This window comes from Chelonoidis abingdonii, chromosome 6, assembly GCF_003597395.2.
Source record: "Chelonoidis abingdonii isolate Lonesome George chromosome 6, CheloAbing_2.0, whole genome shotgun sequence".
Classification (NCBI taxonomy): Eukaryota; Metazoa; Chordata; order Testudines; family Testudinidae; genus Chelonoidis; species Chelonoidis abingdonii.
Window position 1 is genome coordinate 99,828,065 of NC_133774.1, and position 72,089 is coordinate 99,900,153.

General features: G+C 39.8%; 2 protein-coding genes, 1 long non-coding RNA gene and 1 pseudogene across 5 annotated transcripts in view; 3 read left to right on the forward strand and 1 right to left on the reverse strand.

Moving 5' to 3' along the window:
• The window catches only part of ALDH1A1 (aldehyde dehydrogenase 1 family member A1), a 95,522-nt gene extending 89,292 nt beyond the window's left edge, over nucleotides 1–6,230 (reverse strand). The window contains exons 1-3 of one of the 2 annotated variants that reach the window (XM_075067278.1): nucleotides 6,130–6,230; nucleotides 5,817–5,915; nucleotides 2,737–2,859 (exon numbers count right to left, since the gene is read on the reverse strand). The gene's annotated coding sequence lies outside the window, so the exon portion shown is untranslated. Of the gene's footprint in view, nucleotides 1–2,736; nucleotides 2,860–5,807; nucleotides 5,916–6,129 lie in introns of both variants that reach the window. The other variant, XM_075067277.1, reaches the window with a different exon arrangement.
• Nucleotides 6,231–14,321: 8,091 nt separating this feature from the next.
• LOC116839427 (uncharacterized) lies at nucleotides 14,322–49,781 on the forward strand. 2 transcript variants are annotated; one of them, XR_012656145.1, is made up of 4 exons: nucleotides 14,322–15,204; nucleotides 44,565–44,682; nucleotides 45,687–45,773; nucleotides 47,887–49,781. It is a non-coding gene; the product is annotated as an uncharacterized LOC116839427 (long non-coding RNA). The 2 variants fall into 2 exon arrangements; XR_004377140.2 differs by lacking the exon at nucleotides 14,322–15,204 and adding an exon at nucleotides 43,955–44,152.
• LOC116839476 (choline/ethanolamine kinase pseudogene) lies at nucleotides 19,690–21,528 on the forward strand (annotated as a pseudogene).
• An 8,309-nt stretch (nucleotides 49,782–58,090) lies between the features above and the next one.
• LOC116839410 (cytochrome P450 1A5-like) lies at nucleotides 58,091–64,552 on the forward strand. Its single transcript, XM_032805319.2, is given in 7 exon segments — nucleotides 58,091–59,613; nucleotides 61,191–61,314; nucleotides 61,550–61,639; nucleotides 61,723–61,843; nucleotides 62,433–62,519; nucleotides 63,970–64,051; nucleotides 64,053–64,552. Coding segments are annotated over 7 exon segments (1,527 nt in total). The 5' UTR covers nucleotides 58,091–58,791; the 3' UTR covers nucleotides 64,254–64,552.
• Nucleotides 64,553–72,089: the final 7,537 nt, after the last annotated feature.

Sequence of the window (72,089 nt, forward strand, 5' to 3'; positions counted from 1 at the left end):
TTGGAAGACAACTGTGAGCATATTTTACATATTTCTAAAATTATTTTCCCTGTTTTTTGTTCCAACCACATCATATCCATTGTTGGGTCTCTGCATCAACTCCCAATCTCCTTTTGCATCACTTTCAAACTTCTTCCCCTCAACCATAAGGCCCTCAATAAATCTTCCCACAGCTATATCTTGTCTCATATCACTTCCCTGCTCATGACTTACTAGCTGTGATTTCCCCCTCTCTCACACAAGTAGCTCTGTACCTCCTGTGCAGTCTCCATTGGGACCGGAATATCATGCCTGATGCCCGTTTTCCATACTACTTCATTGTGCACCTTATAATCTCTCCACAAGACTCTCTTCTTCTGGCACCCTTTCTTTGCTACCATCTCACTTGGCTTGCACCATCCACCAAGTCAAATATGTGTATTCATTCATTTTCAAACATGAGAAGTGAAGCTAACAAAATGGATTCACAACACTAAGCACATCTGACCTTACACTGTCACTCTCATAATCGTTTTCCACTTATCCACTCCACAATTTATCTTTTATTGTGTAAAATCTCATCTTAGGAGCAGAAACCTCTCAGTCTGTGTGTCTGTAAGGGGCTCTATCTACTTACAGTGCTGTAGAAATAATAACAATAATAATACTTTTACACAGGATTGACTGCATGATGTAGTTAATCACATAGAGAAACCAAAATTTTCTGCACTGAATACTTTTTTCCCCTCTGTACAATTTGTTGTTGATTCTTTAGGACTGTCAATCCTACTGATGGTATTAATGGAATACCAGCACATCTATGAATAAGTCATGGAATTCCTTGCTGTTCCCTCCTAACCACTCAAGACTGTACTTAGTAAAACTACGAAATGTCCGTTCTTTGAGAGGAAATTACAACATTCAAGTGCCGTAATGTGCAATGAAGAGGAAGAACAATTGCAAAACTAGGCGGTAGTGTCAGCTACCTGTAAAGTCATGCAAGCTCATACCAAGCTAGGGCAAGTTATTAAGATGCTGCTTTGTGACTATGCAAATTTATAGCTGCATATAGTACTCATAGTTCAAGAGCATTCAGTCTTTTGAGAATTGTATCATGTATTTTCGGTTCACCTAATGCAATTAAAAGTGTTTTATCAGAGACCACAGATTTTGGGTGGAAGGATAATCAACATAAGACCCTTGGAAAAGCAAAGTGTATTTAATAACATTAATTGTATGACTGACTCCCTCTGTAAATCAGTTTGTGATACCACATATAAAAGGATATTATGTGAACATTATATTAGATTGGATTGTAATAAGTATATTATGCATTTTCAGTGCAGCCATGGCTGTAAAAATAATTAATTTAAATGAAAGTCAATGATGCATCTTTTTTAAAATATTTATTTGTGTATGGAGATAGAAGGATCGATCTTGCTCTCATTGAAGTCAGTGGGAGTTTTGTCCTTAACTTAGAGAATGAGAACCATAATAGTGAACTTAATGCAATAAAGCTTTAATAACAAGTTTCAAATTCATTTGGTCAAATTAATATTCAGTGCTGCATTTTATACTGAATTAAGAAGTAAAGTTAGTTGAATAATACACACAGATGACTCATTCGGTGACATCTTATTTTTATGTACAATATCAAATTGTTTGACTTTCTGAGTTGTGGTTAGAACTAGGAGAATAATAATTAAAATTATTCACAGATATCTTGTTTGGAAAATGTTGTGAAATTCTTAAGTATCCGAGAAATATTTTTCATAAATACATGTTAATTTCACAACATTTGCCAAATGCAATCTTTGTGAATAATTTTAATAATTTCCCCCAATCTAACCACACATCAGAAAATCAAATAGTTTACTGCAGTATTTTCTCCAATGTGAAAAGAAAAAAGTTTTCAGATGACTAAACTTTACTTAGTAATTTGAAACATATTAGTAATGATAGTGTGTATTAAAAAACAGGAAAGAATAGATCTTCATGCCCAAGAATGGACTTAAATATCATCATAGTAATTGATTAAAGATATTTATTATGTACTGAAATGTTATTTAGGTGTGCCTGGAGTTGGAGTGCCAGCGAGGAACTTCAGCATGAGCAATCATGGTAGTAGGTGCTGTGCCTTGTAGTAAGCATTTGTCGTAATGGGATCTTATGTTACATAACATGTATCTGTTCGGCATTTGTTAATATGTGGTGGACAAAATTAAAGACAGGAAAGTACATTGGCGAGTGTGGAAATCCATTATGGGCACAGAAACTCATTGCTTTGTTGTCCTACAAATTAATTAATTGTCAGATATCTGTCTGTACCGTCAACATATAGTAGTAAAATTTCCCTTCAATAAAATACTTTATAGTGGTTTTCTCTTTACTGCATCTCTACTGTACCATTAGGAAAACTCCCCTTTTCACTGAAGTATCACTAAAAAAATCTATTCATCTTTTTAAATAGAAAGTGGTGAAAAAACTACTGGTAATAATCACATTATGCAAAATAGGGCTTAAAATTAGAAATAAGTCAGACCTGTTTAACATAGATTTCCCATAAAGAAGTCCTAAAAACTAAAATTTCATTAGGTATTGGCTTGTTTTAAGAAAGTCGCATGGATTGCAGAAGTTACCCACCATATGATGAAACTGTTATTGTAAAATATGGATATTAGCCTGAACTGCACACTTCGTCAATACAGTGGAGCTACAATTGCCTAGGGTGTGGTTATCCCCTGTATGTGCACATACTTTGAAGCCAGTTTTTCATATTTTCAACCACTGTTTTATTTGTTAGACCATGAAATACCATTTGTGTGTCCAAGTCTGTAATCCCCCTCCAGATATGAAGAAAGAAGAAAACAGAATCAAAGACTCAAGATTCAAGGAGAAAACAGATTCAAAGACTAACAAGAGGCCTACTTCATGTTGAAAAGTGCAAAGCCAATGCTGTTTTCTAAGAAAACACACTGGACTTGTGGAGAAATGGTCTGACAATCCCTGGGACTGATTATCCACTCTTTTACAATGCTTTTATCCCAGTGCAATAAAGTGGACAATCAGGCTCTTTGCATTTAAACTTACAATTGTATTTCCCTCATTAGATCCTTGCCAAAGACAATAGGTTGCAAGATAAAATATACACTGTTGAAGATAAAACACTCCAAATCAGTGTAAAATATTCCAGTTTGTAGGGAAATGGTTTATGGAAAACCTTGAATTTTCAAGCCCCTTGACAGCATACTTGTTAATATTAAAAAGTTGGTGAAGTCATTAAGATCACCGACTATATCTCTGGCTTTTGAAGAAATCGACAAAGTGGTAAATAATACTGTACATGCTTGAAGTGGTGCATAAAGTGGAATCTGTTAATTATTGTTGATGTACTACACAACTAACACAAAATATTCATTTTAGTTAAGAAATATGGTGCTACAACTTGAACAGTGGACTCTGTTGTTACTGTGCTTTCAATACCTTTCCCCGACTTCTTAGACTTGCAAAATTCTATGGGTGTTAACACTGTATATGTATGTTACTTTTTAACATTCAGGCTACACACACACACATACACACACACACACACACACACACAGAGTTCAGTAAAAGCAAAATAAATATTGTCTTCTACTCACTAATCACTGTCTATTTTAGTTCTCCAATGCTTAACTTGTAGCATAACACTAGGTACAAAAAAATACCATTTTTTGATCTTTATTGAGTGTTACAGAAAAGAACAATGTAAAGTGCACTGCAATACACTCATCAGCTTAAGGGTCATAGGGGGTAACCTACCAGCACAACTGAATCATTTGAAGCAGCTTCTACTAGCAAATCTGTTTATCCACTAGACATAGGGGTGTTGTTTTTTTTGGTACAAAGCAGTGTAAATAGGATAATGGGATGTGAAGGACAAATTATAAAGTACATGGAGCTTTAAGTGTTCTAGGTTTTGCAGCTAGACAGACAACACACAAAGCTGCCGATACTGTTGATTTTTCTGGCATACAAAAAAAAATATCTCTAATCAAATGCAAACATTATTCTGAAATTAGTATATGTTTATTACAAATAAAAGGGTATGATCCTGCATTCTGTATGTCTTGAATAATCCCAGATTCAGTTCAGTTGGAGTTGTAACTGTGCAGAGAAACCAAAATCAGGCCTAAATTTTTTGTAGATAAATTACATAATCTTTTAGATTGTCATTCCTCTCTCTTAAATAACAACACTTTTCTGCAGTAGCTCCACTTAACTGACTAGAAACAAACATTTGTGCTAGCTAATTATGTTCTAAAATTGTTCTCCTCCAACTGCAATGCTGTCTCTATACCCCTCCCTCAGTGACTGTTGTTGGGAGCCAATGATTCTGTATGTTATACTGAGATGTATGCTATGCTTTGAATGGCACATTTTCAGGTGCCTTGCATGGCAGTCTGACATGGGCAAAGGCAATGAACAGTAATGGGACTTGTGGGTCTAATCTATTGCACATAGTACCAAATATCTACTCCAGTAAAAATCAATTTTGAGGGACCCAGAGCATATTAATCTTAAACAAGAAGTATACTCCATAAAGAACAATGTTACAAAAGGGGAAACCCTCATTGCTTTTCCAGAGATTTGGAATTAGTAAATGGACATTAATATTTTAATACTTATTGTACTTTTTGAGTAAACCAACAAAGTATACATCCATATATCTGTATGTTATGGCTATTCTTACAAACTCTCCAGCATACTGACATTTCATTGAAATTGACAAGACATCAAATAGCAATAATGTGTACAATTCTTAATCTTACCTACTATGTTGTTTCAAATCTCTTTGATTTTTAAATTAAGCCAAAATGTTGTAATTTCTAACATTTCAATTGATTGCCTGTTTAAAAACATTTCACACTGTGATCTAAGACACTTTTAGTAAGAAAAGAGCAAATGGAAATACTAGACATAATACCATCTACCACTAGTTACTAATATTGAGTCAACAGCCATTACTTGAAGTATTTTCTTTTAATAATAAATTTTATATAATTATTAATAGAAAATATTTCAAGCAATAGATATAAAATATTTTACACAGAAAAAGCATTTGAAGATGAACTTTGAATTACTGTATAAAGCACAAAAACATCAGGTAAATTTAAAGGGCAAACTCTTTAATAAGGTGGGCACACTTTGGCCCTAAATTAACTTTTGTAAGAAAACATGATTTTATTTGAGAATCTAGTAAAAGCAAACTTCCAGGAAAGCCTTTCAAAAGAGATACTAGATTCCCCTATTCTTCATGCCCTTATTTGGTCTGATTATGAATCTTGCACTTTGTTCCTCATTATAAATTCCCTTTCTTCCTCTTCATTCTGGTGCTGTGTCTCATTTAAAAATCATGTTGGGCGGGTGGGGGGAAAGCAAAATATTTTCCTAAACAATTAAGGTCTCTCTCTCCTTTTCTCAGCAAAGGTCCCTGATTTTTCAGTCTGTGTCCTGCACATCATATGTCAAAGATAATTGACATGTTTTTAAATTTCAAAGATACTTGCATCTGCATTAAGCATTTTAGTACTTCACAAATAAATTTTAACACTAATTACAATCTTAAATTTTGCACACCTTCACACAAAGCTGTCAGTTTTATTTAACCATTGCTATAAACTTAAATATTGGTAGCTCATATAATATGGCATAGCATTTCTTTGAGGGCTAAAGCACTATAAACATTCTACTTTTTATGTGTACTACTATGTTTTTCTTCTTGGAACATGCATTTTATCAAATTCAAAATGTACCATACTCAGATAATCAAGAGTCCAAGGCCTTACCTTTACAACCAGAGCTTGATTTCCCAGATCTGCTAAACTTCACTTCCACAGCACACTCTGCCTTCAGGTCTATGATCAACACTACAGTCACAACACCAGGCATGACCTCTATATATACACAAAGCAGTAACAGCAACAAGTGAATACTTAGATTCCTACTTCAATCCCACATTTATCAAGTGATATTACTCATAGAAAGAGATCCTTCAAGCAAACATTTAATCTGCATTGAATTGGGAGGGATCTTGATGATATACTTGGGAGAAAAAGCAGCTTATTATACAACAGAGCAGATGAAAATACCCACAACTATTGCACGTACCACTCATTCTGTTAACCATGTAATGTACATTGTCATTTTGACGTGTAGACCATTTCTCTTCCTCCATCACCTCCACGTCAATCCAATTCACTCATTCTTGCCTATGATGAAATGGAAAAAAAGGAAACACGGAAAGATTGTTATCCTAGATCTGCATTCGTGGGACATTTTAAAGCCAGTTAGATTAACCATTGGGAAGATGTTAGTCTTGATAAGAGAAGCCCCACTGGCTTTCTGTCTCCCGTAGACAATGAAATCACATAGTTGTGTCTGTGCCTCTCTGTTTGGATTGTTCTATTTTAACACATAACAGATTGAGGGCTGCCTTCTCTTCCTAATTAACTCAAGTTAAACTAATGAGAGAGAGGGGGTTGGGGGGAAGCTAGGAAGAGAAGAGAGATCATGAGCTGGAAGGGATTGAATTACATTTTAAAGGGGACGGAGAAAGGGGAAAAAAAGATTGATACAGGTAGGCTGCATTTTTGGGGGTGGGATGTTTGCATGGTTTCCAAGAAAAGACAATGACGTTCTGTAAAATTACTAAATAAATATATCAAATCCAATGTTGTGTTAGATTCCTGCTTCTTGTTAGGAAGTATTTCAGCACCCACAGGGGAACAGCTCAGATTCCAAAATCTGCATATTGCTATCCCATTAGCAGCTGTTTCTACCTTGCACCCACCTCTAAAAAATACATGATTTATTGCCACATTTATTTTTGCCAACCAAAATACTACTTATAGTTCCTAAATGTTCATGGAAGGAAGTGGTATCTGACCATTTTTTTTTTAACTTCTTCTAAACAGCCAGCAAAATGGCAGGTTTTGTATTATTCTAACCAAAAATTAAAGCCACCTTTCCTTATGATACCAGTTAAAAATATACAACATAACAAAAAGTCAAGATGGAAGGATCTAATTGCAGTGCTCACACACAATGCTTTTTAAGATGTAAGTGGGCATAATTTGCGGCTTACAAGAGTGTGTGTATACGAGTATGTGTACGCATACATTTGTGGAAAAGAAAGAAATCTTAATCTTCAACTTTCATTACTATAATTACATCTCTATGCACTGACAGTTTTGTATAAGATATAAAACAGTTATATGAAAGCATATATTTTTGATGCCACTTCTTTGGAAGACTTCCTAGGTCTAGGCATGAATTTAAGCTTCTGGTGATCTTAAACATAAACACAGTAGCCCTGATTCTAAACTCAGTTATACCAGTTCTACACTGCTGTTATTTCATTGACTAGAGGGACTACTCCTGATTTATACTGGTGTGAGACAAGAATCAGGACCAATATATATGTGTGTACATGTGTGTGCTGTGGGTGTTAACAGGAACATGTTCCGTGCCCAGCCTCTACTTTAGTGGAGGCATCAAATTAATTAATACACTTTTCTGGTTGGGTCTTCTGGTATCTCCTTTCTCTTCTGTCCAGTGCCAGAAATGTAAGCCTCATGGTAAGCAGAAGAGGAGTCAGTAAATGTTTCTACTGCAGTTGTAACACAAGCAATACCACATACCAGAGAGGAGAGCTTCCTCCTTAACATACACCACAGACAGACTGTTTAAAGGAGAAATTAGGCAGAGTGAGAAGATGTTCAGACTGGGAAAGCAGAGGCCGAGGAAAGACAGGGAGTGTCAAGCCAAGAAAGGGGGAATAAGTGTGCTGGGTGACAAGAGGGCCATGTCAAGCTTGGAAAGGGGAGGTAACGGTCCAGGAGGAAATGTCAGGCTACTAATGAGAGTGTGGTGAAGACGGTTTCAGGCTGGAGAGGGTGAAGAAGGGCAGGTGAAAAGGGAGAGTTAAGCTGTAAAAGGGTGAGGTAAAGAGTAGAGTGAGGCTGAAGAAGGGAAGAAGGGGAAGGGGATTCAAGACACCAGGTCAAGCTCGGAGAGTGGGGGAAAATATTGCAAAGCAACCATTCAGAGGCACAGGAGAGGGGTCAAATCTGAGCCATTGGAAAGGGGCTGAGTAAGCAGAGGGAGGAGTTTCAGTAGGAGGTGGAGAGTGGAGGGGTAAGTTGTCAGGACAGAAAAGGGGAGAAAGGGAGAGTAGATGAGGAAAGATTTATCAGGATGGGTATGAGGCTGGAGCGAGGGGAAGACCAGATTTGGGGTTCCTCTGCTTTCAAGTCATTATCATCTTGAAAGTAGGAGTTCTTGTCCAAAGCTCTGTTGTCTGTGTCTGTCTCTCTGCCAGGGCTCTGATTGAGGTTAATAAAAGCACTGGCTGGTTTAGCAAAAGCCGAGGGGATGTGACAGGTAACTGAGAGGGAAATTGCCATCTGCCTTTGGCTCACTGTGGTTATTTGTGTCTAACGAGGCCAGCTCGTCGCCAGCCTCTTTGCAGATGAAATGAAGCGATGGGCTGAAGCAGGGCAAAGGAGGCGCCGTGTCCTGACAGGCTGAGGTGTGACCTGATGAATCCTAACCATCACGGACATCTTCAGAAGAGCAAGTGGAAAGAAAAGAGGGAGCTGGAGGGGTGCAAAACCAGAGACCGGACTTTGGGTAGGGGAGAAGGGGTTGGGGAAGGAAAAAGGAAAGTGAGATTATAGATCACCTCCTTTCAGATTTAATACAAAGCACACTTACACCACAGCCACTGGCTCTGGGATCTAGAACTTCCCAAGAGGAAATATTTTGCTGAAGATACTGTAATCATTCTCCCTTCATGTAGTTAAAAATATCTCTGGATAGATCTCTCTCATCCAGGTACCATTTTCAACAGGTTTTTTGCATGCAGTATTGTGAGGGGAAAAAAAGGTTTTCTTTCTAAATGCGCTCAATAAATCTGCCCCCAAAGACATGCCTGGGAGGACATATAGCTTGATTTTCAGCTCCTGTAAGTACACACTGGTGTGCACTGGTATATCTGTAACTATGTACTTACTTTGCACATCCAGAGGTGTGTGCTGCAAATGAGTAAGTGCAAATACTCATTGCACACACATGAAAACATCTTTACATCTGAACACATCCGTAGTCATCAGCATTTGAGCATTCACAGAAACTGTGTGTGAGTTAAAATATACACAATTAATAAGGCTGCTCATTTGACATGCAAAGAGATAGAACTAATAATTTTAGTTTAAAACATGGAAGTTGTTGGCACAGAATATTTTAATTATTATTATATTATTAAATTATTCTCCACTTGAAAAGTGCTAAATAGCTGCCATTAATAATTTAAAAACAAATAAAGATAGTCTAGTTAGATCTGATAAAGCATGTTATACATTCTTAAATTATAGCTACATTAGAGATCTTCTATCATTGTTAAATAAACCTGTGTAGCAAAAAAAAAAAAAAAAAAAAAGTGTGACAAACACTATGGTCCTGATTCTCCACTGCCATGTGTCTTATGTGATCATTTACATGTGTGGAAAAGGGGTGTAAAATGCTACCATTCTGATTTGATTTTACATTCATTTTATATTCACTTTTCACAGGTGTAAAAAACTAAACAAGTACAGGGCTGTGTATATTCAGGCCCCAGGATTTTTCTATGAAAACTCCTAATTGTCACTGGTTTGGTACAGAAATCATGGCCAGGACAACCATACAGCTTTAGGGCCTGATCCAATGCTCACTAAAATCAATGGGAGTCAGTGGTCATTGGTTCAGCCCAGAACGAAACTAACCAAACTCTTTCACCACTTTCTTACACCAAGACATTTAGAACCCTGTGCAACAATCATAGGATTGGTAGGGACCTCGAGAGGTCATCCTGCACTCATGGCAAGGCCTAAGTATTATCTAGATCATGTTATATATTCTTATTCTCCGTATATTCAAACATATTAAAAATACATTCTCAGTTACTGATAATTATCCAAGACACTCAGTGATTTTTAAGGCGAGACAGACACTGGCCTCCACATTTGCCAATGTAAATAACGGAGGTCTAATTGAGGCAGGATTGTTGGCATTTTCATTGTTTTTCCCCTCACAAGAAAAAGGTTTCAAAAATTGATCAGGCTAGTTCATACAGAAATGCGGGGGTATCAGGCCTGAGCCCTTTGGAAAAACCATCTGTAATATTCTGACTTTATAGCCAGGAAATGACTCTTTTAAAATATGAGGGGAAAACACACAAAATAAATTTTACAGCATTGTACTTGATAGTTCTGGATTATGAAAATGAACTAAAGTTAACCGTATGATCACTGGCTGGAGTTATTTCTCATCTTACAGTCTCATTGCCCAGCAGAGGATTGTTCACGTCAATGTTTAAATCTAAATATGTTTGGAAAAATGGGTGGAAAAGCTTTCCCTTTTGCTGGTGAACTATTATCAAAATAAATAGGAAGGAAAGGGGTGTGCATGTGCACGTGCATGTGGATATGGTATGGGGGTGAGAGGGAGGCTAGATTTATGAACCAAAATCTAACATTTTTTCAATGAAAATTACGTTTTTCACAATGCATAATTTCTCACAATTTTACTGAGCAAACTGTTGTTTCTACTGGGACATAAAAAACATTACTTGAATGGATGCGTTCATGAAAAAAGGAAAACAAAATGGTGGACAAAAATGACTATTGCCCCACCATGACTACATTAGTGTAATGTGAGACTATTCCGTGCAAAATGTCAGGAGAGCTCTAACATGCTCCTATGTTCTATGTACACAGGATATCCTTGCAATGTAGCTTACACAGATACAATAATCAGATATTCAACTATTTCATTTAGAGCTACATTGTCCTCCTGTTTTATTTAGCTAAGGAGGGACGTTTGTTCCTCATCCACCCCCTTGCTTGACCTATCAAGACCTGAGGGCTGGTTGGAGCGCAACCCCTATTCTTAGGATATTCTCCTCTGTGAGAGGGGCAAAAATGGGTGAGCCCTGGGCTATGATCCCTTCCCCTTCTTGCTGGCCAGCGTAGCCATACATGGTAGCCTAGGCACAAAAGAGAGATTAAGAAGCTCCCAAACCAAAACCAAACCAAACAACACAAGAAATGAAAAATGTTATTTTTTCCCATAGATTTTCACTGAAAAACTGAAAACTAAGAACTTTTTGATTTTTGAAAACTGATTTTTTTTCATCCAAACCCCAGAAACTTCAAAAACTATGCAAAAATTCTACAATTTTTTTAAAACAGTGATTTTTTTTGACAAAAGAAGAACTGTAAATGGAAAAAAAAATATGACCACCTCCGTAAAATGCCTCCTGAGTTACTCTTGCATGGTGCAATTTCTGTACAATCTAATGCTCAGGGCTGTGCCTCTAGTCATGATCTTGTGCTAATGTAGACAGAATGAAGGGCCTGAGTCTCCTTTAATGTCAAAAAACTTAAATCAAAATAAGGAGCAACTGCATTCACATTATATGGAATTATGCCAGCATGAGAAGTGAATCCAACGGTAGCCACTTAGCACAAATACATCTTGTTTAAAAGTTAAATACCATTTGCTTTGCTTTCACTTTCTCCATTTCTGTTAGCCTCCTATGACAAACAAATAAGTAGAGAACAGTTTGTTTTACTCAGCAAGTTCCCATGCATACTCCTGGCTAGGGTGACCAGATGTCCCGATTTTATAGGGCTAGTTGCAATGTTTGGGGCTTTTTCTTATGTAGACTCCTACTACCCTCCACCCCCGTCCCGATTTTTCACACTTGCTGTCTGGTTACCCTACTCCTGGCATTTATTCACCTCTCTCCTGCAGAACAGATGGAGTTTATAGGCTCTCAGACTGTAATTATCACTGTTCAAGCCATTAATAATCTTTCCCATGTATAAATTAGTCATATACTTATCAGACAGATCATAATTTAAGATTCAAGTTTTGCTTTCAAATGACATTTGACATTCTTTAACATTAAGCCTCTCAAGAAGCTATTATCTAAAAGACTAATCATAACAAAAAAACATTTCCATCTTGCAAGCCACTACTCTATACCCAAAGGCCCATGAATCTAGTGACTAGTCAGTCACCAACTTTATACCGTGTTTCACCCCATGCTGCAGAATTATGCGTGAGTAACTCAGCTTTCATTTAAATAACATGTTGTTATCTCTTTTGATTGTGCAACATCCTTCAAACTGTGAACCAAGTGTACAGGACGCAGTGATGACTGCCTGAGGCTACGTCTACACTAGCACTTTTGTCAGTATGTGAAAAACACCCCTCTGAGCAACATAATTTACAGCGACAGAAGTGCTGGTGTGGACAGCGCTATGTCAGTGGGAGATGCTCTCCTGCCGACATACCTACTGCTGCTTGTTGGGGGTGGGATAATTATGTCAATGGGAGAGCTCTCTCCTGTCGGCATAAAGCGGATACTCAGGAAATCTCACAGCAGCGTAGCTGCTTCTGTACAGCTGTATCATTGTAAGGTCTCTAATGTAGACATGGTCTGAGCCTGCAGAGAGCTAAGACAGTCACAGTGAGATAGGTTAACTGTCCCACCTCATTTAAGGCCCCATGATTCAGTTGCTGTAGAATCTGGTATTTTTTCAAGATGCCACAGAATACAATATTTTACCATGGAATTTTTTATTTTGCTGCTCCCAGGCGACTGACATTTTGTTTTCTGGCTCCCTGACCTGGCAGAACCTGCCTGAGGCTGCCTCTTGCTCTCCAGCTTTCCTCATAAGAGGGAATTAATTGGCACACATGCAAAAAGAGTTGTTTTGGTAGATGCCTGAACAACACTGAGGGGCCAACAACAAGGGACTGGCGCTGGGACACCTGATAAGTATAGCAAAAAAAAAAGAAAAATACTGTTGAAAATAATTATTGATGAATTTTATGTCAATGAGGATTTCCAGCTATGAGCCACAATTGTGTGTGATTTGCGGGAAGGGGATAAGGGCATTTCCTGCTAACATCCTCATCGAATCCTGCCACAAAATGTAAAGGTTGTGCCATAGAGTACAAGGGCCCTGTCTATACCTTTCTTCTTCAAGCTTTGGGGCACAGAGGGCTGTGAAAAAGTTCTAAGCAGTTAACACAGATTTGGGTTTGTTGCTTATCTCAGATCAGTTTCGCATCAGTGTAACTGCACTGATTTCAAATCAAGATTTAGACCAACATTAGATCAAAATCAGGCCTGAAGAGTCCAAAATGGTGAAATGTTATACTCTGTTTGGATTGCACTGATTTTTAGTAATTTGCACATATTCTAATACCTTTTATATTCCTGGTATTTTTAGGTTCCCCAGTTGGAATGTGCGAAAAATAAACATGATCTAAGATTATATTTACCAAAGAAGATTTCCCTGTGGATGGTAATACACTATGCAGTGGGAAAATTATTTTGATTTAATTAGGTTTGCTGACATATGGTGAAATGGTCACATTACATATCACCCTTTCACTCAGTCATTTTCAGACCAGTGGAGGATGAAGGACGGTTTACCACGTGTCCATCAATTTCCATCCTCATTCTTCTGAAGGTCTTGGAGCCAAAAGCTCACAAGAAGTAGCCAAATCAGGCTAGTGAGAACATAGACAAGACCATCCTCTGAACCATGTGTTTGGCATGATTGTACCTATCATTTATGAAAGTTTGTTAATTTTGGTCACATACATGGCAGTGACAATGAAGCAAATGTCTCCAACTTTCAGATGATCTGCTAAAATTGTATCTAGTGTTAAAATGGTTATAGCAGGAAATAACTTCACAAGATGAATCACATCCTGTCTTTCAGAGGGTAAGTAGTTCATTTGAGTCTAAGCAAAACAATTGCAAATTAAGGTCCATTTGCTATGTAACTAGATGGTATTTATTACAGTTGTTTCTGTACTATTGATATTAAATACTCATTGTATGGTAACCTGGTACATGTTGCAAATCTTGTTGGTTATCTTATTACTTGGAACAAAAATCTTAAGCAAGCTGAAAAACAACTAGTTGCTACTGCTACTCTTATAGGGGAACCAGATAATGTGAATAACCAGAATAACACATTTTTCAGGTTAATTATAAGGCAAGCTTTCATTAAACCAGAGAGTATACACAAACCTAGAATTTTCTGTGAATCCCTTATGTATCTGAATTCAAGGAATAAATTAAGTTGAGGCTTTCCAGGATGATTCTAGTCAGCATACTGCTAAACTTGTTGCCAAGCAACAAGTCTCTAGCTCTAGCTTATAATTACATAGTACTGTAAAAAATGCTGCTTGAAAAATTGTCCCCCAAAACAACAAGGAACTGATGAGTCACTGTCAGCTGCTGGCAAATAACACAAGCGACAATCTAGCAGAAAGTGAGTTATTCTCAGTCACTGAACTGCTTCCTGCAATGCATGCCCTCGCAGTTAATAAGCCAGCTCCAGAAATTAGAGTCACAAAAGGATGTGTAGTTTATGAAATCCCAGGTATAGAAGAAATTCAAGATGAAAGTGTTGGAATGTACAGTTATTCAGATCAGAGAGAGCTGTGGAGTGAACTGACCAGCTCTCAGGTGGATTACCCACCAGGGGACCCAGAACTGGATGATCAAGATGACCAAGGCCAAGTGTGCATGTGTGCTTGCACCTGGAAGTGTTCTGTTTGATCGCATTACTCAAGTTTCCCCACATCTTTGGTTCCAGCATCTTGGGGTTTTTTTAAATTCAGAATAGAAGCTGGTTGTGAAAGGCTCTGTTGCGACTTTTCATGATGAACTTGGCTGAAGCGAAGGTAGCCTGAGCTGGCTGTGAAAGAGACCTGTCACATAAAGGCCTGTTCTCTGCTTTTCCATATAATGAAGCTTGTTTCTGTCAAGGACTGCCTTTTTCATACTGGATTTATTTGAAGTTAACAGGGTCACTCAGTAGAAAAAAACCTGGCTATGAGAAGGGCCTAATGTTTTCTCCTGTTAGTCACAGAAGATTGGATGGAATAGAACTGGAGTTGATCTTTTGCTGGGCAATCCCGTGTCAGTGAATTTGCTGTTTGTTTATTTTTTCTGTTGCATGTGTGACCCTGCTCTTGTTGCAGTGGAACTAGGATTGTTCTTGGGATAAATGCTTTATTAAAAAAGTTTTGCTGGAGTTGGACTGCTCACATCAGCTACTTTGCCTGATGAAGGAACCCCTGAACTGAAAGCTGTTTTACTGCTGCCAGGTAGGCAAATGAATTGAATTATTTCTACTAATACTGAATAAGTCCAAAGGATTTATTGGGTATATCTACTTGATAATGCAAGTTGAGTTATACTTAAATAGGTTGCTTTCTGTACTTAATTGTCATTGTAAATAATAAGACTTTTAAAATGATTGAAATGTGTTGTTTCATTGATAATTTGTACATCAGCAGATGGAAATGTAATGATGCTGTGGGATATTTGGTATGCCATGACAATTATAAATGACTACTAAACTAATCTTTGTACTGAAACTCAGTTTTCTTTCAAGTGATATGAAATACATACATTAACAGCTAGTTATTGAATTGTTAAAAAAGGCTATGTTGCAGTCCTTGTTTTAATCTTAGAATCTCATTGGAAGTTATTCCTGAAAACATGTTATATCGTTAATATTATAGAAGCTAGTCTTGCATTTCTTACTGATAAAAAAAACTTCCATTGATTAAAAACTGCTGGAGTTGACACTTAACTTGCACAGTTTTGTTCCATTAAATCTACTCAGTGTATGCAGAGAAGTGGGTTTGTGATAAATGTCATACTGCTAATTATTGTTTGTACAGTACACTGATCACATAAAATGCTCTGGAAATGCTCATTATTAGTCATGATATTATGTGTAACTCCTCCATGTGAACTAAGGACACCACACTGCTTTAGGGTCTGATTTTGATTAGAGTTGTGTGAATAACTGAATTTTAGGTTTGTTTGCAAAAATAAAATAAAAAATAGTTTCAGGTCAACCTGAAATGAACATTTTTCAAATATGTTTGCAAACAGAAAATTAAAAAAACAAAAATTGTTTGGGGTCAACTGATATGTTTTGCTTAACCTAAAAAAGCTTCCTTTTGTTTTTGACTTTTTACATCTTTAAATTTTTTAATGAAATTGAAGAAAAATTTGAAATGAAATATTTTGAATCAAAAACATCAAAATGTTTTATTTCAAAACTGTCAAAATGAAATATTTCATTTTTTTTCAGAATTTTTTGTGTTTGTTTTCAATGAAACACTTTGGTGAATTTGACATGAACTTGGAAATGTTTCAGTTGACCCAAATCTGATTTTTTTCAGGGAAAAAAAACTGTCTGAAATATTTTGCCCAGTTGTAATTTTGATCTCACTTACACCAGTCCTTAGAAAATCAGTAGTAGCCCCACTAAAGTCAATGGACTGATACCACTTTATAGCCGATGTAAGTAAGATCAGAATCAAGAACTTAGGCTGTTAGATAGTGAAAGCAGAGATTGCTGGGAGTTTATACTATATTATTAAAATGCCAGTATGTAAAGATTGGAGTAAGATTTTCAAATCTAAAAGTTTCATTAGATTCTTGCCATGACTTGAGAAACATATTATATCCCAGTTTTGTTTTCAAATAATACTTATGGGCCTCCATTGTTAAGAGGGGATTTGAAGCAAAGACTTAATTCCTCCCAGGTATAAATCACTATGTATTTTACAAAGAACTATGATTAGTAATTGCAGCTCTTTTTCTTTAAAGGATGCTTTTATTTCTTCTGAAAGCTTGAATTATTTTCCTATTAAGAAGAACGCCAATAAGCAAACATGATCCTTTTATTAAAATTCCTGATATACTAGTAGAATCTCAAGCTTTGCTTATTTTTTTTTTTGCATTTAAAATTATTCCTCTAGTTATCTCCTGATATATCTAAGAGAAAAAGATATGTTGGAAGTAGTGGAGGACAAAAAGTTAACTATGGCCCTGATTCCTCTCTCAAGTCTAAATCTGGCATAACTACACGGGTGCAAAATTGGTGAAAGTGAGAAGAGAATCAGTACCAGAATGATGATCTTTTACTGTGTGGTCCTGATCTGCACTGGGATCTGAGCTGAGTTACACCTAATGATGAAAAAGCCAGATTACAATTCTGGATGCATGATGGACAATATTATTGACCAAGAGAAACCCTCTCAGCCTGTGTTGTCTGTGCCTCTGTTAAGACTTCTACCTAGTTTTTGTAAATTGTAAAGTGTTTGATTAGGATGTTTCCCATCACTTGCATTTCTTTCTTTCTAATGGAAATGCTTTTAAAAGATCTGATGTTCTTACAAGTGTTGCTCACTAAAGCAGCTATTCAAGCAGTCATGTTTAGAAATACTAACATAAATCGGATATAAGAACACAAAAAACAATATTTACATGAGGCAATGTTTATAGCCCATAATCACAGACTATCTCCTTCCCTTTTATAAACATTAACCAAACTGATGTCAGTTTAAAATTATATTGTGTACATTTTATATTAATAATTTATTCCAAAAAAGTTGGGAAAAATCATTGAATAGATTACTGAATATACGTTTCAAAATTTATTATGGAATTAATATGAGACTAATCTTCAGCATAAGAATGGAATTTATATGCACAGCAAATATTTTTAAAGCAAGGTTTTCATGTTCCTGCTTTTATTGTGAGGAGATGGAAGCAATCTGGTAAAAAAAAAATCTTTAAAAAATATTTCAGAATTAATTTGTGATTAATAAAATGTGGTACAAATTTTTAAGAAAACTATATCGTGATTTGTTTTTCTGTCTGGTTTTCTTCTTGCTCACATCCTGCTAATGCGGCTGGAATCAGTTCCAGGAAATACTGTTTCTTTAGAAATTTAATAAATACCATAACTGTTGTTAAGTTAATGAATGGACAGTTTGGGATTTATATAGCACTGCTTGGATTTTATTCCCCTTTTCCCCCTTCCTAACAATAGCACAGCCATATAACTGTTCATTTTTCAGATGTAATTGTTTCAGCAGGAAATATTTATTTCCAGCACACTAATTTTGAAACGTACTTATTTCCAGTTTAATAATCATTTCCTTCTAGTCAGATTGATTGTTTTTATCAAACAATTGTCTATGAATGCCAATTCTCTTCCCATTTGTCAAAGCTGAATGTACAGGTTTCATCATGCATCCACACAACCCACTCTTAAATACAATGTGATATATGCCATCATGTGCCAGCAATGCCCCTCTGCCATGTACATTGGCCAAACCGGACAGTCTCTACATAAAAGAATAAATGGACACAAATCAGACATCAAGAATTATAACATTCAAAAACCAGTCGGAGAACACTTCAATCTCCCTGGTCACTCGATTACAGACCTAAAAGTCGCAGTATTACAACAAAAAAACTTCAGAAACAGACTCCAACGAGAAACTGCTGAATTGGAATTAATTTGCAAATTGGACACCATCAAACTAGGCTTGAATAAAGACTGGGAGTGGATGGGCTATTACACAAAGTAAAACTATTTCCCCATGTTTATTTCTCTCCCCTAGTTCCTTACATCTCCTTGTCAATTGCTGGAAATGGGCTATTTTCATTACCACTACAAACAGTTCTTTTTCTCTCCTGCTAATAGCTCACCTTATCTGATCACTCTCCTTATACTGTGTATGGTAACACTCATTGTTTCATGTTCTCATATCTTCCTACTGTATTTTCCACTACATGCATCCAATGAAGTGGGCTGTAGCCCACAAAAGCTTATGCTCAAATAAATTTGTTAGTCTCTAAGGTGCCACAACTACTCCTGTTCTCTTAAATACAGGTTTCTATTTCATTGTGGAGATTGAGATTAATGAGATCAATGTGTCTTACTCCTATTTTTCTCTTTAGAATTATGTGTTTTCTATAGAACTTTAAAATTAATACCAAAATGCTTATTTAAATATCTCCTCCCTCTTTCCTACATATGCTGAACATTAGTTTCTTCAGTACAACTGAAGCCTGGACATTTGAAATAAAAATATCCTTTACTGTTTGTAAGTTGCTGAAAGAGGCTTTGAGCCAAAACATTCATATCTTCCTCCTCCCACTTTTGAATTATCTACTTTTTTGACATTTTTAGCACTTAAAAAAATGAATGGCTTAATTCCTGCTCTTTTTCATACCAAGGCACATCACTTAACTCAATGGCATTACTGCTGATTAACCCTGGTGTGACTGAGAGTAGACTTTGGCTTTTTAAATGGTTTAATGCATCCTATCAATAAATCTGTCTGGGTTCATTGTCCCAAAGACCAAAGAAAAAAGCCACTGATTGTTTAGAGATGTGTTGTTGTTTATGTGAGAGTTCACAGCGTTACCACAATAATATTTGTCTTTTGAGAGTTTTACTCTATACATTTCTGTTTACTGAAGTCTTTAAAAAACTTTCATTTCATAGACTTTGTTAATATTTATTAATGAAAATGAAATTATTAAATGGATATAATATTAAATTGATTTTGGATGTGGGTTTGTTATTTTTAATGATTTTCTTCAGTCACACCAGAGCTAAATGAACACAGTAGTGAGCGCTGCTAACGCATAGAGTTTGACAGTACTTTACAAAAGATTATAACACAAAGCCAGGAGCTGAACAATCGTAGTTCAAAAATTGGGCTGATAAAATTGGACTTTTGCATATGATTTCAAGCACATAATAGCTCATAATGGGTAAATACAAAGCATCAAAATATTTAAATAAGAATATGTAATACATGATTTTTTACATTTGAACAGAAGATCTTGAAAAACACAAGGGAAAATAAAAAACCTGTGATACAGCTGTGGCTGGCCCAGGTCAGCCGAGTAGGCTCACAGTGGAGGCTGTAAAATTGCAGTGTAGACATTTGGGCTCAGGCTGGAGCCTGGGCTCTGAGGCCTGGCTTCTTCCCCCTGGACTTACACTGCAGTGTAGACATACCCATAGTAGATCTGTTTCACAAACAAAAATCCACACACATTTCAGTATTTTCTTCAAGAAATTTCACATTTTTCAGTGAAAAAACACTTTTCCAAAACATGTGTGTGTTTGGATTTTTGTTCTCTACCCACTCTCTCTCCTCCTTTTTCCTTTTTTGACCCCTCCCTCAGAACATTTCAAAAGAAAAAAACCTTCTGGGAAAATGTTCATTTTAGAAAAGAGGTCATTTTTCATCAAAAAAGTGTTAAATAGAAAATTTCAACCAACAGCAATCGTAACCTCCATTTCAATTCCATTCACGTTATCCTTTGACCTCTCTAATATTCATTCTTAATCCTTAGGGCTCATACAAGGATCAAGTAAAATAATGTCACCAAATCAATCATAAAACAGACATTTAGCACTGAAAGAGAAGTTTGAGATGATTGAGTGTATCTACTGGTATAATACCGTATATCCTGCTTATATTCTAAAGTATTCCTTCTGTGCTCTGTGCTACTGTACATAACCCAGCCATCAACTGTGGAGTATATCTAGATGTCCATTTGTACATTTAGTAACATCTAAATAAAGGAGATGTGAAAACTTGTCCTCACTCCCCTTTGGGAACTTCATTTGAGGCAAAGATTAAAAGAGCACAATTTGCTGGTTTTGTTGGTACCTTTTCCTGGTTTTCACATCTGCTTTTTCTTACCCTAATTTGTCAGCTTGTCTCTCTCTCTCTCTCTCTCTCTGTGACATTCTCCCCCTCATTTCTGGAAAGCCATTTGGTTTTTCCCATTCTCTCCCAACGGGTTTCTCTCATTTCTTCCCATGGGGATCTTCATTCCCGTGCTGTGTGGTGCATCTCTTCCTACTTCGTCCCCAGCCCTTCTGCCGCTTCGAACTGAGTCCCACCACTCATCATCACCTCTGCTCTTCCACGACCCTTCTGCACCCACAGAACCCCAGCACTCCTGCATCCTCAGAGCCCTTCATATACCCCAGCCATCCCAGTAACCTCACAGCCATTGAGTTGTTTGGGACCACGGAATAGTACCTAAAGCTGAGCTCACCTTCACCCAGAAAGCACAGCTGAAGTTCAACCATATCAAAGCCTATAACCTTCAGAAAGTAATGAGGAGCCTCAGGGAGCTGCTGGAGTCCATGCCCTCCTCCTGCGGTCTTCTGCCACAATGACGTCTAGGAAGGGAACATCCCACTCTCACCTCTGACAAGCTGATGCTGACTGACTTTGAGTACAGCAGGTAAAACTGCAGAGGCTTCGACACTGGCAGTCACTTTTGTGAGTGGGTTTACAACGACACTCAGGACACATGGCCCTTGTAAAAGACTTCCATGGAGACTCTACCCTCCTTGTCAGCAGCAGCTGCACTTCATTCGGCACTACCTCTGGGAGGACTTGGGGAGGCCAAGGACATTATGCACGAGGAGCTGGTCTGCACCGAGGAGGAGATACTCACTGAGATCAGCCGGTTCGCTCACTTCTTTGGGGGCCTCTAGTCCCATCCTGCAAGCAAAGATCTCCACTACTGAGTTTAAGTACCTGGACTATGCGCCGTGCCACTTCAAGGCCTACTTCTAGCAGAGGGCGTGGTGCACGTGACCAGGCTGGCCCACAGCATCCCCCAGCCTGACTCTGCCTGCTCCATTCTCAGACTCCTCCTGCAGTGTGGCCCTGACCTCAGGTTGCTGCAGACACGTGGGGCCTGGCAGTCACTACTGAATGGCTCCTTCCTGGCCAAGAGATCCATTTGCCCTATGCTACCATGGGACAGCAGCTGGTAAGGACAACAAGGGGACAATGTATATATCCCTCCTCCAGCCTCTGGTACCTGGAAGGACCTGTCCTTTCCATCTGTAGTGGAGGAGGAGTAGGCAGTCAGCTGTGACAGAGACTGATGATGGCAGCAATCAGCTCCACCTGCTGGCAGGGACTGGAAGATGCAGGATTATTCAATGGAGCGAGAAGAGCCTGGGGAAGCTGCAGGAAAGATTTGGAGAGGCATCACCACCTAGTGGCTTCCCAAGGCATTGGGTCTGGTCTCATAGGAGTGGTTTATCTCTATTGTTATAAACAAACTTGCATTCAATAAATTTACTGTTTATATGACAATTTTAGAGGGAGGCATATGAATAGACGGAGGTCAGAGACCTCTGAGCTGTGGTTCAAAACACATCCCCAGTGAGGGTCTCTTTTAGTCCAGATATAAAAGATGTAGCTGTCCTAAATGCATATTTCAGAGGATATTAAGGGGACAAAGTGGGTGAGGTAATATCTTTTACTGGGCCAACTTCTGTTTGTGACAGAGACAAGCTTTCAAGATACACAGAGCTCTTCTTCAGGTCTGCATATTTCAGAGGATTGCAGGATCTAGTGGAACTCCATTTGAGAGCCTTTATACTCTGATTATTCTGCTCTGGTTCATATAACTTGCAGCTCTGAGCTCAGGATAAGGCTATTAGTGCTTGAATCTACATAGAAAACTGGAGTTGCGATACTGAATTAGACCTGTGGTCAATCTGTTCAGTATCCTGTATCTGACAATCCCTAGCACCCAATGTTTCACTTATGGGATAATCTGCTCCCTATGCACATCTCATCATAAATAGTTAGCTTGTCTTAAACTTCAAATGAGAGGTTTCATATTCCTTCCAAAACTTTTTTTTGTTCAAAATAGTTAATGCTGATCTAGATAGTCTTGTTATGCATATCAATATCCAGTCCTCTTTGTATCTTGATAAGTTTTTGGCCTCAATGACATCATGTGACATTGATTTTAATTATGTGTTATGGGAAAAGTATTTTCTTTTATCGGTTTTGAATTTTCCAACTTTGAGTTTCATTGACTATCTCCTTGAGTTATGAGACAGGAGGAAAGTTCCTGATGTACTTCCTCTAAACCATTCATTATTTTATATACTTTTATCACACCCTTCTTCTTCATCTCCTTTCTGAAATTAACATTCCCAATCATTTCAGTTTCTCTCACTATTATTGATTTTCCAATGGAAATAGATTCCATCAGAGAATTCCACATCAGCTGCCACAGGTCCTGCCCCCACTCCACCACTTCCGCTCCCTCCCCTGAGCCTGCCATGCCCTTTCTCCTTCCTCCCTCCTCCCCTCCAGCCTCCTGAACACCACAAAACAGCTGATCGAGAGGTGCGGGGAGGGAGGGAGAGGCACTGATCGGCGGGACTGCTGGTGGGCGGAAGGTGATGGGGAGCAGAGGTGTGGGGGGAACTACTTGGGGGCTGCTGACATATTACTGTGGCTCTTTGGCTATGTACATTGGTAAATTCTGGCTCCTTCTCAGACTCAGGCTGGCCACCCCTGCCCTAAGTCTTCTCTTTCTAAAGAGACACTTCCAGTTCCCTTATATTTGGATAGGCTATATAACAGGCTACCTGCTTCAGTGATTGAACAGAAGTCACTTATTATTCCCTAGCAGGATCAACATCTGCTATCAGGGTGGGATATTTCACACAATACTGACAACCTTTCTATTGGAATGGGGCAGGGAGGCTATGGAGGGGGATGGGAGAGAGGGAAGAGGCATTTGGAGAGGTGTGTTCATGTATATGAACATCCCCTGTGTGGAGTGGATCTTTACTCCGTGTCAGTCCCTACAGTCAGAATACTGGAAAAAGGAGGAAGTCAGGCATGGAGAAGGTTCCAGGGTGGGGTCAGATGATCTGTTGCTGCTGCATAAGCCCTGCTATATTCTACACTATAAAAGACCTACACAAAGTCCTATGCAGGCCTCTCCAGCCATGGGGTTGCAGTGCCCATTGTGCAGTGGCTCTGTGAGAGGGCGTCCGTTTGTGTCTCTGACTTTATTTCTGTTTAAAATTACCATTTTTTTCAATGGGCCAACTGCCAAATTATCATTTAGGACAGTGGTTCCCAAACTTTAACAACCTGTGAACCCCTTTCACTAAAATGTCAAGTCTCGTGAACCCCCTCCTAAAAATGAATATTTTCAGGGATTTTCTCCTTTTCCTGAGTATAAATTATAAAAGCAGTGATCTTGGAAATATAAAATTTATTTTTATGACATGCTTATTACACACTATGTATTATTATTTATCATTACAGTATTTTTATTACATTATGACAATGGCAACACTCTTCCAAGATCTCACTTTCATAGCTTGTATCACTTTGAATAAGCCAGTTATAAGACAAGGCACCTATGTTTCATCAAGGAGTGTCAGATGTGAAACAGCACGAAGGTATTTAAGAAGCCAACTCAAAGAGTTCTTCCTACACAAGCATTCAGGTCTTGAGCAGTCCAGGAAAATAACACACAGTACAACAAAGCTTAAACTTGTTCTTCAAAATAATTTAAAAAACAATACTAGCTGCCTATTTAATTTTAAAAACAGCAAAAAATATCTACCTCCCTTTCTATTTCTCATAAGGAGTCTTGAAGTTTAAATCTCCTCAGTGTGATAGATATGCTTGCTTTGATCTACTTAGCTTTCGGAAGTCCAGGGACTCCGGGCTGCTGGCCCCATGCTGCCCAGGATCCCTAGGGACAGCTCTGTCCGCCATTAGGGGATTTTTTTCCTGAGAACCCTCTCTAACATTTTGTGAACTCCCAGGGGTTCACAAACCCCAGTTTGGAACCACTGATTTAGGACATTATACAATATCTTATTCCATGTAGAGAACATGGTGATGAAGAGCCACAGGCTGAATATCATTTCCGTGGAGTGTCCCAGTCCAAATCCCCAGCTCTTTGCCTTAGAACTAGGTGTTTGTGTTCAGTCCATTTTAGAGTAACAAGGCCAGCAGTTGGGTCTTCATCAAAATTAAAACAAGTTTTCAAGTCCTGTTAAGTATGTTATTGCATCACTGGGCTATATTTGATTTTTGATTCCAGGAACAGAAGATGTAAAATGTGACAACTATCACCAGTATTTTATTCCTATCTGTATGTTGAAATTTCACCTGAAGATTGTTCTTCACATGTTCACAGTTACTTACTATGCTGGTCTTTGTTATGTCTGGTTGAGAAATTACTAAAACCCCCTTTAGTAAAGCCACCTACACGTGTTGATGTGTAGGTTAAACACTGACTATATTTAGCAGAAATAAGTATCTGGAAACCCTGCTCTCAGCCACATCTGCACATGAGTAACAGATCAGTATTCACCCATGAAAGCTTATGCTCCAATATGTCTGTTAGTTTATAAGGTACCACAGGACTTTTTGTCGCTTTTTACAGATCCAGATTAACACGGCTACCCCTCTGATACCAGATCAGTGTCATTATGCTAATGAAGTGATATTTCAGTTATTGTAATGACAATTTAAGTGGATCATAATATACATAGAAATGAACGTTGTTATTCATCTGAAAAGAATCAAATTGTATCCGTGTTTCATCTGTCTGATGCTGTCTGGGAGTTCCTCAAACTTATAAAGTAGTTTCAAGTTCATGAAGTGTTAATAATTTGCTTTCTCTTGGTAAGCTTGCTAAAATTTCCTCTGCATCTGCTTTTCATTATACCATTAAGCATTATAAAGTTATTGAACTGATTTCTACTGACAGCATGGCTCATTGTGATATAATGATTACAGAGCTGGATGTGTAAGTCTTGTCTGTGTATTTTTATTATATTTGTTAGATGGCATTCACTGTGTGATATTATTCAAACTTTTGGATGTAAAATGGTATAAAAAAAACTTTTTAGGCCCCGATTCACCACTGTATTACTCAGTTTTTTGCCAGTATAGCCATGGAATTACACCAGCATAAAACAGGAGTAATATAGTTGTGACTCAAGCCCTTAATGGACAGCCGTGAAAGGACAGGGTAAATAAGAAACCAATATAGCAACATACCAGGAGGTCAGTAGAAATTAGGGCTCCTGAAACAGAGACTTTTAAAGAGAATGTCTTAGTTATAAAGTAATCTGATTTAAAATGATAACGTTAAATTTCCACTGGCAGTCATGCAACCTTGGGCTGTGGTCTTGTAAGATCAAACACAAGCTCAGCAAGGTCATGGATAACCAGTCCTTGGATGGAAGATTTCAAAGCAAAACCCTAGGCAGTTGAGCTGCAATTCTATCCCCTCTCAGTCAGAACTGAGGGCTTGATTGTGCCTGGCTGCTCCTGAGGAGTTTAAGGGGAGAGAACAAAAAAAACCTTCCTTCCCTTGTACCTTGAGCAGTGGTCAGGTAAAAAAAATCGAAGTTCACATGTTTGTGAAAGTGCAGGGGCTACTTCTTTTCAGCACCCTCTCAGCAAAGGTGAACCGGAGGAGGGGCAAGTAAAGAAGAAACGGGGCTTGTCGGGTATACAGGAAGAAATATGCTGCACCCTCTGAAGCAGTGGGTGCATCTCTAGCATATGAGTGGAGCTCTGAGGACACTGTCTCACTGAAGCAGAATTCCTCCCGGGGAGCCCTCTAGGCAAAGCAGCGTAGCACTGTCCCAACACAGGCCGATGTTTATAAGGCATAACTAAGCCCAAACCAATGCTTCAATACATTGTTAGGGAGAACTGAGCTGATAAAAGAGCCACCTTTCAGATGAGATGCAAAACTGAGATCCACAGTACCGTAGCATTTTTTCTTAAGATTGAGGTTTTAGAGGTGGTGCATGGCTGAATTCAATTTTTGCTACTTAAAATTTCCTTGTTAGTCTTAACTGGAGAAAATGTTCTTTGTTCCCTGCCATACAGTGTTGCACAGAGCTGTGATATGCTGTTAACAGGTAGACTTTCAGGGACAGGTGAAATGATCCCTGTCTATATTGAGTTCCAGATCCTACAATCAAATCTGCTAGCACAGACCCGAGCTTGGCTCTACATCGGCCCAGGGTTTCACACTAGTGGATCAGATTGCAGGGTTGGAGCCTTTGAGATCAATTTGCTGATATCTTTAGAAAATAGGTGCCATGAAAGTCAGTTATAACAATGAAAATCAGCATCTACTCCCCTTTTACCAGTAAACTAGGAAAAATAAAGGAGTTTGTTGCTGAAGAAAACATCCAGTGATCAGTGGGATTTATGCTCCCATTTTAACTGTGGGTTTTTTACAGAGATATTTGGCAAAAGTATTAAGGGCCAAGTTTTGAGAAAAGAGGCCTGAGGTTTGTGCACAAACAGGTACGCTCAGGTGACTGCACATGCACATGCAGTAGACATCTAACTGTGCCCAACTCACCCAACCTAAAAACATGATTGTGACGGTGCACCCCATAAGGCCTTATGGAAATATGCTTATGAATGTATATATGATATAACTGGAATATGTTTTATGTTATATATGCCATACAACATATCTTTGTAAAGGTTGTGATCTACTGAATCTATTAATCCTATTTGTATGCATGTATCATTTTTGTATTTGAAATTATGAATATTGGCTGTGTACTGGCTTGATTTTTAAGTAGCCTTTGTAAAGCATTTGGTCAGCCTCTTGAGAAAGGAATGTGCAAATTAAGTGCCCAGTCAAGAAGCACTTAGGGGACAATGGATCTTGGAAGGCTCCAATCCACATAAGAAGTCTACATGAAGATGTTCAAGGTAGCAGGTAAGCAATGGCTGATGCCTGTAAAAATTGAGTCATGCATGGACATGTGACTTGCCCATGTGACTCCAAAACTCCATCTTGAAGCTAGGAGGGAGGACGAGGTCTCCACCCACAAGAGAAAATCTATTTAAGACCTCTCCATTTTGTCTTCAACTGGCTAAATAGCCTTTCCACCTCCAAAGATACCTGAAAGAAACTGGGCCCAGGGACAATAACTACCGGGGGTGTGAGTGATTGCTGGACCCAGACTAGAAGGATACTAGTCTGTAAAAGGAAGCTTACTGGAATTCCTCTGAGGATGAGGTTTTTTCTGTATTCAGTTTTCTTAGATATAGACTTACGTGCTCTATTTTATTTTGCTTGGTAATTCACATTGTTCTGGTCTGTTACTACTTGGAACCACTTAGATCCTTCTTTCTGTATTTAATAAAATCACTTTTTACTTATTAATTAACCCAGAGTATGTATTAATACCTGGAGGGGCAAACAGCTGTGCATCTCTCTCTAACAGTGTTATAGAGGGCAAACAGTTTATGAGTTTACCCTGCATAAGCTGTATACAGGATAAAATGAATTTATTTGGGGTTTGGACCCCATTGGGATTTGGGCCTCTGAGTGTTAAAGACAGGAACACTTCTTCTTAAGTTGCTATCAGTTAAGTCTGCAGCTTTGAGGCATGTGGTTCAGACCCTGGGTCTGTGTTGGAGCAGACTTGCATGTCTGGCCCAACAAGACAGGGTGCTGGAGTCCCAAGCTGGCAGGGAAAGCAGGGGCAGAAGTGGTCTTGGCACATCAGTTGGCAGCCCCAAGGGGGTTTCTGTTATCCAACCCATCACATTGTATTCATTTTTTGCACATTTTTGCGTATGAATCACAGACCTCCTTTTGTTCAAAGTGTGACTGAGACACTGTCAGTATTTCCTTTAAACTACTGTATGCAAAATGGACAACTCAAGCTCCTTTCGCAACTTCTCCCACAACGTAGTGCTACTGTTTAGAATGTTTTTATGCCTCAATCAGGGATACCAAAGAAGGCAGTAATTCAAACAATGTTTCTGAATGAAACTGTCTAAAAATAGTCTCTCAGCAAAAAAAGGGATTGCTTCTGGATCACTGATAATTGAGAATGAAATTTACACTGTTCCTTCTCACTCAAGTTCAGACTTCTTTAAGACTTACAGCAAACACTTAAAGTGTCATGCTATGTCTTCAAGCAGTTATTAGTTCAAATATCAACTGATCCATCACACAGATGACATTTTTCAAGAACACGAAATTGTTTTTAAAAATCTAGACTCTAAATTATATATATATTTATATATCTATATCTATCTATCTACCTATATATCATTTTTTCACTTTAAGCATACTACCATGAGAAAAAGAAGAACTGACTAAGCCCCATTTTAAGTACATTTTTTGGAGAATACACATATTAGAAGATTTTATCTTGGGCTGTTGAAGGAAAAGTTTTTGTGGACAGAGAAAAAATTTAAACAACAAAATATGTTTTTTGTTTGTTTGTTACTGAAATTCTTTTCCTTGTCTGACAGCATAAATTAAAACAGAAACTGTAAACATAGTCCTGTGAAGAATATGTTGGCTAATCAATAGTCTCTCTTTAAAAAAAAAAAGAAAAAAAAAAGGGTTTTCCCCCAAATTACCATAGATCAAAGAAGTAAAAAGGAAATAATTGAGAGGAAATCTCAACAGCTGATCAACTATAGGAGGAATGGAAGGGAACTGTAAGAGTACAGGTGCCCTTGAAAATCAATATGGGGGAACCTGGAGAAGAAATATCAAAAATGCAACAAAAATGGAAAATACAGAAAAAGAATCCATTACTAGTGACAATGCATTTACTTCAGGCCCAGATAAAAGAGAATGGAAAGAACTCTAGACAGACTGCCATCTTTTAAATGTTGCCTTCCATTTGCCAGATCAGAATGTTTTAGCCGCAAAGATATTTGGGGATGCTTTCAATATTTTGGCAGCTTTGTATTTACAGGATGCAGGATAGCCTCATAAAAATCAGGAATGTCCTGCAGAATGCAGCACAGGAGGCAAATTTACCTGCCATGTTCCTCCAATATATATATATATTATGGAAGTACAACTGAATGCAGATATGGCAGATTTCACACACAGGCTCTTAAAACACGTAAATACCACTTCTTCTGATTAAATCAGACCAACATTCTCCTCTGCCTTGCACCTTGTGTGGTAATTTACACCTGCTCAAAGTGAATACATAGTGGACATTAAACCCTACCATTTCAGAATGACAATGATATATATCTAGATTGTAAAGGAAGCAACAAGGGCCGGGTTCAGTATCCAGGGGTTCCGTTTCAATAACACCATGCATAACCGGCTCGAGCCCCCACCCAGTGACCTGGGACACTTACATACCACACCCTTCTGGGAGCCTCTAGGAGGCAATGACTGTCCCCACTCACAAGCACGGAAGTCGAAGTGTAGCAAAACTTATTAAAAGGAAGGAAATCAATGCGGCTCCCATTGAGAAACATTACCACAAAACAGAGTTATTATACACAAACCGGGTACAACCCCCAAGTACTTTGGCAATGTCCTTTTCCCTTAGGGTCTTAAAGTCCCAATCACCCCAAATCCAAGAACCTCCAAAAAATCTCTGGTCAATGGCAACCCCAGAATTCAAGAGTCAGATCTGTAAGGTCCCTCCCCACACCTTACTGTGTCCAAGGCCAACTGCTCGCCCTCGTGTGTCTAGCTTCCGCCTTCCACGAACTGCTTCCACCTTACCACAGCCACCACTCTGCATCCTCCGCCGTCTCATAAAACTCTCCGCTCCATCCAGCTGCTCGCGAGCTGCTCCAGTTGTCCCTGCAAACTGATCACTCCACTCACCTGTGGGCGCTCCACCCCCACAGCTACTCCACTCTGCCAACCGCTCCGCTCCACCAGCTGTCCCATGTCCGCTCCAGCCCATCCCGACAAAATGCTCCACTCTGGCCAGCTGCTTGTTTCCAGCAGTATAAGCTTCAGGCTCCCCACCTAGATTAGCACAGCATCAGTGCTCCCAGCTTAGTAATTTCAGGCTTCTTTGTATTTACAGCTCTATGGATTCAGCACATAGTAAGGGAGCCCAGCTAGTGCACCATTAGCCCAAAAGTGAGTTCAGTTCATGTATCCTGTATCTAGAGTCTTAAGGGAATAAAAAAAGTCAACTCTGACATTCCACCAGTGGAGAGAGAAGGGGGTGCAACTGGTGCATTCTGGCTCCCACAAGGAGCCTGCACCCACCAGGCACAAATACCTTCCCAACCTCTCCCCATTCACTGGTTTGAACCCATGTCCCTCTGTCTAGTAATACCTACCCAACTGAGGTTGAGTCATTTCTGTCACAAAGCAGTCCCACAGCTCGGCAGTCTGGGATGGGGTAGGCGTGCCTATGCAAATATTTGAGATTTCACATTCCGGACATTCTTTCCACACTTCCCATAATTCACCACCAGATGTCAGGGTACAGCTCATCCTGACTCTGCTTACATAATGAATACACAAAGGACAAGGCAGGAAGAATCAAATAGATTTTCACTAATTAGTTCAATAGAATCTAGAGATGGAAAAGTTCATTTAGGCATCTAGTCCATCTCCCTTCTAATGTAGGATTGCTTCCCATTGTGCATTGACTAGGGTTTTGTATACACTGGTTTTAAATGTCATAAATGATGGGGCTTCCATCTTTCCTTCAGGCAGTTTTTACAGACTAATAAATCTCACTGCCAGGAAGACAGTGATTTTGGAGGTTCCTCACTGCAGGTGAAATTTCTGTCTGTCTCTACTGTGGCTTGAACAACAGCAAAAGTGAGTGTCCAGATTTGGAAAACTACCTGGGCTCTGAGGTCTGAGCGCAAGCTGAGAAACTGAAGATGGACCTGTGAAACAACAAGGAGGAAGAAAGAGATGAACTCCTCAAAGAGGGAGTACAGTTTAGCAAACACAAAAGTCAAAGGATGTGAAAGTTTTCTGTCCATCCTCCACCTCCATCAAATGCCATGAAAGAAGTACCACAGACAAACACAGAAGAAAACATTTATCAAAGTAAAAAGCATTATTAACACTGAAAAGAAACTGTGCCAAGCCAAGAAAGCATAGGGGTAGCTGCTGGTTTGTTGAAAAGATCAATTGCACCTCCTGGTGGCAAACAAAACATTACCAACCTCTAATGTGGACAAATGCTTTTCCCACTTTGAAACAAAGCAAACAAAATAAGAAATAATTTTTATTCATTTTAATATGTAACCTATGATTTACTGAAGAAGCTTAGAAGATTGTCTGAATGGTAGAATATCCATTCCTGTTTTAGAAACTATTAATGTGCTATGTACACAAAATTAAGGCAGAGCATTGCAGGAGGGGTGCTATTAAATGGGGTTCTGGTAATGCTTGGTTATCTCTGTAAGTGCATGGGGAGAGAGGGAGAAAATTGGCGCATGGCTAGTAACAGTGTCTCAGCTTCATCAACTAAAAATTGGCCAATACCCCCTTTTTTTCAGTTCTGTACTGCAAATGAGACATGTGCCACAAAAATGAGATCTGACATCACAGCTGATACATCACCCCTGTCTCCACATCTATGAGTTATTTCAGCCAACCAGGTTTTTTATATAAAGCAGGACCAGGCTGAATTCTAGGTTCTCCTTTAATTTCTTGATCCCAATTAGACAAGGGGGATAACTTATCATAAAGTTGGCTTTTCCACAGTACCTTCTTTGGTTGCCATTCCAGGGAATATATTACATCATCTAGGTCCCCGCCTGGCCTCTGTATCCCAAGGATGACTTAACCTGAGCCATGCTCAGTAATGGTAAACTCTTTGTCGGAGTTTCACCCAGAAAGGTGGCTTTAGATCACAGCTGAAGCTTCAGCTCCAGCCAAAAGTGCTCTATCTCCTTCCAACTGAATTTCCACCACTGGTGGTGGGGGAGGGATAGCTCAGTGGTTTGAGCTTTGGCCTGCTAAACCTAGGGTTGTGAGTCCAATCCTTGAGGGGGCCATTTGGGGATTGGTCCTGCTTTGAGCAGAGGGTTGGACTAGATGATCTCCTGAGGTCCCTTCCAACCCTAATAATCTATGATTCTATGAAAGGCTGGTAGACTCTGAGCTACATCAGCTTCTTAGCTCACTTTTTTGAAAGTCTCCTGAAATACAGAAAGCCTTTGGTCTGCAGTTAAAGAACAGTTTCAAGCACTTGCAGACCCTGATGAAGAGGAGGGGAATGTAGATGAGGAGATCAACAAGAAGTGGGACAAAGTAACAGCAATTTATAAACTCAACGCATTCAGTCAGCAAATTGGACTGAAAATCAACTGCAATAAGACAGATAGCATGACCTTTAATATAGTCTCACCATCACCAGTACGGATAGAGGATTATGTTCTCACCAATGTAGAAACATTCACATACTTGAGCAGCACCATCAGCCAGGGCGATGGAACAAGCCAGGACATCCAGAACAAAATCAATAAAGCCAGGAACATCTTCAGGAGCTTAGATACAGTCTGGAAATCATCAAAATACAACACCAAAACCAAACTCAAGATTTATCAGAGCTGTGTCCTTTCAACACTACTTTATAGTGCAGAATGCTGGGGAGTGAGAAAGTATGACATGTCCAAAGTGTCTTCATTCCATACAACCTGCCTCAGAAAAATCCTCCGTATCTTTTGGCTCAGAACAATCTCAAACCACGATCTATTGACACAGTGCAGCCAAGAGGACCTGAGCACCATCATTGCCAGGAGGCACTGAAGATGGATCGATCATGTGCTTTGGATGGAAACTGATTCCATCACTACAGTAGCAATAAGATGAACACCTGAAGGCAAGCGAAAATGAGACCACCCAAAAACAACATGGCAAAGAGCTGTGGAAGCCAAGCTGAAAAACCTGGGACACAGCTGGGGAACCATTGAAAGAGTTGCCAGAAACAGACAGGAGTGGAGGAACTTCATCACTGCCCTAAACGCCAGAGGTGTAATAGGAACATTGATGATGATTAAGTGGTTTATTAGTTATGGAGTCAAACACTTTACTATATGTAAAGACCCCTAGGGTTAAGTATTTGCCCCACAACATATTTTTAGGAGATGAATGTTAATGGCATCACTCCAAACCCATTTGTATCTTGGTCAGCAATAACATCAGAATTTGAGGACAAAGCTTTTAGCAGATGAGCCTGATCAAATGTTGACAAAAAACAATAAAGCGATAAGACTAACTTCATTCCTTTTCCTTGTGAAAAGCTCTGTGGAGCAAAAGTTATCAATTTCCAAGCAGTCTCTTCATACTACATCCTTTTCAGCACAGCCAATTAAAAAAAGATCAATATTAAATATTAAGGTAATAGGAGATGAGTTCAGGGAAAGAGAAATACATCATATAACATAGAAAAAAATACATAAAATAATGCCATGTCAGACCTATAAAAGCAATGCCTCAGGCTTGATTTTCACTATAGTAGATGCTAAGCTGCAAGACCCTCATGATGAAAATGTCTGCTTGAAAGGAAGGCACGGTGGTTCAAGCAATCTAAAAAGCCCTCCCCCACTGGGCTATAGGGGAGGTCTTTGAGGCAATTGGTGTAGCCAAAATAGCGGATGGAGTCAGGATACCTGGCAGATGTGCTTATTCATGGCCACTTCCAGACAGCCTCAGTCATCAGGGATTCTATTTGCATTAAAGCAATGAGAATTTCTATTTAACAATTATTCCTTTATTCAAAAGTTTTATATTACAGCAACTAGCACCTACTGCCTAGTACCATCTGCAGTTTGCTGATCTATCCTTGCAATCCAGACCCTGCGTTCCAAGATGGGGGATCACATTTGGTCTCTGAAGTCACACTCCTACACTGTTGCCAGCTCTCTTGACATTATTGTGAGTCTCGCAATATTTGGTATTTTCCTTTAGACTCAGATCCTGGCATTCTCTTATTACATGAGAATGGAGCTCTCATTTTATAATCAGTGTAAGTTTCTAACCCTCATGGTTGCAGAGAAAAGCTTAAAAATGTGAACCCTAAAGACATAAAACCCAGAAGGCAAGTAAAAAGAACCCCAAATTTGACTTTTTTTTTTCATCTGGCTCATGGTATTAGAACTTTTGGAGCTGGCAGTACTGAGTTACAGTGTAACTACATTAACTTCAATGTAACAACATATGTAAAACTGGTGGAAGTGAGATCAGAGTGCTATATACATATATACTTGCTATACATCAAGTATAAGTTGTAATTAGGTTCCAGGGGAGGTGGCAGGAGACAACTAGGGATGTGTGGTCAGAGGTTTTTCCCCCCTGTGTTTAAGCAGGTTCTCTCAGGGCGTTTGGGTAGCCCATTCCATGATGTGATCTACTTCTCTGGTGGAACATCCTTGTTTGGTGAAGGAAGTTTTAAGTGTGTTAAGGTGTGCTCTGGACTTTCTCCTTGTATCGTATTCTGTGGTATCTGAGGCCTGCCTGTAGATAACAGATTTCTTGGTGCGATTGAGGTAGTTATTGGATCCGTGGAGGTAAGTGTGGTGATCTGTGGTATTCTTTTATATAGTTGTCTGTATAGGGTTCAATCTGATTGTAGCATCCAGGAAACTGATGTTGCTACAGGAATATTCTAGAGAGAGTTTGATGAATGGGTGGTGGTTGTTGAAATAATGGTGGAAATCTATGAACAAGTTTAGGTCATCTGTCTAGAGCATAAAAATATCACTGTGGTAGCTCAAGTATATCATTGGTTTTGTGGTACATTTGTCGAGAAAGTCTTCCTCAAGGTGGCCATGAAGAAGTTGGCATATTGGAAAGCATCTTTGAATCCATGGCTGTTCCCATGATTTGGCCAGTGTTTGTTGTTGAATGTAAAATTATTATGCATGAGGATGAAATGTATGAGTTTAATGATTGTTGGGGGGAATATCTGAGTGTTATCCATTGTCTCTGAGATATTTGAGGCAGGAATCAATGCCACCATTATGAGGGATGTTGGCATATATGAAGGTGACATCATTCTGAGGGAGGTTGATAATGTTGCAGAGTTTCTGAAGGAAGTTGGCTTCTTGTGTGTGTGAGTAGTTTGAGAACGGTGTCTATGAGTCCTGATATTCTTTCAGAAAGAGCCAGAAATGATGGCACAAATGATGTTTGTGCATCTTGGGAAGCATGTAGAAGATCCCTGGGATGGGTATGTGGGGATGAGATTGTAGGATTTTTTCTTGGAGTAATGTTTGGGGGAGGATTTCATGATATCCTTAAAGTGCTGGGTGAATTGTAGTGTGGAATCTTGAATCCTTTATAGTAGGTGTTGGAGAATTTCTGGTTGCCCTCATTGAGGTAGCATCCCCTTTGTCTGCTGAGCTGATCACTATCTGGTGATTGGATTTCAGGGACTGCATAGCTGTCCTCTGGCATGGAGGTTAAAAGTTTGTTTGTTAAATGTTTCACAAGTCATTTTTTTTTGGTCCTATGACTGTAGGGGTTTTAACAGGCCACTTCATCTTGAATGATCGGTCCCTTAAAATGTGTCAGCTACTTGTGCTAAACAATTGTATTTAACTGTGACACAGAATAGCTTTTCCAGACCTGAAAAAGAGCTCCATGTAGTTTGAAAGCTTTTCTCTTTCACCAGCAGAAGTTGCTAAGGAAAAGATCATGCACGTTGTCTTCCTAATATGGTGGGAATTACATGACTACAACATCACCACAAACATGAGGATAGGATCAGGATTAGATCAGAATAGTGACCACTATGTCATTCCAAAGATGATTTATGATTTTATGCATTCAGATGGGCACACCCTGGAGGTTGCTTTTGGATAAGATTTGGTGACTAAGGGGATGAAAATTACAAATGTCATTGTCAGATCATCACCTCCTGTAGTTTGAGGTCAGGATTCACCTCTGCTCTGACTGAGGCAGAGGTGAATTTGGGAGGGCTTTTTTCTCTCCATGAGCAACTACAACAACTGAAATCAGATTAGGAATCCCAGCTGGTGTGTCGGAATGACTGCTTGTTGAAAAAAATAGAAAGTGTTGTGTTTAACTGAATATATGTGCTCAGAGACATTGGTGACTGAGTATAGTTTCTAAATAGAGCAAACATACATTAAATAAATCTCTCTGGCTAGTTTCAAAAAACAAACATCAGAGGGCACCACAGTCTTTCTAAATATGGATATAACCTTGTCTCTCAGAACTCCTCACAATCAAACAATAATAATTGGAAATGAGGCAGAGCCACAACACATTATCCAGGTTCAGTACAGATTTTGAATAACTTCAAAATTTGGCAGTGTTTGGATTCTGGGTTCCCATTTGAGATATTGCAGAGGTAAACCCTAATCACAAAATTCAGATCGGGGGTTGTTACCAATTTGAATTCTGATTAAAAGTTCAGTGTTGCTCAGATTAGAACATTTGGTTCAGGCTGATTTGTATTATTAATAATTAACTGATTATTTAGCCTCAATAAGTTAGGCCATACTCCTGACTTCTGTATTTCTTGGCTCAGTAAATTTGTCTCATGTTTTATGTATGTGTGGAATACTACAAAGGACCTATATGTCTGCATAGGATCTCTTGCCATGCTCAGGACATATATCTGTGTGTACAATGTATGTTAGAACATTGTACATGAGATAAAAGACTTATGTTAATCAGTTTTTGAACCCATGTACTATTAATTGGGAAACAAAACTAAAACAGGAAATTGTCACAGGTGTAGTGGGCAGCCAGACCTAATAATTAGAGCCAGAGTCCACAGTCATGAGACAGGAGTCAAGATTCAGCTGGGTCGGGATACTGGGAGGTCAGAAGCAGGAGATGATTCAGAGGTCAGGAACCACAATTCCAGCACCAGGAGTCAGGCCAGATCTGAATGCTAGGAGAGCAAGCTGGGGAAGCAGAAGCAGGTGACAGGAAGCACACAGTCCAAAAAAGGATAGAGCCCAGTTGTTCAGACAGCTTTCTATTCCTACTGCTGGCTTAAGTCAGACCAGCAGGCCAGTCAGCTGCTCTGGGAACTTGGCCAATTGGACATCGGGGTGAAGCCTCACACTGGGGCTGGTCTTTATCAGCCTCAGGTAAGCTGTTGCCAACAGGTTGCCACATAGAGGATTGAAGCATGGCAGCTCCCATGCATCTTGTGGGCCTGGATCTGAGATTCATGAGTTGTGACAGAAATGTGTTAACCTACATTCTCACCACTTGCTTGCAGGCAAATTGAATAGAGGGAGGCTCTCTCTAAATCAAGGCAGAATAAGTGTTTTGAGCATTTTGTCATATATTATTGCCAGGAGAGTTAGCTGATACAAGGCTGAAATGGTATTGGCAGCTGGTGGCCCATTTATACTGGGGCTCCCTACTTTGCTAGCACAGAAAGGGGTGAGACAGATTATGTTCACTGTGGGTACTCAGAATAGCTGTGTGCACAGCTTGGTGGTTCTGTTAGCTGTTGCTATTTCATATAGATTTATAGATAAGGCCAGAAGAACCACTCTCCTCATCTAGTCTGACCTCCTGTCTAACACGGAACATAGGCTATCCCTGAATTAATTCCTGTTTGAACTAGATCAGATCTTCTATATAAACATCCAAACTTGATTTTAAAATTGCCAGCAATGGAGACTCCACTATCCCCCTTGGTAAATCGTTCCAATGATTAATTACCCTCACTGTTAAAAATTTACACTTGGTTTCCAGTCTGAAATTGGTTAGCTTAAACTTCCATCCATTGGACCTTGTTATACCTCGTCTATTAGACCGAGAAGCTCATTATTAATTATTTTGTCCCTGTGTAGTGCTTCTGGACTGTGATCAAATCACCCCTGAACCTTCTCTTTGTTTAGCTAAATAGATTGAGCTCTTTGAGGCATGTTTTCCAACCCATTAATCATTCTAGTGGCTCTTCTCTGAGCCCTCTTCAATTTGTCAACATACTGTATATAAAATAAGGAAAATAAATACATGAAAGAGAATATATAATTCAGCCATTTATGTAGACATTACAGAATAAGTAGGTCTTTTTTCTTCATTAAGGATTTAGAAGAGAAGGAAGTCGCTTGGCAGATGAGAGAAAAGAGTTTATTCCAGGAGCAAGGGGCTTCATGATAGGAGGCACAGAGATGTTTCTGGTGGAAATAGATGAACAGAGCACTGAGGCTAGCATCACTGGTGGAGCAGAAAGGCTGTGGGGAAGAGGCTGTATCAGATAAGTAGGGAGGGAAAGATTTATGCTGGTATCTGAAGGGAAGGACAAGGGCCAGATCCTCAGTTGTTGAGAATCGGTGAAGCTGCACTAAAGCCAGGGCCATTCACTCCAGTGAAAGAAGGTGAAGTAACCTTACCTCATATTGAATAGCACCCTTATACCTCAAATTACCCCGCAAAAGCAGAGGGCAGAATTTCATGGCAATGCAGTGACCCCAGCAGACCAAGAGGAATTCAGAACAAATATTCTGCTATGCAGACATGATACATTACTACACTATATATGTACTTTCACATAACCCTATGGACCTGCCTAAAAGAGAGAGAGCATAGAAGGGGCAGAAGGATTACAATGTCTGTCTACAAAGTATTTAGCACAGTGTTATTGCTGTACAAACTATAAATGATATTCATAATTTGCTTATTGTATTAACTACAAATCTTGTACAATATAGTGTTTTGTTGGTTCAGTGAAAAGGTATCACATTTTTTACTTGAAAAGAGCAAGCTTCTTTATTTAACTTTGTAATATTCAGTATGGGTTGATATTTCCATGTCTTCTCTCCATACCATGTCCTTTCTAGTGCTCTTTGCAGAAGAGAGGGAATGGCTAACCAATAAGGGACAATTTAGCAATGTTATTTCTAAATCAATATGTTATGGATTCACTGCAATATTTCCAGTTCTCATCTAGTTGTCATGAAAATGTTTAGAACGCAGATTTATGGGGAGCAAAAGATAGGAAGGAAAAGAGGAGATGAAAAAAACTCTACACAACATAGCATACACGTAAGTCCCTGGGAAGAAGACGTGTGAAAGAATAAAAAGTGAGGAGATGTGGAGAGTGGGGGAGGGATGTAGTCACGTTGCTTATGCACTACTGGAATTTGCTCAGATTCTACAGTAATGAGAGCACTATAAGAATCTGAGGAGAAGAGGGAATAGGAGGCAGAGTACAAAAAGAGAAGCTGAAACTCCAAACTCTCCTTTGGAGTAATGCATTTGCGGTATAGTCGGAGTGATTCCTTTGAGGGGGAAAGGTTTTAGCAGCAGCCTCACATGTTCTTTGAAGCTTTTTTCAGAAAACACACTTTGACGTTTTACACGTAGCTGTGTGAATTACATTCTTCATCATCTATAATTTAGTGCTTGCTTCTCTAACATCATAAACTCATCCTCATCGCTCCTCCCCCTGAAATTTGGAAGCACAAGAGTGTCTGAAAGTTCTTCATTCCAGCCTCAAACTGCTGCAGGAGCTCCAAGCAAAACTGGCTGCAAAATACCCGTCCACCCACTGTCATCACTACAATCCATAAACAAAATTTTTGAAAGGATTTTTTCCCCCCCAAAACAGATTCTACCCCCACCATCACACACATAAAAAGCACAGAATAGCTTTAGGAGTAATTTTTTTAAAGAAATGCATGGATTGTAAAGAAACTACAGACTGCACTTTAATAACTTTGAGGAAAAATAATGTTCAGATTGGGTAAAATTGATGAATAGGATTCTGTATCACAGTATGTGTGTTTGTATTTATAACCTTTTAAAAGTTAAATTGCTTTTTTAATAATAACTTGTTTCTTAGTGGTGGTACTGTTAAATAAATAATATTTTCTTCAATACTGTATATTTCTAGAATTAGAGTTCTTGCATGAATAGTTTACAACCTGAAATACATTTGATGAGTGATCCCTTCATTTAGAAAAAATGTTTTACTAGTTTTTACCTCAATGCAACTGCAGTTTAGAATGTCTTGTAATTTTTAAAGTTATATATTTTGTTTCTAAATTCCAGTGCAGTGCAAACAAACCCTACACATCTTAATGTCAATAAATGTATGATTAAAAAGTAAGAGACCTGAAGAAGAATTGTATATAGCTTTAAGATGATCATGACAATGGAGTTTTAAATCCATTAAATTAAATTATTAAAGTTCAATTAATTTAACAGTCAATTGGCATTTATTAGGTTACAAGACAATAACTGTCTTATTAAAGCAAAATTAAATGTATTTCTGGGAGACATTAATTTATAATTTGGCTGACATGGAAAGCAGAAGCACTCAAGGGCCTATTCCAATGGTCTGATCCTTATCCCATCGACATCAATGGCAAAATTCCCATTGACATTATTTGTGAGAGTGTGATTGTGCCTGTTCCTTCTATTCATGTGAGACTCCTAGCTTGATTTCTAGGCCAAAAAAGGCTCAGAGAGGTTTGAATAAGTGTCTGAATTCCTCAGGATTATCCGATCCATTTAACAGTTAATCCAGTTCCATTCTACACCTGTTTTTTATTTCTTTGTTCCCCCTCAAGCTCAAATTAAACCTCATTTATAAAATCTCTGTTTCCAAAGTTCTGCAGAGTACATCAACTCTGTTGTGTGTTTCATCTTTAAAGTAAATAGCCTATGTGACAGCTAAACTATGGAAATCTACAGAAGATACATGACAAAAATACCAAAGAAATCTGACTCCCTTTTCTTTTCTTTAAGCAACACTCTTAGTTAGTTGCATCAGTTACATACAAGGGCTAATCAACATTAAGTGTGGGAGGCTCTGTGCATGAAAGTCATACAAAGCTGAGAAAACTGTCAGGACTTGTTGGTAGGAAATATTTTAGTTTTCAGCTGATGAGTTTGGATGGCATCCAAACTGCATAGATGCCAATGTTTTAATGGTATAAGAGCCTGCTTGAATTATGTTACAAGAAAAAAAAATATAGAAGCCTGTCAGGTTTTCTTTTTAACACCAGAGTCATTAAGGGACTGGTGTTGAAAAAGTGCTGAGTGCCCTAACCCTCTATTTGAGGCCTATGGGAGCACAAGCCTGGCATGATATTGTTCTAGGGGAGGTGGTCATCATCAGTGGGTGGGTGGCCCCAAGGTTTCCAGCAGGTGAGCAGGGCTATCCCTCCCTGACCCTAACCCAGCCCCAAGCATATTCCTAAACTGACAATCAGTATTACTGGCAGTTACAAATTGAGTCACTGGGTTTTCACAGAAAATTCCATTCTGGGCAGCCATTTTACTCAATATTGAATCCCACAGTCCCTGGCTCTACCCTCTATGTAGCAGTACCCAAAACATCATAGATAAATAGCTTTGGCTTTCCTCAGAAGCAAAGAACAATGACTCTGCTTGGTTACCCTGAGCAGAAGCCCTAATGTGGCTCTCAGACCAGGCTCTGCCATGAGACAGCATACTGTACTACCTGTGAGACTCAGACCACTCATGCAGTCAAATGTAACTGTATTTCCCCTTCTTTCCACAAGGGGGTATCCTCCCGGGCCCTATCAGAGCCTCAAAGATCAATGTCCACACAGTTTTTAAAAAAAGTAATTTCAATGCAAAAGGGAAAAAGGTGGTCTTAGTACTTAGGTCTGCCAGACCTGTGCTCATTGTAGGAGCCCGGAAAGGGGCAAAGGTGACTACCCCCATGTCAGTCCTGTCCAGGGACCATTTTTTCCCCTCTCATTTCTAGTAATCTATAATGATTCTAAATGACCTGATTCCAGTTGTTCTCGGTCTTGTAAAATTTAAATCTCTGTATTTTTTGCTTATATATTAAGGCTGTTTATTACAGAAGATAAAATTCCTATTTAAAAATAACACCAAGGCTTTTAGTCCAACCTTTCAAAGCTGTTTGCTGTGACTAGTCAAGTCTAGAACACACAAACTAACAAAATGTATCACAAGGCTGGTACATGCAACCAAATCAAAACAGAAAATCCCTTCTCAGCTACATTATATCTTTGATTTTCTTTCACCAGTCGTTACATAGGCTGATTTCATTTTCTCGGCTCAGATAAACTTATGAATGTTGATTAACGGACAGACACAGAAGATCTCTATGCAAGAGCATGCATATTACAACTAAGTAGAATCTATGGTGCTTATTTTTTGTATCAGCACCCACTTTCTGCAGCACAGCAACAGAGTATTTCTAGGAAGGCCAGTCTTCAAATTTTGTTTCTTTCATGATTCAGAATATTTTTGTTCAGTGGAATTTGAGAATTTAGAATATAACAGAGGTAAGATATGAAATTGTGTAATCACGACATTAGAACAATTTTACTGCTAAATGCTACAAGCTACAGACCTCTTCTGTCATCCTGGTAGTATATTACATTCCGGAACACTCAATAGCAGGTTTGTTTTAAAGTTTTCCTTGATTTTTCAGTGTATTTGCCATTACTAATATACAGAACCATAACTGTTGCAAATATAAAGGAGGCATTTCAGTTCAACATAGATTCAGAATAATAATTGGGAAAACAGATTTAATAACCATGCTACCATTGAGTTGCCACCATAAATATGCAAAAGTTTTTCATCTAAAATCAATGTAAGCAAAAAATTTCAGGCAAGAACAGTCTTTTAAAATCAAATATTATCCACTTCCAAGTGACAAATCATTCACTCACATCACTGTAAATCAGGTGTGAGTTCACTGAAGTCACTGGATTTTCACCAGTGTAAAAATGTGATAAATCAGAGTAGAATAAATCTCATTCAAGATACATCCAACCACCTTGCTTCCAAGTACTCATGTACCACAGTGATAGACACACAGAGTGAAATTCACCTGTATCCTGAAGGTCAGCTCCAAGTCTATTCATTACTACAACTGGTCAAAAAATGCCAATAATTTTTCTGAAAAAAATATAATTTTTTGGTTTTAGTTTCACATACTTTTTAAAAGTTCTGACAAACTGTTTTCAGTAACAATGTTCAAAATTGCTTCACTAGACAAGATAGTTAAAAAATAATATCTAAAAGTTGCTCATTTGAGCCACCCATCCTCCCCCCCAATTTGGTAGTGCTGGGCAGTCTTAGAAACAGGCAGCACAGCACTTTCAGTCACTCCATGAGGGGGAAAAACTACTCAGGGATTACCTTTTCTTAAACATACTTTCTGTTACAGTTTGCTCTGTATTTTAAATCTGATGTTTTAATTCATTTAGTTTTCAATGAATTAATTTTGCTACCCTGAAAAGTGACAGATCAACATGGCTAGAATTGAAAGGCCTTTACTGGACTAGAAACAAAAATGTAGCTGAGGCAGCAGCCACGAGAAACTTCTTCACAGAACCTTTATAATGGCCTCAAACCTAACCTGGGGTATTTAAAACTTTTGGTTACTGTTGACCTGGACAACTGTCTAAAAAGCAAGTAACAGTTAGAGGTAGACGCCCATGTTCATATCACCAGGGCTGTGTACCTCCTGTTAGACGGGAGTGCTCTCAACTCTCATTGGCTCAGATGAATCACTCCACAACTCAGGGAGCAAGGCGCTCAGTGCTTAGCCTTTCTGATCCCAGCTGTGATGCCTGTTATGTGGAGTCTACTGGGAACTGGAATGGAAACATCACATACATTTCACATAGACCAGCCTCTAAGCTACTAAGCTCAGTGAGTCTAAAAAGTGTCTAGATAGATATTATTGGACCAGCTTCTGTTGATGAAAGGTACAAGCTTTTGAACCAGAGAGCACTCTTCTTCAGCTTTATACCAGTATAAGTTATACCGGTATAAAACACTTTCTGTAACTGCATCTGCACTAGGGCTATTACTAGTTGCAAAATAGTTATGCCAGGAAGTTCTACAGCCAGGTTTATGTATTTCCATTATTTTATCCTTAGTTGCTCTGTCCAATCAGTCTAAGAGGCCAGATTGAGGCCCCTTTGAAATTTTTTTTTTTAGGAGTGTTTTGAAATATGCATGTTTTCATCTTGTAAAGTGTTGCACTCATCAAAGTCTATTTCTTAGTACGGTGTGATATCTTTCACTGACATTCGTTTTTGTCTCTGCACATGCAGATAAGAAAATTGGGTCAAGCTGGCTGCCCGGATTTGAAGATAGGTCTTCTGTTCCCTACACTGAAGCTTTAATTTATGAAGTGTTCAACATGCATGTTAGATGCCTTTCATGATTCCTCATTGGTAAGTATTTAGCAAAAAGTTTGCAGTCTGTATTGTAAAAAACTGTTGCATTTATAATTTTCCATAACAATGATGATAGTAGCTTTTAAAGATATTATACCATATTAAAAGGTTTTTTTTATTTAGGACAATATATTTTAAAAAACTGGAGCTTAAGTTAGGATCCTAAATCCAGAGATGGGCATCTGGCTCATTTTGAAATGTGCTAAGCCAGGGATCGGCAACCTTTGGCACACGGCTCGCCAGGGTAAGCACCCTAGTGGGCCGGTCTGTTTGTTTACCTGCTGTATCTGCAGATTCGGCCAATCGCAGCTCCCACTGGCCGTGGGTCACCGCTCCAGGCCAATGGGGGCTGCGGGAAGCAGTGGCCGACACATCTCTCGGCCTGCACCACTTCCCTGCAGTCTCCATTGGCCTGGGACAGTGAACCGCGGCCAGTGGGAGCCGCGATTGGCTGAACCTGCGGACATGGCAGGTAAACAAACCCACCTGGCCTGCCAGGATGCTTTCCCTGACAAGCCATGTGCCAGGTTGTCGATCCTTGTGCTAAGCACTCAACAGCTCTCACTGGCTTGCAGGAGGTTTATCTGATTCACCTAAATATACATATTTTTATATTAGGATATAACTATGATTTATGTGGTATTTTTTCTTTGTTGCTTAAGAAAATAAATAATTTTTATGAAAAGAAAGATAGGAACAAAACGCAAAGAAATGACAAAGGTTTCTTATTGTCCGAGTGTTTTACAAATAATTTGTACTACTTATAGTGATCTACAAGACATTTTTTCCTTTCAGTAAAGCTTATTTATAATTTAAAACATTCAGAACTTCTAAAAAAATATATTTTCTCTCTTCATAATTAAATTTGTATAATCAAAAACTGACTAAGAACCAAGTAAGTTCCATTAAAGTCAATGGGAGCCTATCTATTAACTTTAATGGAAGTTGGATCAAGCCCTACATGAAATGGTTGATTTTTTAGTATCCTTGTTTTCTTGCAGTACCATTGAAGATATTGTATTGAGTGGATATTTTATTGCCAAAGATTCCTGTGTTTTCACCCATCACTATCAAATCAACTATGACAAGTAAGTTTTGTTGTCCAGTATGCAAGGTTATCGAAAGTTTTAGATTGTATGTATCAGAATATTCAGAAGCTCCATGATGAAAATCTGTATAAAGACATGCTTCAGTTAAACACACATTATTTGGCACAATGCAGGGGGACCTTGGTAAAATTATACAGCCTGTGTTATGCAGGAGGTCAGACTAGATGATGTAATGGTCCCTTGTGGCATTAAAATCTATGAATCTATATATCTGTTATGAGATTAATCCTTTACATGGAGGGACTTCTTTGAGATATCAAAACTAGATAAAAGATCAGTCATAAGAAAGAAAGAGATCTTGGAGTCATTGTGGATAGTTCTCTGAAAACATCCACTCAATGCGCAGAGGCGGTCAAAAAAAGCAAACAGAATGCTGGGAATAATAAAGAAAGGGATAGATAATAGGACAAAAAATATCATGTTGTTACTATATAAATCCATGATATGCCCACATCTTGAATACTGCGTGCAGATGTGGTCGCCCCATCTAAAAAAAGACATATTGGCATGGGAAATGGTTCAGAAAAGGGAAACAAAAATGATTAGGGGTATGGAACAGCTTCCATATGAGGAGAGATTAATAAGAGTGGAACTTTTCAGCTTGGAAAAGAGACAGCTAAGGGGAGATATGATTGAGGGCTATAAAATCATGACTGGTGAAGAGAAAGTAGAAAAGAAAGTGTTGTTTACTACTTCTCATAACTCAAGAACTAGGGTCACCAAAGGAAATTAATAAGTAGCAGGTTTAAAACAAATAATAGGAAGTATTTCTTCACACAATGCACAGTCAACCTGTGGAACTCCTTGCCAGAGGATGTTGTGAAGGCCAAGACCATAATAGCGTTCAAAAATTCATGGAGGATAGGTCCATCGATGGCTATTAGCAAGGATGGGCAGGAATGGTGTCCCTAGCCTCTGTTTGCCAGAAGCTGGGAATGAGCGACAGGGGATGGATCGCTTGATGATTACCCGTTCTGTTCATTCCCTCTGGGGCACCTGGCACTGGCCACTGTCAGAAGACAAGTTGCTGGGCTAGATGGACCTTTGGTCGACCAAGTAGAGCCATTCTTATGTTCTTATATAAACTATTAATTATTACTTATATGCTCTGTGATCATCATCTGCATTAACTTAAAGCTAAATAATTGTGACCTATATTGGAAAAATAATATAAAAATACAAATTTTGTTAAGTTCCTCCCTCCCCGCAACTCTTAGGGCTTGTCTACACTACAGGTTATGGCAATATAACTTATGTCACTCTGGGGGTTGAATTAGCCACCCCCTTGAGCAACATAAGTTACACCAAACTAAGCACTGGTGTGGACACCACTATGTCGGTGGGATAGCTACTGCCTCTCTCAGAGGTGGTTTTATTATGCTGATGGGAGAGCTGTAGCGCTTCTAGTGTAGACTAGCCCTTAGTATCAGATGCATTTCACAGTTATTGTTTTCTCTGTTTCTTCTTTAGTTTATTAAAGAACTTTACTGTTTTAATATAAATCAGTCTTGCAAATACATAAGAATTGTCTTGACTAAACAAATATTGAGAGGTTTACTTTTTTAAATTACCAACATTAACAGTCTGTTATTCTGTGAATATTAGGGACAAATTCTCAGCACCCTCAACTCCCATCACAGGCAATGGGCTTCCAGGCTATGATTCAGGAAAACACTTAACCACATACTTAACTTTAAACTTCTGTGGGGCTTAAGTATATGCTTAAAGTTAAGCACCTGCTGAAATACTTTCCAGGTAGAGATGCTTTCCTGAATTGAGGCCCAATTAGATCAATAGGAATTTTGCTGCTGGCTTTCATTGGAACACAACGGAGCCCATTGGGAGCTGCAGGTTCTCAGCACCTGAACATGTTTATAATATAAGAAAAAAGCACATTTTCTACTGTTCTGAAGAAAGAACCATGCGTGAGTCAGTTAGCATGAAAATACATCTCTAATTTTACTATCTTAGAGCCTGATGCTCCAAGGAGCTGGATTTGCATTGAATTTGTTGGGAATTACAGGTTCTCAGCACCTCATAGAATTGAGATATTAAACTATCAAATACCTAACAGTGTAATGTTTATTTTTAGAAAATTATAGAAGAACCCAGGTTTGTTTAGCCCTGAAAGATTACTTGAAGAAAATAGACAACAAATCAAGGACCTAGCTGAAAAGTAATGATCTTCAGGACTGGCAAGAGAAGGTATCTGGAAGAAAGCTTTGCTCACGTGGAAATATTCATCTTCCTAACAATGTTACTACACAGACTGAACATCAAGCATCCGATAGGCCAGAAAATAGATCTAGATCTACTATTTTGGACTAACTATGAAACCAAACAGTTTTAAAATGCCATCTCTCTACACATACATTTCAAGTACATTTTGGTCACAATTTTGATTCAGAGACATACCCATTTGAAAATCTGGGCCTTCATAAACAATAGGGGGAGTTTAACAATTGTTTTTAAAAAAGGACTTAAATCAGGGCTTGTGTACACAGAGCAGCAATTTGGGTGTGATTTCTAAAGCACACTAACATGTTGTATGTTAATTGGTATGTGTAGACCCTGCTAGTGTACACAAAAGATTCCCTAATGTACTTGAATGTAGTGCTGTTTCAAACAGTACTACGTGAAAGCATGCTAGGAACCCATAATGTGCACCACATGGACCAATTAATGCACAACATGTTAGTGTGCCTTAGAAATCACATTCCAAAGTGCACATTGCTTCTCTGTGTAGACAAGAAAAGCATATAAGTAAGTATTTGCAGGTTCAGGATCTATACACCTCTACCCCAATACAACGTGACCCGATATAACATGAATTTGGATACAATGCAGTAAAGCAGCGCTCGAGGGGGGGCGGGGCTGCACACTCCGGTGGATCAAAACAAGTTCGATATAATGCGGTTTCACCTATAACGAGGTAAGATTTTTTGGCTCCCGAGGACAGCGTTATATCGTGGTAGAGGTGTACTAGTAATCAGGCTAGTATTTATGGTCATTTTCTGAGATTTATACAGAGTAGTATATTTGTGCATCCTTTCAACCCTTAGTTGTGTACTATGTGTATGGGAGTCATTAGCACAGTCAACTTATTTCCTCTCCCTACCATTAGCTAGACTCTCTCTTCCATCTAATACAGGGGATAAAAGGAACGGCTACATTAGGCCTGATTATCCTTTTAGGCATGTTCTGCATTAGTGTAAATTTGTTGATTTCAGTAAAGTCATTCCTAGTCTACACCTGGGTAGTGAGGAGAGATTCAAGCCAGATGTTTTTTCTGTCACACTTCACAGTATGCCAGATTAATCTCCCTCTTTTACGCTGTGCTGTTCAACATTCACAAATGAGATCTACCCACTTCACTGCTTTCCCATTACTCTGTCAAAAACTGAAATAATCCCTTCGATCTGGATGTCATTTACTGAGGCATAGCCATAGATACATTGTGCTGATGCAGAAACTCAAAGGAGGTCCCCTTTACTCAACTTTGAAGTCCTTTTTCCACAGGCCATGCCTTTTTTGCCACCCACCCAAAATATCCATCTGATCCCTAGTCACCCTCTCCTTACTTTCCTCCACACCAGTCCCTGGTTCTGCTCCTGTCCTTGTGCCCCTCTTTACTCATGTGAATAGTCCCATTGAGATCAATGGAATTACTCATGGTAGAAAAATTAAGCTTAAGTGTAAGTGTCTGCAGGATCAGGGATATAATTATGTATGGAGATTTGTGATGAAAGAACCAAAATTTCAGGCCTGTCCAACATATACGATGTCCATACTCATTGGACAAAATGACTGGTCTGAAATGTGTTTGTTTAAATTATAGCCAACAGTGCAGACAAAGACAGTGGAATAATAAACAACTTTCAATATGTATTATGTTGACATTAAGCACTGAAATAGCTTGTGAACCAATTATTTTTACTATCATGTATAAAGTGGAAGGCAATAAAATAGATTTGTGATTAATAAAAAGACTTGGCTCTGGTTTTTTATGTAATGACAGTACAGAATATGAGCATTTCTTCCAAACATGATACAATAATAATTTGAGGATATAAATGCCAGTGTTTGTAGCAACAAAGGACTCAACTACTGTGTTTAGATCATCCTATCTCAAAAAAACAAAAGGTCTAGAGGAGGACAATAAAAATTATTAGAGGCATAGAAACGTTTTCACATGATCAGAAATTAAAAAGACAAGGACCATCTAGCGTAGGTAGTTGTTAAGAGCATAATTAAGAAATATAAAACATGGAATGGTATATAGCTAGGCAACTGGGCACTTTTTCTTATAATGAGAATATATAGGTCACCTAAGTAAATTTAAAGGAAATACATCTGAAAGTAATTAAAATATTTATTCCAAATTGAATAATTAACCTGTGGATGTTAGTGAAGCAACCAACTTTGTAGGATTCAATAATGGAGTCTATATTTATATGATTAACAAGAATACAATCTACTTTTATTGCAGCTAGGATAGACATTTATAAGGGATGTTAACCTCCATACTTAAGGACAAAGTAAAAATCCTCACTACTAGAAAGAGATGAAATCGTATTTTTCTTTTTTTTTTAAATGGAAATTTTAACAAAGGTTAAAATTTCATAGGAAAAACAAATTGCAAATTTTTATATTGCAATGGCAAAGATTTCCAGCTCCCATCAGTGCTGTCTGTATAAGCAGAGACAGTAGCAACTGACCGTATCTACAACCAGTTGTACACTGTGAAATTTAGCAAATTATTACTATTATTTAAGTGAAAACTATTATATATTTTAAATATCAAAGTATTCCATAATAGGTAAGCAATCAATATTTGGAACCCAATCTGCCCTCAAACACCCCTATACAACTTCTATTTCTTAAAGTCAATGAGAATCCAGCATACACATCAAAGGGCAGAATGGGTCCTTAAAGAGACAGCCTCCTAAGCAAAAACTGATCACAAACATGCCCGACTCACAAAGCTAATATAAACTAAAAAAATAAATTAACAATATTTTAGGTAAAGTAGCCTGTTCTACCAGTATTATTCAGAGAGAGAAAGAGAGTCAGTAATACAGGCATCATTTTATAGTTCTAGACAAAGATATATAGTTACAGAGATAACATTTATAGATTTGAATTGACTTAGAGATACTTTTAGAGTTAAGCAGTTTAAACAGCCAGACTACTTCCTCTTTGGAAGGGTTACATCAAGTACCCAAAACTATCCTATCATCAGAATTGAAGAACCCATATAATAGTCTCCTTACTCTAATTAAAGAAGTTTATGTTTCTGCAAATATAACTTCTCTTACTGCCCATTATTGAATGTCTGGGAAACCCATAAGTATGAGACAGTTGGGAAAAGGAGATGGGTGCAGAGAACTGGGAGAAAGAAGAGAAAATTATGGAGCACACAGAAATTTGGACAGATAAGCTGATACAGTGAGAAAGGTCTGGACAGAATATTTAACTAGGCAGTTGCTGGAATTGTACAGGTTTAATGAAAATACAGAGATGTTGTTGAGTGCACACAGAGTTGGAGCACAGAGAGACTGGGGGAAAGTATGTGTGTGAAGAGGGTCAGGGCTACAGTATTTAAAGGAAGGCAGAGGAAGTTGGTATTCTTGGTGTTGGGGAAAGGGAGCTACTAGGAAACAGAGTTGGTGGGGGAAACACATGAGATAGCCAAAAAAACTGGAAGTGCACAGTTGCAGTTGGGTTGCAGTTGTAAACAACAGCATAGAGGCAATACTGGGGACCTGATTATTTCACCACTGCACTCCAGCACATTATTGTCAAGGAGAATTGGTATTATGTAACATCAACATATTTGGGCCTTGGAACTGAAGGAGCTTTAGGTACATGTACTGAAATATTTTGGGAGAGCCTAGGCATTTGTGTCTGTCACCCTGGCATAAGGGCACCATGATGGGTGTGTGTGTGGGGGGGGGGGGGATCGGCATAAGACCTAGGAGAGGAGTCCCTCCTTCAGGATGAATTATTCATATCCTGTGACAAGAAAAAGAAACTTCCAGGGCCCAATTTAAGGATGACTAGGTAATTGCCAAGTGGGTGCCAAAGAGCCTACCTTTGGCCCCTCTGCTTTCCCTTGGACAGTTTACACTTGGTTTCAGTTTTCCTCCCTTACTTCACATGCCTTCTGCCTCCCCTATCAACTCTCCCACCATAGTACCTCCACAGGCACAATATGGGGCAAGCCAATTATCTTCCTCCCTCCTTTCCCCCTCTTCTCCTATTATTTTCCAGTCTCTCCCCGTCCCTTTTTTAATAACGTCCTCTAGAACAGGAGCTCTCAAACTTTTTTACTGGCAACCCCTTTCACATTGCAAGCCTCTGAGTGCGATTCCCCCCCATACAACACAAATCCCTCTATAAACTAGTCACAGACACTCGCAGTAGCCCTGTCTCTACTCCGCCCTTCGCACCCACTGCTCCTCTCTCCCTGACTTTCCCACACCTGCCCAGGCTAGCCAGCTGCTTCCACCCGCCTGCCGCGGTGTCTCGGTGGCGCTGCACTGAAGGCAGGGTGCAGCTCAGGCGCTGGGAGGATCCTAGGGGAGAGTAGGGCGGGAAGAGGGTGCTGAACTTTAATCTCAGTTTTGCTCTGGGACAGGTGAGATTGTGGGAGGTTGTCATAAATGGATAGGTAGGTAAGGGTTAAGTTTCTTTTACCTGAAAAGGGTAACCGAACACCTGACCAGAGGACCAATCAGAGAACTGGATTGTTTAAGTCAGGGGCGGAATTTGTATACCCGGTTGTTTGTTGTTTTCTAGCTATTGAGGAAACAAGTCTTCTTCTAATTCTCTCTAAACTTCTTCTAAACATTCTGTAAGTACCCCAGGAACGCCAAATAATTCCAGCTATGATGGTCTTTGGGTTTGTATTTAACCCGTTGATGTTAATTTTTGTGCTGGTTTAATTGGGCTATCTTTTTAAATTAGACCTGTTTCTTATATTTCTGATAAGACAAGAGCCTGATTGAAGTTTCTAATGCAAGCGATGGATGTTTTATATTTCTCTTTCTTTTCTATAAGTTTTTCTTGTTTAAAACCTTGTTGAAAGTTCTTTCCTAGGGAGCAAAGGGAAAAAGCCAGGCTGTGGGCCTATTTCCTATTTGGGTCCAGGGAAAGAGCAACTACGGGAAAGACGAAGAATTCTCTCTGGTTCTCTGGTTGGTTTACAGTTTTTCCCTCTGTTCCTGGAGCAAGGGGGGTGGCAGAGCCCAGCTGGTGGTATTTTGCATCTCCATTTGTCCTGAGGAAAGCAGAAAAGGGTCTTGGTCACACAGGTTAGGCAAGAGGCAAGCTTGAGAAGGAGGGGAAGGGTTATTTCCCCTGCTTTTAGCATCCAAGGGATTGGGAATCTGGGTCCCACCAAGAGGTTTGGGACCACAGAGAAGAAGGAAAGGGGGAGGTCAGGCCCCCTAAAGTAAATTACCTACCTGACCTGGTGGCAGCCCAAATACCCAAGCTGGTAGTGAGCTTGGGGGAGTTTCAGGTAAGCCCCCAGACTTTTGGACGCAAAAGTCCAGGGTTGGGACAGGACCAGGTTGTGGACGCTAAAGTTCAGGTCTGGGACTGGGAGGCTAGATTACCACAGAGGTTCCTAGGAGAACAGAGTTAGATTTGAAAGCAACCGCGTCGGAGGGTTTTGAGCTCCGCATTCCTGACCAGTGCTGAACTGTTTCACTCGCAGAGCGCAGCTGATCAGCTCTCACTGCGCAGGCGAGAGACAACCTCCCCTCCTCCCAACCATCCCCAGGCCCCATGATAGACTAAGTTTGAAGCAGATTTTAAACTGTCTCCTTCTTCAAAGGAAGTATTTTCCACTGTCCGAGTGACACATTTTAAATGTCAGTCATATATGTTGTTATTAAAATCCTATTGATTAAAATGCACAGCCCTGAACAGATTGCCTTAAATTTTATACAAGAGTCACGTATTCCCTTCTGATCAGTCAGCAAACACCACGCTGGAAGTGTGCCAGGATTTTTTCTAGGAATTGTAAAGCAAGGGAAGGCTTCCAATAATTAACTAGACTTCAGGGGACCCAGCAGGGAAACTTAAAAACACATCTCATGGCACCCGCCACAAAAGGTATGTAATATCCTGCTCCTCAAAATTCAGGGACTCATTAAAAGTGCTGGGAGAGTAAACTGAAGAGAAAACAATTACATATTTTGTTGCTGTGGGAAATCTTAGACATTTTGCAAAAGCAACATCAGTGAATCATTCCTCTTCAGAAATGCATGCTTAAGGCTTTCTGAGCATCTGTATTTTTGTGATTCTATTTGTGTTGACTCCATATTAGTTGGGCATGGCACAAATAATGGGACAACCAGATTACAGATAATAAGCTGCCAAGAAACATCTAAAAGTATAAAAAACAATCACTATTTTCAAGTGGTTTATAGAAACTCACGAAACTTAAACACATTGTCATTTGGGTATGTAAGTCAGCAAGCAGACAAATTCAGGCTCAGAACTATGCAAACTTAAACCAAACCAGATAGCAAGGTCTCAGGTATACAACAGGATAATCATTGTTAATTTCTTGCTGTTAAATCAATCCTCAAATAGTGAAATAAAGTGGTCCATGAAACTGCACTTCTTTGCCTTTGAAATCACTGGGCTTTGTTTACATCAAACTGAGGTTAACTCCAACTGAAAAGATGGCTATACCTTAGAACCACAGATGGCAAGCATCACCTGTTAAAAAGAATCTGGAATTCCAGAGACATTGGGAAAAATAACATTACCCTTAAGTCACAGACGCATTCACACTCTTCTCGATCAGTACAGCTAAATATCTTATTTAACATCCTGAGTTATGTGCTTAGGTTCATATGATAAGGTCAAAACTTTTGTTTTTAAATGTCTGGAATACTAGTTAGTTAAATTCACAGAGACACCCAAATATATTAACTCTTAATTTTACCATTTTCAGCTATTTCTATGAAAATCAAGCTTTTTTTTTTTCACATGATTTCTATGGGTTTCACCAAGGATGGAGGCAGCTCGATCTCTTTTGAACACCTGCACTCACCAGCATTATGAATTTTGGTGCATAAAATAAGAAAATATAATATAAAATATTTATTACTGTCTATTAAAACCACCTTGGTTTCTTTTTCTGAATTGCCTTTTGATTTAAAGCAGCAAGAAAGAGAGCAAATATTACCTAAGGGTTCTGTGTGACTTATCTTCCTTGCAAACTTTGTGCTGCAAATAAATTACTACATCTTCATCAGATAAGGTCCAAGTGAATACTTTAGCATGTGTTATTTTATTATCAATCTTTTAGTGACAGCCTAGCAGCTCTGGACCAGATTTTGGCTTCTTCTTGTGTGCAAGGGTAGGATATGCCACAAAAAAGTCCCCTTCCTCTTGTATCCCAGCTCAGAGGTCAACCGCAGTCTGACCGGGAGAGCACAGCCATTGCATGAGGCTAGCACTACCTTTCTTAGGGTATGGCTACACTTGCAGTTGTCAGCACTGTGAGTTAAATCCGCCTTCGTATAGCTGAGTAGGGAAAGTGCTGCAGTCTGTCCATGCTAACAGCACACTGTCGTGGCCACATTTGCAGCAGCATTGGGAGTGGTGCATTATGGGCAGCTATCCCAGCATTCAAGTGACTGCAACATGGGAGGCAAGTTTGTAGAAATTTTGGTGGTGCCCAGAACCCGCTCCCCCAACTCCGCCCCCTCAAACTTCGCCTCCACCTACCTAAGGCTCTGGGCGGGGTTTCAGGGGGGAGGTCTGGGGTGCAGGTCCTGGGCTGGGGATTAGGATGCAGGAGGGGTGCAGGCTTTGGGAAGGAGTTTGGGTGCTGGGTGCAGGCTCTGGGCTGGGGCACAGGGTGGGTGTGCAGGAGGGGGTGAGGGGTGCAGGCTTTGGGATGGAGTTTGGGTGCAGGCTCTCGGCTGGTGGTGGGGGTGTAGGAAGGGGTGAGGGATGCAGGCTCTAGGCTGGTGGTGGGGGTGTAGGAAGGGGTGAGGGGTTGGCAGCTTTGACAGGAAGTTTGGTGCCGGCTTGGCTGGGGGTGTAGGAAGGGGGGTGGTGCACGCTGGGCAGAGGATCAGGCTGCCAGGGAGATGAGGGTTGGGGCTGAGGATGAGGGTCATGATGCAGGGGCTCAGACTGGGGCAGAGTGTCTAGGGTTGTGGGGGGATGATGGCTCTGGCTGGGGCAGAGGATTAAGGTGCAGGGGGATGAGGGCTCTGACTGGGAATGAGGATTAGGGTGCAGGGGGATGAGGGCTCTGGCTGGGGCAGAGAATCAGGGTGCAGGGGGATGAAGGATGGGGCTGAGGATGAGGGTTTGGGGCGTTGGAGAGGCTCAGGGCTAGGGCAGAAGAGCAGGGTAAGGGCAGCCTGCCTTGCCATTAGCGAATGGCAGGCGCTACGACCCTGGGGCAGCAGACAGCAGTTCTGTCGGAGCTGATCTGCGAGCAGGCAAGGACGCGGCAGAGGGGGGACACAGGGTGAGGGGTGGAAGGCGGAGGCCGGGACCCGCTCCAGGCAGGGACGCGACGGGGCGGGGCAAGGGGGGAGACACGCGGGGGCTGGGGCCAGGGCCAGGCCGGGCCGGGGCCGGGGTCCGATCCAGGCAGGGCCAGGGGAGAGACTCAGCTCCAAATATTGCTGGAGCAGGGCACCCGGCCCTGAATATTCCTGGAGCCCGGGCACCTCGAGCCCATATAACTCGCCGCCTATGGCTGCAACATGCTTTTCAAATGCGGGGGTGAGGGGGAATGTGACAGAGAGCATGTGGGGAGAGAGAGTGGGTTTTTGGAGTGCTGAGTGTGTATCAACACGTTGTCTTGTAAATTCAGAGCCCCCTCCCTCCCTTACCGAAAGCAAACAGCAGCTGATTCTTTTTTTCCTCATAGACCAGATAAGCAGCTGCTTGCCCAAACGGACCCCAACCCCCTCCTCTCCCCCTGTGCAGCCTCTCTCTTCAAGCAAACATTAGCTGTGGGTACTCCAAACGGAGCCCCCCTTCCTGCCTCTCACCCATTCAAAGCAAACAGTAGCTGTGTTTGTTTTTTTGGTAAGCAGCCCCTGAAATGGAGCTTTGAAAGGGCACTTCCTCCTTCGGAGTTCACAACAAAACTAGAGAGGATGCTTCAGTTAAAAGGATTATGGGAGGTCAATCAGTGCATAATAATGTTACTCCCCATTTACACTGGAGCAGCAGCATCTCAGCCAATAAGCAACAGCTGTCATTCCTCTCAGGGAGGTGGAGTACCAGCAGCGCTGTATGTGCCTTGCCAGTGTGGACAGAGAGTGAGGTACAGCGCTCTGGGAAGTTTTACTGCACTGTAACTGGTAAGTGTAGCCATGGCCTCAGGGTATGGCTATGCTTGCAGCTGTACAGCACTGGGAGTTAAACCTGTCCTCGTACAGCTGAGTAGGGAAAGCGCTGCAGTCTGTCCATACTGACAGCTACCAGCGCTCTGTCATGGCCACATTTGCAGCATCTGCAGCGGCATTGAGAGCGGTGCATTATGGGCAGCTATTCTAGCGTTCAAGTGGCTGCAACGTGCTTTTCAAAAGGGAGAGTGGGGTGTGACGGGAAGCATGGGGGAGAGAGAGTGGATTTTTGGAGCTGACACTGTGTCAGCTCCCTGCCTTGCATGTTCCGACCTCACCCCTCTCTCACTCACCGAAAGCAAACAGCACCTGTTTTTTAACTCACAGACCAGATAAGCAGCCGATTGCCGAAATGGACCCCCATCCCTCCAGCCTGCCATGCTGCTTCTCTCCTCAAGCCTCCTCCCTCCCCCTCTCTTCAAGCAAACACTAGCTGTGGGCGTTCCAAAGGGAGCCCCCTGCCTGCCTCTGCCCATTCACAGCAAACACTAGCTGTGTTTGTTTTTTTGATAAGCAGCTCCCAGAGTTCACCACAAAACAAAGAGAGGCATCACAACAAAACAAAGAGCAGAACCTTCACCTAAAAGCCATGGAGGTACAGTGCTGTATGTGCCTTGCCAGTGTGGATGGGGACTGAGTTACAGTGCTATAAAGCCACCAACAATGCTGTAACTCTCAAGTGTAGCCAAGGCCTCAAAGTCAGGATGAACATAGGGTGGTCACTTTGCCCCTCCTTTGCATGGGAGGTCTTGCTGTATCCTGTCAAAGCAAGGCAGATCCCCTGTTACAATATACAGTGGCCCAGAGTCTCAAGAGCAATACTGGCTGAAATAGCCAGAATTCTTCTTGGAGTTGTCATTGTCACCTGAAAGAGAGTCGTCCTCCGCTCCCCCACCCCACCACAGATCAATTGCTTTAAAACATGGATTCTTAATGGGGCTTGTAATCCCAAACTGTGACCATCCTGCCCTTCCTGTATTGCTAAATGGAAGGAGGGGAAGTCTAAATGAGATGCCAGCTAAACAGGGAGTGTCATGGTATGGAAAAAGGAGGTCACGTTATAGAAAACACTGAGACTCTTTACCTCATAGCAACAATCTAGACCCATATATTTTTAGTTTTAAATTAGACACATTCAATACACAGCATTAGAGTTTTCCTCGGGCTCTTTTGTTTGTGTGGGTGGGGAGCACAAGGGGGAGAGGTTGGGGCTGTTTATTGGCCTCATATTAGTTGATGGATATTCATGCGTGTCAAGGTCTGATTGAAATATCCTGCATATTATATTCTCTTTACTCTCTGCTCTAGAATTCTGTAGTCTCCAAGTTATGAAAACGAAAGAAAAACAGGTACCTGGTTTTATTGACATGTAAATTAGACATTGAAATGCAATTAAAGAAGTCTATTCAATGTAAGAAATGCTGCTGAGAAGTGTTTCAATTTGTACTGCTATATTTCCCACCTCTGTTCAAGTCCACGTTTTTATTTCAAGTCTTTGGGGGTTGGGGAGGGAATTATGTTTTTTTGCTATTTTAGTTAATGCTAGTGATTAAGGCTTTCATTATTTTCCCTTTTAGGTGCTTTTACTTCTGGAAATGATGTTTGAGGCAAAGATTTCCCTTTCAGAGGTGATGGCCGCCCTCTCTACTATGACATTCATTTTAATTTCTGTAAGAGTAATAGGTAATATGACCAAAAAGAACATCCTCCCCGCAGGTCCATGGCCATTACCAATTGTGAGGAACCTACTTCAGCTTGGAGAGCATCCTCACCTTTCATTTATCCAAATGAGGAAAAATTATGGGGATGTGTTTCTCCTAAAGCTGGGGATAGTACCTGTTGTGGTGGTGAATGGTCTAGAAACGGTGAAACAAGTATTACTCAGAGATGCAGAGAGTTTTGCTGGCAGGCCCAAGATACACATCTTTTCTTTCTTTGCTGATGGAAAAAGTCTGTCATTTTCTGTAGAATATGGGGAGAGCTGGAAACTCCACAAGAAAATTGCCAGTAAAGCTTTAAGATTCTTTTCAAAGTCAGAAGCCAAAACTTCTACTTGCTCTTGTCTTCTGGAAGAGCACGTATGTGCAGAAGCTTCAGCACTGGTGAAAATGATCTTGGAGCTCTCCTTAGAGAAAAGTGCCATTGACCTCACTGGTATTACCATCTGCACTGTTGCAAATGTTGTCTGTGTCCTGTGCTTTGGCAAAAGGTACGAATATAATGATGAAGAGTTTCTTAGCATGATTAGGATCAACGCAGATTTTCTAAAAGCCACAAGTGTTGTCAACTCAGCTGATTTTATACCCTGGTTTCATTACCTTCCAATCCCTGCTGTGAAGGCTGCCCATGGGTTTTATGAGGTCTTAAATAACTTCATCGCACAATGAGTAGAACAACATTATACCACATATGATAAGGTGAGACTTCGAAACTAAAGACCAATAACAGCAGTTTTGTAATGAGTATTCTCTATTGCTGCTAGGCAGAGATAATCTGCACAAGTAAGATTTGGGACTAAAGTTGAATTTTTATGGCTCTGTTTAAAATGCTGACATGATTATCGTACACTGGTTTTATGCTGGCATAGCTCCATTAAAGTTAATGGAATTAAGCCTAAATTTGGTGCAACAGAGAAGAGGATCAGGCTCCTTGATTTAAGCAGGCTTCTCTACAGTCTTTTTATAAATGCTGGAAATTAATTCAGCAACTCTTCATATGTGACATAGACCAGGACTAATGGGAGGGCTACAGAAACCTGTCAAGACTGAAGTAGTTAAGAGCTGTCTTGAGGAATCTCTCACTTCATCCTGGAAGTATAAGCCCATACAAGGGAAATTAAATCAGCATGGAAACAAATGTGCTTGGGAGCCGATTTTTTTTCACTCCAGAAGAAAAATTTCCATGAGGGCACTTCTACCAACCACTAAATAAATAAATAACAATAATAAAAAGTTCCCCGCAAACCTGATGTCTGCATTTTCTAAAGAGATATGTTTGAAGGAAATAGCAACATTTACAGGATTATTTTTTAAAATGGTTCACAATGAAGAGTTTTGGCCCTGAATAATGTAAGGACCTGATTCTCCTATTAGTTGCACTGGTTTTACAACATTAGGAACCCAGTGCCATAAGATTCAGTGGAGATACTCCAGAGGTATGTGTGTAATAGAGAGGAAAACCGTACCCTACACCTCAGGCTCCTGGACATTCCTTACAGGTTATTGTGGGGAAATTTCTTGACTATTTACTCAGTTAGATCCCATTTACTTCAATAAGAGATTAGCCTGAGTAAAAGAAGGAGCAAGAACAGAGGTCTGGGTTCCTCCTCACTTCCTGGCTGTCTGTAGTGACGGTCCATTCTTCTCTTATCCCATTCTGCATCCTGTCAGCACAGCTCCCTGACCATGAATTCCCACCATGAAGAGTTCTAAAGAAAATTAAATACAGATCCATTATAATTTGGTGTGGCAGAATTTAATTATTTATAATTGTGACAGGTATTATTAAACAAGCGCTCAGTTGAATTCAATTATCTTGATTTTTCCATTGCAGGAATAATCAAATGAAAGGAACTTTCCATTTCTACTAGTAAGTAGTACATATTTTCAGGCAACAATTGATAGGATGATGTCAGATTTTGATGCCATCATAAATACAGTGTACCTCTATTGATTGAATGGCATTACTCTGGAGTTACAGAATGTAAATGTGAGCAGAATCTGGACCATGTGTTTTTGAGCTACTATTGACTGGTAGCTTAATTTTCTTTTGCAGAAATATACAGAGGTCAATTCTTTTCTAAGGTAAATTGCCATGTGTTGTGGCAAATATTTAAAAAAATATTAATTGTATTAGCAAGAATAGTTTTAGCAGGAATTTCCAAGATTCATGAAGATACATGGTCTGTGCATCTCAGGTTAGAATACTACTGGTTACAGAATGATGTGTTAAAGCTTATTGGATGAAAATATGTCAGATTTTTGTTTCCTTTTAGAATCATCTCAGAGACATTACTGATGCTCTAATAAGTATAAGCAATGACAAGAGAAGTGATGGAAAAGCTCCACTCCTATCTAATGATAAAATAATAAGTACTGTGAATGACGTTTTTGGAGCTGGTAGGTATTAAAAAAATCCAGCTAACCTTTTAAACACCACTCTTGGGAGATTTTCAGTGTACTTCAACAGGGCATGTATCCTGGGCCTGATTCTTCTCCCATGTACATCAGTTTTATACCAACGCAACTTCATTGACTCCCTGGTCAATATAAGAGGATAATCAGGTCTTGTGTGTGTGTGTGTTTAATCCTATTTTTGTTAAAGCAGCATTCTGGTTACCCATTTATTTTGCAGGGTTTGATACAGTATCAACGTGTCTATTTTGGATCTTTCTATATTTGGTAAACAACCCAGACATTCAGACAAAAATTCAAGAAGAAATTGGTAATGTATTTACTTTTTCAAAAAATGAAACCCCGTGTCATTTTCATGAAGCACATTAAACATTCATATTTTTTTCTTTGAAGATGGAAAGATTGGACTCAGGTCACCAAGATTTGATGATAGGAAAGATTTGCATTATACAGAAGCTTTCATAAGTGAAATCTTAAGGCACACTTCATTTATACCATTTACCATTCCTCACCGGTAAGAAGCAAAACACAAGTTTGTTTCTGTCTAAATAAAATGAGTTGTAGAGATAATCATCATGTTTCCTTTCTGACTTTGAGTTTGAAATCCCCATTTGTCGATTTTTCCACTACAGGCAAGGTGAAATACGTGAAGGAAATTAAGGAATTCTGATAGTGCATCACAGTCATAGCTTAAAATGAACACCAGATACTCAGCTGGGGTCAATTCATGGAGCTTCATGGAAGTAAAATAGAACTCCACCTATTTATACCAACTGTCTTCTTGCTCTACCATAGACATTAAGGACCTGATTCTGATCTCACTTATACCTGTGTAAATCAAGAGTAACTCAAGTCAGTTGTGTTACATCAATGTCAATGGGTGTGAAATCAGATTAGGCCTTTAGTTTGCAGGAACAGTTTGCTGTTCTAGATGAAGGGGATCAAGCCTGGTGCCTTGTGACATGGTCTAACATTCAGTAACAATAAGTACGATCATCTCACTCATTAGAAATAAGCCTAGGGATAAAAAAAGGATTATTATTTTGTTCCCTGAATGTTCAGATAATCAGCATATGTTGATATGATACATTTTCCTTTTCTAGTGCAACGAAAGAAACCATTCTCAGTGGGTACCTCATTCCCCAAGACACCTGTATCTTTGTTAATATGTATCAAGTAAATCATGATGAGTAAGTATCTGCCAATTTGTTTATGTTTCATAATGACATTTGGCACTTTATTATAGTCAGTATTTTCACCTATGTTTATAAAATGATAACTTGTGTTCACTTGGACACACTGCACACATTGTACGTTACTATTTTATATCTATACAAGGATAATGCAGTTCTCATTCTCCTCAAAACAGTTTATGAAGATAGCTGGAACAGAGACAGCCATTTTGAAACAGATCATTGGGCCATCTAGCACAGTACCCAGTCTCCAACTGTGGTCAATACCAGATCCTCCCTGGAAAAGCCCCAAAATGAACTTTATCAATATATAGTCTTACGTGATATGGTGCAGAGGTTATTTCTAGATTCCAGCTGTCAAACAAAGCCTGATAACTGTAGTAATTTTAGCCTACTTAGTGCGACTGTCCGTGTTTTTCTTATTATAAAGGTAGAGTCTAAATCCTCAGCGGAGGCTAAAGAGTTCTCAGTGCAGCTGAATGGGGGATGATGGAGTAGGTTTCAGCCACCGATACATTCCTCCAATCCTGGGGTTGTTTGGGTGTTGGGCTGGGCCGGGCCCTGACACAACTCAAGGCTTCTCTGTTTTACACCAGCTATCTATCTCCCCAAGGAGTCAGCCTGGCAGCTGGGGATCATTAGGGCACAGGGACATCCTAGCCACATCCAATTTTCCTTGTTCATCCCTTTCCCTGTGGTGCCTCCACTCTACCTAGGGAGTACCCAAATAGAAAGTTAAACTAGCTTTAGGACTGGTTTTCACCAGCTAAATGAGGAGGTGGTCTGGTCCACTTCATGCTTTACCCACTGTGGCCCTGAATCTGATTTCACTGAAACAGAATGTACGCCACTGAAATTCTGCTGACTTCACTGGGCTTTCTCCTCCTTTATGCTGGCATCAGTGAGAACTGAGGCAGGCTTCATTTGTTAATCATTATCTGAGGGAGGGAACACCTCTGCCAGGTCCTCTTTGTGCAGTTTCCTTCCCATTTGTTCTGTCAGTGAAGCGGGGATCCCCACTTTGTGATCTTCAGGGAACCAGGACCATGCATTTGGAGGTTCTGTGCCTCTGCGTTGGGCTGTTACTTTTCCACTGCAGTCTCTAAAGGGTTCAGGTAACAATAGCATGCATTCCCTCCAGCATTGCTCACTACTGTCAAGGTTCACCCATTGGGCAGCCCCCTTTGGAATCTACTCCATGCATGGATCAAAGTAGTACAGTTGAGTGATGAAACAAAATTCCATTTCATGATCTTTACATAATTTTGGGAATTTTTGAGAAAAACAAGGCACATTTCATTTTGACTTATTCAAGAACTCAGATGCTCAGGTTGGTCATACTTAAATTCATTCATTTAGAAGTACAGGCTCTGTATTTCCTGTCTTTGTTTTCTGTACATGTGATACTCTGTAAGGGCTTCTAAAAATTCATTTCTTTTTGCCATAGAACATTATGGGAAAATGCTGATTTGTTTAGACTGGAGAGATTTCTGAATGAAAACGGTGAACTCAACAAAAGCCTCATTGAGAAAAGTTTTGGTTTTTGGAATGGGAATAAGAAAGTGTTTGGGAGAAGACATAGCTTGTAATGAGATTTTTATTATTCTCACCACCATTTTGCAACAGCTGAAGCTTGAGAAATGCCTTCAAGACCAGCTAGATCTGACCCCAGTGTATGGATTATCTATGAAACCTAAACCATACCAAATTCAAGTGGCACTGTGCACCTGAACAGTGCATCTGGAGAAGCTGCAATTCAAAACATAATTCTCACTCAGTAAATTAGTGTTGGGAAATCTATTATCCATAGTGTAAGTTATCCATTACCTAAGCTACTGGAGTGCATCTTTTAATGAAAGGTGTATAACAATAAACAATCTCTTAAATCACCTTCTCTCTGATTGTACTAATCAGTTAACTGCAGGTTATGTTATTGTTAACTTTTTGAATAAGTTGATTTAATTTTTGTTTGTAACTGACTATTTTAATGCACCTCTTCTCACTGGATTTCCTAAAATAAAAAGTTTAAAAATGCTTTTCAGTTTTAATTAAGAAAGTCAATGGTTATGTTCAATGAAATCTTCCCCCACATGAAAATATTCCCTCTCACTGATGCCTCTTTTTTTATTTAATTGCCTTAAACTTGAAGATTCTTTAGGTGCATGAAGTGTTTTAAAATTAGGGCGGTCTATGAGGACATTTCGGTATATAAAGAACGTAACAATCTGTCTTACCTGTCAAGGTGTAATGATATTTTTTGCATGATACATTCAGTTTTGGCATTAAGAAGCCAAACTTTGGATCCCAAGCCAAAGCCCAAGTAAACAGACCTTGCACTGTGGCCTGAAATCATCTCCCCAGGCAGTGAAGCACCAGTGTAGCAACTCTGCAGCTGTTACTACAGCCCTTTAGCTGTAGTAGCAGCTGCATTCACTGTGCCATCACTTACCCTCCCATCTGGTTAATATTGCTCAGTTCCAGGCTTTGATACAAAATAGTGTTGCCTTTATCAAGCAGCCAGGCCTTGAAGCAGCACATGAGCTCAGTAAGATCCCTTTGACAGTGAATTCTTCAGGAACACCGCATTCTCTGAGGAGGGGCTGTGAATTCTGATATATAAGACATTTAACTCATTCTTACAAAGCCTGAATCATTCCCAAATACATCCACCTTGCCTCCCAGCCCAGGGCAAAGTGTGAAGGGAGGGGAGGCTCCCTTGTGGTTGTGTTAAGGCTTGGTGTGGTTAAATTCTTCATTGACTCTGTGAGAAAGAAGTGTTGGCAAATAGGTCAGATTCTCACTACAGCAGTTCCCCACACAAAAGATGCATGGCCTCAAACACCAGCACTCTCATAAGAGCCCAAATAAGGAGAAGAAGCCTTTGATGGCAGTGATTCGTTACAGCAAGTAAACAACTAGAACAGCTGCCAGAAGGGGCTAGGGAGTTGTGTACAACAACATAGCATGCAAGGCTATAGGGCAGATCTGCCAGGTGCGTTTGTTTCAGGATTATTAGCATCAGCTTCACTTCACAAGCAGGAAGGGGAAAACTGGTGCATTCCAGGCCGAGGTGTAGGGAGGCTGACTATTTAATCACTGCAGTGAGTGAAAGAGAGCCGTGGAGGCAGACAACTCATTGGGAGCTAAAATAACATAAAGAGAGGCAGCGGGAACTCCATCTTAAGTATTGTATGGTCCCTACCCCATAATCTTTAATGCATTTGTGCTGTGCCATAGGAAAATGCTATTATCTCAGTTACATACAGAGACTTGAGGCAGAGAGAAACTAAGTGACTTGCCCATACTCTCACAAGCAATCTATGACAGAGGAGAGATTTGGACCTATATCTCCTAAAGCTAAGGCTGGTGTGATAACCACTGAACCATACTTTTTCCCCTAAAAGTAAAATGTAATGAAAGAATGTGAAAATTAATATTCTTAGTGGCTTCATAAAAGATCTGATCCAAATTCCAGTAGCGTCTCTCTGTTGACTTTGGTGGGCCTTAGACTAGGCCCAAAGTAAGAAGGTGTGATAAGCTTCTGTCTCAAATCTGGACCTTAGTGTCCAAAAATCTGGGTGCTTACATAAAACTCTCCCCAAGCTTATACCCAGCTTGGCTCTGATCTCGCTGCCACCAACCAGGATTTTAGGGCTCTGCGTCCTGAGTCCACCACCTTTCCTGGGACCCCAAGACCCAGACCCTGGGTTCTCCTATCTCAACGGGAACAACTCCTCGCCTTGTCTCCTCGTTCATTGCTCCCCAACTTCCCTCCCTGGTGAGTGGTGATGCAGTATAACTCCTGAAGCAAAACAAAGAGGGAATCACCCTCCCCTGAGCAATGCATTCAACCTAGTAAGCTAACATAAAGAGATTTTCCACCCGCTTCCTGTAGCTCACCAGAGAAAAACAAAAACCTCCACCAGGTTTTAAAAGAACTTTATATAAAAGAAAGAAATACAGAAAATATAACCACTGATTAAGATCGTTACAGGCTTTTCTCTTATAAAATTAGGAATACACAGTCTGATTCAAAAAATAGCAATTTAAATCAGTCCAGCAATTACACCATGTAATACAACACACACCATAACAGCCTATTGCTGGTTCCTTTGTACTCACACTTGATAGTAGAATTAGAAAGAAGATGGATTAGCAGAAAAGCTGTTTCAATCCTAGCCGGGAAACCAAAAGACCTCGAGTTCCTTTCCCTCCCAGACTTTAAAAAAAATCCAGTTCTCTGATTGGTCCTCTGGTCAGGTGCTTGATTCCCCCCTGTCCACCCCTTACAGGTAAAAGAAAATTAACCCTTACTTATCTACTTATGACAGAAGGGAAGGGGAATAACTTGTGCTTATAAAATGTTTTGTATGGAAGCTGAAGTGGTTACTGGTTATAAGATGTTAAAGAGAAGCTATGAGCTGTCAGCTGCATTCATTACTTTTAAGTTCATGTCCCACTCTCTCCTGCTGCTGCATGCACAGTGTGTTGGGATAGGGCATAGGGTTGGACAAAGGGTTGTTTACTTTTGTTGTCTAAGTGTTTGACTTCTATTATTTCTGTTATATTTTTAAAGTTGTTATAGGGTGGTGTAAACACTTCAGCAGGAGGTAGCTGGTAAACATTACTGTTACAGTAGCCATTATTTGCTGAAAATGATAAATGAGATGGCCACTTTTATACCTGCTCGGTTGTAACAATAGTATTCTGTAATATAAAAGAGGAAGATTCAGTATTTTTGGTATCCTATATAGAGGCTTAGAAGGATGTGGGGAGAGGAGTAGCCTAGAGGTGGAATCAGGTCAGACCTCTTGGACCAATTTTGCGTTAGACTTGGGCTAAACAGTAAATAGGGAAGTTACCATTTCTTTACATGCTGAAGTTTGCTCATGACAGTATATTTTATTCTGCTGCACATAGAAAAGGTCAATGCATGTTGAACAGGTAAGAGCCGCACATAGTGAGATGTGCTAGAGATCCAAAATCTGCTCTGACTTGTGGCAGGGGAAAGGCCTGTTGCAAAATTGAGAGAATTGACTTAAAGTCACCTTTTCCCCTTTCCTCACCCCCAGCAAAGTTGTACCAAGTGTTTCTCCACTTTACCTTCAGGCAGTTTGTGTCCTTTATGCCATTCTTATATAATTTTAATATGGATTTTTCTTGTTCCTCCTTCATGGGTTAGTGAGGATGCCCGGAGTGCTCCCATAACATTCGCTGCTTAAATGGGGAGTGGGGGGGAAGGGTGGTTATTAGCTCTGCTGTATCAGAAGAATTGGCATGCGCATCACTGAGTGGTGAAAACACAGCAGCGCTCTTTTCAGCTAGAGAGTCTCTTTAGTTATTTATGTCAGCACATTTTCTTCTTAGGCACATTGCTTTAGTGAATCTTATTATTAAGGATACTTACCCTGCTTGCTTCAGGTAACTAACAGAATAGCTTGGTGTTTTTTTGGTTTTGTTTCCTCCCCCTCCTCCTATTCCCTTCCAATGAGTATTACAGCAGTTAAGTGAGCTGATGGCACAAAAGATTATTCTCTTGGAACAGGGCAGAGATGACATAATGAGGGACACTTGCTAGTTGTTTTTTTTTTAAAAAAAAGAATTTAAAAAGTTAATTCTGTTCCTGTAGCTGACCAACACTTGCTGCATCCCCTCTAACTCCTCTGTAGAGCTCCCTGGGTAGGGTGACCAGATGTTCCTGATTTTATAGGGACAGTCCCAATATTTGGGCTATGTCTTATATAGGCACCTATTACCCCCTACCCCCATCCTGATTTTTCACACTTGCTGTGTGGTCACCTTATCCCTGGGCCACTTCCCCTGTTCCCCGTGGCCCCAGCACCTTCTTTGCCCTTGCCTCATAGCCTCAGCCTGCAGATCCCTGCAGCCCACCAGGAGCTACCTTTAGCTTCCCAGGTTTCTGCCTGCAGCACTGCTCTATCCTAGGGTGCTTGCTGTCATCAGCCTACAAGGTAGCCAGTCCCCCTTAAGCTGCAGGGAGTGATTAAAGCTAAACTGCTCTGCTCTGCTCTACAGCCCTTCTTACATGGGACAGCCCGGCCCTGACTGGCTGCTCCTTGCAGCTCCTCTCTGATTGGCTGCCTCCTGCACAGGCTCACAAGGGCTCTATTAACCCCTTAGAGCCCAGTGTGTCATAGACACCCCATCACATGGATACTCAGAATAACCTATCCCAGAATAATCAAAAATCACATCTTTTTTGTCTGTTTTTAAATCTGCTTTCTGATTTTTGAGTCTTAAGGGTTCACACTTTCAGGATTTTTTCCAAAACCATGAAGGTTTGAAACTTCTATTTAAAATAAAAAACGCTGAAATTTTCATATATTCACATTACTTCAGGAATTGGGGCTTTAAGAAAAACACCGAATATTGTAAATCAGGGCAGAGTTAAGATGGTAGGGGCAACTTATCTTAATTGTTATCTTCCATACTTTCCATGGGTCACTTGCAAGGTTAATCTTAACTCTGAAGTTCCTGGCTATTTAATGGTGGTTGCACAGCTATCACCTCTCCTTAATAACCCCTAAAGTTAATGGTAGCATTATTTTGCTCAGTACAGAGAAAAGAGGGCCTCTTCATCTATAGTTCAGAAATAGGCATATTTTTCCATTAATTATTTAATCTATTTGTTTTCCTTCTTTTGTTTGGTAGCCTGCAATTTTACATGAAAGCTTTGGCATTTTACATACGTCAGTTGATTTTTGCCATACTTGACATTTTCTATTATCAGAACAATTTTTACCCTTTTAACAAAATTGGTACCATTTTCATTTTTCTAACAGACTTGATTCATTAGAAAAATGTATTCCCAAGGAAAGAATGGTAATAATGGAAGTCTGAAAAGGAAATTGTGAAATCTGCTCTTGTAAAGTATTAACAGAACACACAAGACACGTGAAAGAACATAAGGTATAACATAAGTAGGCCCATAATGGAGACTCACAAAATATGGCGCTGCTTCCTTAGTTGATCTATAGATGGAAAAAGTACAATTCTGTCTGCCTTAACTCATAGATCTGATTAAGATGTTGCCTGTTCTCATTTCCACTAGAAGCCAACAAATCCAAAACTCATGCCGGTGTCATGTCATCTAGTCTTTGGGGCATTCAGCGGGTAGACAACAGTAAGGATGTCCAGTGTGATGAGGGACATTACACTTGAAAGTGCCTTCTCCATGTACCTGGCATGAGATTCTGCCTAAGTGAGAGGGAGCTGTTTTAGGAATACTTGATGTAAGTTGGATGTGTCAAAAATAAAAAGTGGCCATAAGGGCAGCCTAGCTGTTGGAAGTGTAGTAAGATAGGAAGAATGCAATTTGTCATTTTCCTACATCTTCCTTAAGACAGAGAGCTTTAGTGAGCACTTTTAGTGAGCAGTTTTTATATTGAGAAGGTTAAAAAAACAAACAAACACACTCTAATAAATGAGATATAACCCTGCAGGAAATGGCAGAGTACTTTGCATAAATAAAGGTAAAGATCTGTGAGTGAGTATGTGTATAAACCTTAGTGTTTTAGTCTTGGCTGAGAAACTACGTGACATCCAAGTAGTCCCAATCAAGTAAGTGCTGTTTATTAGACTGAGGAAAGGAGACCCCTTTCTACATGTGTTTTCATATTATATTAGTAGTTCTGATGGCCTAAGGAAGTGATTCCTGTAAGATAAGTGTCTGAGCCTGTACTGTAGCCCCATCTGCTGGGTGCTGTTAAAGCATAGCTCCTTACACCTTGAGGTTCAGGAAAAAAATAAACAGTATACCAGTCAAAGGACACGTCTAGACTACGTGCCATATCGGCACGTTAAAATCGATTGCTCTGGGATCGATATATCGCGTCTAATCTAGACGGGATATATCGATCCCTGAGCACGCTTATATCGATTCCGGAACTCCACCAACCCCAACGGAGTTCCAGAATCGACCTGGCAAGCCGCGGACATCGATCTCGCGCGGTGAAGACAGGTGAGTAAATCGATTTTAGATATTCGACTTCAGCTACGTTATTCACGTAGCTGAAATTGCGTATCTAAAATCGATTTTATCCCGTAGTGTAGACCAGCCCAAAGTCACAGACACTTCACTACATGGAGAATGATTGATTCTGTGCTATCATATGTTGTGGAAACCGGCAGCTGTAAATCTTATAATGGAATGAATAGATGACAACTAAAAAGAAAAATACCAACATCTATATTATTATGTAAAATATAATATATTTACCTTGTTAAAATCCAGATTTAACCCACACTGAGAGTAGCCTAGTATTTCTACAAAGATGTTAATTAATTCACTTTTTAGCTACTAAAGGACCACAATGTTTTGTACTTTACTGCAGCTGAGCCAAAAGTTGTAGTATGAGCTATTGACTTGGGTGCTGTTAGAATCAGTATGACGTTCTGCCATGTCTCCACCATAGCTATGCCATATCTAGCCTATAGGGGTAGATGTACCTATAGTAACAGAAGGGGTATTTCTGTTGCTGTAAGAACACCACCTCCCTGGCAGCGGTTACACTGCGGGTTAGAATGGCATATCTACAACAGTGGCTTTCAATCTTTCCAAAGTACCATACTCCTTTCAGGAGTCTGAATTGTCTTGGGTACCCCCAAGTTAGCCTCACTTAAAAATGACTTGCTTACAAAATCAGACACAAAAATACAAAAGTATCACAGCACAGTTACTGAAAATTGCTTACTTTCTTATTTTTGCCAAATAAAAATACAATAAATCAATTGGAATATAAATATTGTACTTACATTTCAGTGTATAGTATCTAGACCAGCATAAGCAAGTCATTGTCTGTATGAAATTTTAGTTTGTACTGACTTTGCTAGTGCTTTTTCTGTAGCCTGTTGTAAAACTAGGAAAATATCTAGATGAGTTGATGTACCCGATGGAAGACCTCTGCGTACCCCCAGGGATATGACACACAGAGATGAGCAACATAGCAAGGTTGATCTAAATTTTAAGTGTAGATCAGGCCTTATTTAATGCCTTCGCTCGTGCTCATGAAAAAAGGGTTAGCTGTATATTGATGAAATTCAAAAGTTGGGCAACAATTCACAGTTTGTTCAGTTAATTTAACCTTTTTTTTCTGTTTATGAACTATCCACGAGCCAATCATTCTCTCTTTGAATTTATTCAAGAGTCCAAATCAGAAATTCAGTAAACAAATTATACTTGGTCTTCCAGTTCTATCCCAATCACACAGCCAGGTTTGGGGCCTGCTTGAGGCTGAGAGGCCACCACCCTTCCCCCATCTCTGCACAGGAGTTCTTCTCCCTTCAGCCCCTTCATTCCTTCTTCCTTGTTTTCTCTCCATGCTGGAGGTGGCATCCAGTCACTTTTGACACCATGTCATTGCATAATGCAGACAGCAGCATGGCACACTGAGACACATGGTTGTTTGTGACAGAGGTAAGTGCTTTATTAGTAATAAACCAGAAGTGACACAGATTTGGTTAGATTTTTCTGACACACGGGGGGGGGGGAAAGCTCAGAATTTTGCAAACATTTTCATGTTTTTTTTCTTCATTTTCAGACTGACA